Consider the following 72,089-nt stretch of genomic DNA (forward strand, 5'->3'; position numbering starts at 1 on the left):
TATAAGGATATCACTAGAATATATGCGCCTGTATTAAGACGCCTATAGTTCAAATAAAGATACATATTAAAATACTGTCTGTTTGTGGTAAGAAAGAAACAAAGAAAAATAGAAAAATGATGAGAATGAGATAAACAGGAAAAAGCGTCCAAGTGTCCAATTTTACCCAAAGCAATGTGTATATATCCCACCAAAGTGTGTATAACAGTTATGTGTATGAACCTAATGTGATATACATGATACAATCGGTGTAGACATAGTAAGGGTGAAAAATAAGATTGAGTATACAACGGAAACTACATCACACAGGAACAGAGAACAAAGCATAAGGCAATTGCTTTACCTTTCAAAAAAGGCGATAAATCAGAGATTGCACGCAAGCACTCTAGTAAAATACCACCGTGCGCTTCGAATACCTCGAGGACTAAGGATTGCGTTGAAACCGTCGCTATGTTAAAATTCCTTGAAATTCAAAGAAAAGTGGTTCGCAATTCTAAATAAGTGCTCGTTAGATCTCCTCCTTCTGATAATCGAGGAACTATCGAATAATCTAGAGGAACTACAGAAGGAGATCACAACTCTAACTAATGAATTAACAGAAAACATACCACCGGAAGATTGGACAAAGATACTGGAAGCAGGAGGAGGAGACGGCGTTGACTTGCGTGGTCATTGAGAGCGTTGGTTCCCAGGTTGCATGCGTGGTCGGTGGGTGTCGGGGCTGCCCCCAGTGCCGTCGGCCACCAGGAGTCGTCACATGCTGAAGGGTTGGAGCCGAGGATGAGGACCTCCATCTTGTACGAGTTCAGCTTCAGACGGCTGGTCTTCATCCAGTCGGCGACGGCCTTCATTCCTTCGTGGAGGTTGGCTTTGGCTGTGGCTGTGATGGGGTCCTTGGTGAGGGAGAGGATCAGCTGAGTGTCGTCGGCATAGGAGATTATGTTGTGGTCGTGCTGTCGGGCTACGTGTGCGAGCGGGGCCATGTAAATGTTGAACAGCGTCGGGCGGAGGGAGGATCCCTGGGGATCCAACTGGCCCTCTTGCTGGTGTCTCTGTGGGTGGGTTTCTTCAGAGAGGTGATCGTGTTGGCGCAGTCCTCGATCCAGCGTCTGAGGCTGTGGGCAGCGCCGTCAGTGTTGGAGGGTTCATGGGAGGGCTGAGAGCAAGGTTTGCGTATAGTTGGTCTTCGTGATTTTGCTCCAACAGCATTGTCGTTTCCTATGCCGCTCCCAGATTTTGACAGCTGTGCACCTCCGTCACACAATTAACACTATCACATATACGAGGTTCGCTCTGCAGAGTGGCCGGACTGCAGATCCCTCAGTCATCAGGGAACATCTGGTTATGTCCTAGGAACGTACGGTGTGGGAGAGGCGAGCAGGGGCCACTTTTCATGCTGGCCAGACACTGGTATCCTCGCCCTCGTGACTCATGCCGACTCCATGCCTCTGTGGCACAGTTAGTGCATGGGAGCGTACGAGCCCCTCCCCCATGTGCATAGAGGGTTGGGGGTGGCTTATGATGATAACCATTAGTAGTAACATTGTTAGGGGCCAGGGGTGGAAAGTTTTGGTTCTCCTGGCATTGGATTTGGCCTAACTGGTTCGTTTCGGTGCGGTTTGGTTTTATTTCTTAAATCTAATTTCACCTTAACTTCTAAAGGAATATCTATCTGTTACATAGTAAGGGTCACTGGAATTGTGTTTGAATATCTTTTCTTAAGAACACATACCATAGAGGGGCGGCAATAGCTGCCCATCCATCCGCGCCTCACTGCAAATAAGCGCTAGTAACGCAGAGATGAACTGAAAACGCGCAAATATTTGGAAATCTTGCAAAGACTTTGGCAGCTATCTAGTGATCGTTGGGCATGATAGTTGAAGACATATGGGCTTTGGTGCACGTAACAGACACCAATAGGCCATGGGCGGAGCTACGCGACCACCTATGGCCTATTGCATGTTCACTTTAAATACAACACGCACGCAAAGTCCAATCAAAATGGACCTAGGAAATGAACACGCAGGAGCGTGTGGAATTTCCAGGTCCATTTTGAAAACACATACAATACGACTCGCCTGCGCGAGCACTGCTGCACAGTGCATCACAAGGGCTCACCCTAAAAAGCAAGGAGATGCAATCAATCAACGTAGCAGAGGCAGGATGGGATTAACTATCTGCATTGAAGAAGCAATTCAGTTTGAAAAACCACAAAACATAATGGTGAAGCCAGAAAAATCCACTTGGATTGCAAACGTTTCAAGGGGCCTAAAGGTACCAAACTGCTCAGATAACCAGGTAATGGAAGGGAGACAAGAGAAATATGCTTGGATTTCTCAGTTGGTATTTCAGCATCCTACTATATGAGCATCATGTTAACATCACAAATAGAAAAAATATTATTTTTGAGTACTGGCACCGCCTTTAGGATTAAACAGGAGAATTGATGGATTGGGACTATATGTAAGTCTTTAAAGACGAGAGCCCTAAACACAAAGTTATGTAAACCCAGAGAAATCACTTCAGAAAATCCATAAGAGACTAGGTTCAAAGTACAAACCCTGCCGGTTATCATGCCATTACATGAGACTACGATTGTATACAGGCCCCACATCAGGAACCTTTAATCAATAGGTCCCTCGAAGTTAAAGCGGTTCATGGAATCTTGGTGTATTTCAAATTAATTTTGGATATTTGGAACCCTCTATTTCTTGGGTGCAAGGTCCCGCTATTTATGTCGATTTCTTACTTGAGGCTGACGGTGTCTTCATACTTACCTACTATATAACCATATCGACTAATCAGTTGGATATTCAAGAACCCTGACGAAGTTCCCTCTGGCAATTGGGAATGAAACGCTTTGGCTGTGTGCAAGTTTTAAGATTCACTAAATAAACAAGTATTTTTGGAACAAATTTGGCCTGATTGATTGACTCTGCAACGAGTGCACTTTCCATGTTCCTTAAACATTTGGTCACTATTTGCATTTCCGGGCGGCGGGTGCAGGAAGTGATTGCACCATCTACTAATAGATTATACATAAGGATTTGATGTGCCTGACCCTGGTCAGCCGTTTGTTCTTTTGCTGTTAATTTCTCATAGTACAAACCATGAAGGTTTATTTACAGTTATAAAAGGCAATGGTTAGTCAATCAATTCCACATATCCGTAAATGCAAATAAGAATCAAAAAGCATGTGTCATAAGGAATAGTCAGTTAGCAGAGAGAGAAGGAACATGGAAAATATTGTACATTTCGGTCAATAAAAGTCCTAACGTAAAGTCTGTCTCTTAGGAGAAAGACGTAAATCTCTGGCTCATCTCCCAAATGGGGCGTTTTTATACACTTTTATAAACAGAAACTGTACAGTCACTTAGATTTGGCGTAAAAGTTACATATTATTAACCAATATTAAAACAGAAAAAACATGACATGGTAAAATGGCTCTTGCTCTACATCTATTGAATAATCATATACAATGCCCTGCTAAAAAACAAAATCACATTCAAAATATAAACAGCATCTCCATTCGGCCAAAGGAAATGGCCTTAGATTGTAAACAGTTGAACATCGCCCTCTCTAGGAGCAATGTGATCAGAAAATAATACACTTCAAAATGTTACAGTCAAGTAAGATGGTAGAACTAACTAAATTTCGCCCAATTAAATGAAACAGTGAAGGCCACATCTGAGGCTCCTCAGGACTCAGGCAGAGAAAGAAAAAACAAGGCAATGTTTGACACTGCATATCACAAGCATATTTAAGTACAACTGAAAACATAACTAGGCCCACTGATGTCAAATTTAAGGACTTTGTAATTGAACACACTAAAAACATTGCATTTGTGTCTCTCCTTTATAAAAGCATAAAAAATCCGCCTTGGAATCTACTTCCACAGTACTTTGTAGAATTCCAATCTGACAGATCATAAGTGGGTCGGTGTTTATGCACCCCGTTTTCATGGATGTAGGTACACTGGACCCTATTGTGCCAGGTGGGAATGCTGCCAAGTAAAATCACATAAAGCAATAGCCAAGCCTCGCCCCTCTAATTGTTTCTGGAAGGGGGAGGGGCAAATAAATCTCCTCCTTAGCCAGAACTCACCTGTCCATGAGCTCCCCTAATCCTAACAACCCCCTTCATTCCACAACCCTGCAGATGCCCCGTTTATATTTACCTCCTGCTTGTCGTATCAGGTGGTTACTGTATATGGTAAACCCCATTGAACTAGGAATTCTGCGTGGTTTTAAGACTGGTAAATCTAGTTCCACAGGGTAATTCCCAATTTCATGGGGTTCAACTTGGAATTGCATGGTTCTGGCATGATGTTACTACATGGTAACCCATGTTTTGCGTGCAATTTACCAACCAACCAATACTGTACAACTCAGTATCGGGAGCTGAGTGTAGCATCTCCCTTAACTACAGTGGTGCAAATGTCACCTCTATAATTATTGGAGACCTGTAGTCAGGGATCGTAAAAATGTGCGTGGAGTGGGTAGCAGGCCCTACCGGAACCCCATGTTTCCCACCTCCCCAACTATGGGATCATATGCTTAGTGAAGAGGCAGTTCAAAATTGATTGGCTATTTATGGTATTTCGCAGGGGCCAAAATCATGAGGCCTAGTCCTTGGAGCCTATTAACAGGACCTTCATAGAAGGGGAGTCAGCAATAGCTTGGGACAACCACGACTTGTACTACAAGGGGACTAACAGCACAAAAACCTTAAGAGTGGCCTCCCATCCTAAGGCTCCAGTTTTGATTTGAAAAAAAAAGAATAGTTTTTATTAGGTTTCGAACGTAGACAACGCATGCGCTGTTGTTGTTGTGAGGGGTATTGTTTGCTATAAAAGGCTTGGAACCCGCCCATTGCTTACCATTTATTGGCATCATTGTCACTCTTCTTTGATGCCTCCTAATTGGCCAACACATGTCAGGCGTGACTTTTCTTTCTGTGGAGCATGGACCAAACACAGATTGATTCAACTCCACTCAACACAATTTCATTCCATGCCACACAATTCCACCACATCACACAATTCCATGCCACTCCACACAATTTCACTCTCCACCACACAATTCAACTCCACTCCATGCCACACAATTCCACTCCACGCCCCACAATTCCACTCCATGCCACACAATTCCACTCTACTCCACACTATTCCACTCCACGCAACAATTTCACACCACACAATTTCACTCCACGCCACAGATTTTACTGCATGCCACACAATTCCACTCCATGCCACACAATTCCACTCCATGCCACACAATTTCACTCCACGCCACACAATTCTGCTCCACACCACACAATTCCACTCCTTTCCATGCCACACAATCTCACTCCACGCTACATTATTCAACTCCACGCCACAGATTTTCACTACAAGTCACATAATTCCACTCCATGCCACATCATTTCATTCCACACCACACAGGGCCACTCCACTCCACACAATGCCCTTCCACACCACACAATTCTATGCCGCACAATTTCAGTCCACTCAACTCCACACAATTCCACTCCCCGCAATGCAATTCAGTGTCATACAATTCCCCTCCAGGCCACACAATTCCAATTCACTCAATTAAATTCCATTCCACACAATTTCACTCCACTCCACACAATTCCACTCCACATGATGGCTTCACTCCAGTCCATGTCACACTATTTCATTCCATGCCACACAATTCCATCTTACAGAATTCCACTCTACTTCACATTATGCCACTACACGCTATACAATTCCACCCCACACCACTCCCCACAATTCCACTTCATGACACAATTTCATGGCACAAAATTAAACTCCACTCACTTCCCCTCCACATAATTCGCCTCCACATCACGCCACACAATGCCACTCCAACCAACACACTACCACTAATGCCACTAATGCCACCTAATGCCACTCCACAGCACACAATGTCACTCCACTTCATGCCACAAAATACCACTCCACTGTACTGCAACAAAGCAACAGATCTCACATGGGCAAGGCCCATTGGATTTGCCAATGTTTGCTTATATAGTACATATTTCTAGAAAACATTCAGATATAGAATAATAATAGCCTACCAAGATTTAATAAGATTTCAAGTTGCCTAGAGCCAGGATGGAGAAAGTCGATTTTTGGCCGTCTCTATCGGCTTGCTGCTCGCTAAAAGTATAATACAAAGACTCTACGTAGCCAGAATAGAGGGGATTGCTCTCAACTGGATCACATCCTACCTTCAAAACAGATCTAATGTCATCCATACCCCCTTTCTTGTCCAAACTGTACTGCACAAAAGTAGGGGTGCATCAAGGCTCTATCATCTCTCCCATGCTTTCCAACATTTACATGAAGTAATTACCAGCACTGATCAACCAATTTAACCTGACATGCTATAACTGTGCAGATGACACCCAAATACTCCTCAAACTGGAAAGCCCCAAAGAAATTGGAAACTCACAAACTTTCAGTTGTCTCAGAGCCGTGGATCAGTGGATGCAATGGAGCCATCTCAAATTAAATGCTTCCAAAACGAAAATACTTAAATGTGGCGAATGGAAAAATTGTGACCTACTCGCCACCTGGCCTGGCGATCTGGGAACACATCCTAAAATATCTAAGGAAGTAAGAAACCTCAGAATCATCAATGGACTCCAATCTATCAATGAATGCCCAAGTGGACAAAATAGCAAGATCAAGTTTTGTTACTATAAAAACTGTCCCCCACCTGGGATTTCCACATAAGGTCCAAGCTACCAACTCTCTTGCACTGTCTAAACACGATTACCCCAATGGCCTCTATCACGGATCATCTTTAAAACTATGAAAATACTACTTCGGATTCAGAACTCTGCTGCCAAACTCCTCTTACTTATAAAGCCACAAGCCCACATCTCCCCTGCCTTGAAGGCTCTGATTTGGTCACCGGTTGCCAGATGAGCCACATTCAAGCGGTTTTGAACCACCCACAAAGCAACACATGGAACAGGACAGTTCTTCATCAGGAAAAAAATCACCAAATCCATTCAACAAAAGAACCCCTGTTCTAGATTGGCACCTCACCTTAAAATCCCACCATAAGGAATACAATCATAGGGGGCACATCCTTCTCTGTTAAAGCAGTCAATCTATGGAACTCTTTACCTCCAAACATAAGATCCACAGATAACTACCTCATCTTCAGAAGACTACTCAACAGTTGACTGTAACCCCCAAACTCAAACATAAATTACAGCATAGGCCTCTGTATATAAGCATTTATTTGGACTATAGATGTGTACCTACATATGTGTATTGCTTTGTATAAACATGTATAATAATGAAGTTTTTAAATATATAGATATTCGTTAGTTCTACTTAACAAATATGCATATAACTTATGGTTATATTCTATGCTTAATATGTATTTAGGTGACTGCATAAATAAGTAAACCTTTATCATAACTATTTATCTACAATTGCTTCACTATTGAATTACAATATATATATATATATATATATATATATATATATATATATATATATATATATATATATATATATATGTATATAAAGAAATACAGCACCACTTGAAAGTCAGAATTTATTACATACAACTTACATCTACATATTTTACCTTCCTTATACATATATACTAATGTGTGTATCTTTATATTTATTACTTTACTTATAATTCAGCTTCTCCATTGCACTACCCTATATCTCACCCTATACCCCTCTCAATATATACTCTACCTACACTCTCTGACTAATCTCAACCCTCATTTTTCTATTCTCTCCAATGCACTATCCTATTTCTCACCCTAAACCTCTCTCAATATATACTCTACCTTCATTCTGACTCATTCCAAACCCACTCTACTATGATCCACAAATTAACCCTTTCTAGGTACTTCCCTCTTCCTCCTCTACCCCTCCTTGCATCATCTTGTACCTCTTTTACTATTCAGCTCTCACAAACAAGCCTTTCTAAACCCTTCCCTCTGACTCTCCCCCCTCCACCTCCCTTTTATTATCTCAAACCTCCTTCTACTACTATGAGTTCCCCAAAAAATAGACCCTTCCCTCTTCTATCTCTCCACTATCCTTTTCAATCCAACTAACAAACTAACATGTCAGCCGACCCAATGTAAATGTGGACACTAAAAAGGCCCATCCTTTTAGACGAGGCGCAGGACGACAGAATTCATGTTCAAGGACTGGAAATGAAACATACACAGTAAACATACATAGGAAATATACACTTAGGATCGATCGATTCTGTTACACATTATATTTTGCTATATACTAAACCTATGTCATACTCTATGTATATATTCTTTGTAGAAATTTTAATTGATATTTTCACTCTATTGCCATATATGTACCTACCTCATAATATTGTGAAAGTTACTACAACAATGCGTGACTATAACTACCTCATGTTATGTGAAGCGCTCTGACACCCAAGGGTCATGTTCGCTCTATACAAAACTCTTAAAATAAATAAATAAAATAAATAAACCTGAGGTAATTGCTACCTTGAGACAAACGAGTGTCAATTTCTTTCTTGACAACACAAGATCAGCGTCCCTTGATGTAATGTGAGATACTTATAAGGCATATATTAGAGTGGTATTGCAACGTTTGACTCATTTTAAAAACAAGGTATAGAGAATTTACCTCAAAAGATTGCAAGATAGAGTGGGGGTCTTAGAGGTCGAACTGCAGCAGCAAGATATCAAGTCGAATGAAGATAGGGAGGGGCTATTAAGGCAACTGGAAGAGGCGAGGCTAAACTACAAGATGAAATTGGATATGAAGTGTAGAGAATTATGGCTAACGGGGTGTATGAGAAATTTTGAATATTGAGAGAGAGAGAGCGGGGGCACTACTAGCATGGAAGGCAAGAGTTGACAGATCAAGAAACCATATTCTTTTTTTTTTTATTGAAGTACTTGACATTTTCCTTTATTACAATTAATCCAAAATAAATGATAAACTGAATTTAAGCAAAAACAAAATAAGTTTCCAGGAGAACATATGAACACACAGTTCCAACATCAGACATTAAAATTTGATAACCATAATCAAATAACAATCAAGTCAAAGTAAGATTCCCATATTTTGGTAAATTTCCTCAATCCCCCAATCCTTTGGTCAAATATAAATTCACTTTTCCTGACTCTCTTCATTTTTTAATACCACTCATCTACGGTTAGACCGTCTCTAACCTCCAGTATTGAAGTATCAGTGATCTAGCGACTGCTATTATAATATACATAAGTTTTGCCAAAGGCTCGGATAATTTAAGCTCAGGATCAAATCCATATACAATTAAATTCACATAGCAGGATGCCGTAAATTTAAAAAAAACATGAAGCAAAGTAAAAATCCCATCCCAGAATACCTTAATTTTAGGACATAAAGCCACTATATGGGACCAGTTAGCTAAGTCCGGTTGATTACATCTAAAACACAGGCCTGGCCCGTGCAGGGCGTTATACCGGGCGGTGACGTCAGGCGGGGGAGGGGCAGGGTGGGGGGTTGTAAAATGCGGGATATGGACCATTACAGGTAAGTAACGAAAAAAATGAATAAAATGAATTTCGTTGCCCGCGCTGCATCGCCAAATGTGATGCAGCGTAGGCAACGATATTCGGTTTTTTTTTTCCGTTACTTACCTGTAATGGTCCATATCCCGCATTTTACAACCCCCCACCCTGCCCTTCCCCTGCCTGACGTCACCGCCCCGGTATAACGCCCTGCACGGGCTGGGCCTGCTAAAACAGGTAGATGAGGTATTCCTGTACATTTTCGCAATAGCTGCTGGGGTACGGTATAAGAGCCACTTACTTAAAAAAAGCATTCTTCGCCAATTGGCACCTCTCAAAACACTAAAATTAAATGTATTTAATATTGTCCAAGAGTTATTAGTTAGTTTAGAATTTTCATGTTTCTGACATTTTTTTATTGCTTTGGCGCTTAAATCATCCTCCCTACTCTGCGCTTAGCTTTTTCTCCATTTTCCGGGGGTTCTTAAAAATTGGAGACCAGAAAATCTCAGTGGTTAACTGTGAAGATTGACCTATCTGTACTAAATCGATTTGAACCAGAGACTTATAAAGCAAGTTATATGAGCCTATCAAATGAAAATTTCCACAAATTAGAATGGTCATCTCATTCGGAGTCAACCAAGCTCCATTTTTCACAAAATTTGAAAGTGTGAAGAACCCATATCTGGCCCAATTGGATATCATTTCTGGCCCCATTTTAATCCTGAAACTGGAAATAGCGTCGCTAAATGGAGTTATTAAACTCAGGAGGGAGAGTGAATACCTTTTCAACATAACATATCGTTTTTTAAAGAACCAGTTCAGGACCTTATATCTAACTAATTTTGGTGATTTAAAAATCGAGAGTGGGGGGAGGAGTTACGCTGGCAAACAAGATGGCTGCTTAGTCTCCTGGCTCAGCAGACCTCCGTATCCCGCCACAAGATCCTGTACATTATCCTGATTTTACGCCCAGCCTCTGCGTGCATGAACTGTTCCACACTCCGATGGTGAAATCCGGAAACTTTTATCTGCTGGTTTGGCGCAGCTGCATCGAGTTGAAGATTGTGGCCTACTCCAGCGGTGAAACCGGGGCCTCGATTATCTGCAAAGCCAGGCTGCAGTGCAACAACATCGGCCGGGAGACCCGGGCAGGGTCCGGTCAATCGTAGTGGAGGCTTCTTTCACGCCCGAATTTGGCGTCAATTGTTTCCTTTTCTCAGCATTGATGGAGGAGCTAATTTGCTTGCCGCTGACTGTGGGTGGGGATTCCCGTCCCGCAGACCAGGTGTTGGTCCCCACCGGGATTCGGTGGGTCGGGGCCCCGGCCTGTGGCGTTAAGCCCGGTGACCGCGGCTGCAGTTAACGACTGGTCACCCTCCACATCTGCCCGTTCGTTATCCTGTTTGTCCCCCCCCCGCGGAGATGCCAAATTCACCAGGGGAGGTGATTGTGATTGTTATCGGGCGTGAGACTATGGATCGAACAGTGCCTGAGCCATCGCTGAGGTCAATACTGACAGAGATTTGGGCGTTTCATTCACAAGTGGATATCTTATTGAACAAATTGGATGCAAGCCTATCTGATATGCTGCTTGTGGTACCGGACCCTGCCCCACTGTTGGAACAGCAATCTGCAGCCATTCAAGCCGCGGCCATTTTGACGCTGTGCGAGGACCCCGTGAGGAAGCTAGTATTGAAACCATCGGATGGTACCTTGGAAGACGGCGTTCCCGAGGTCGTGAGTGTACCACCGAACCTTTCATCACTATTGACTTTGGAGATATCGAAAGGCGTTCCCCCCCAGGAGACTTTTGTTGTTGACTCTTCTTTCATCTGGTGGTTGTCTTCTCCCTTCTTGGTGACTTTACGACTCCGGGGCAAGATACATCGGGACTGTCCATCTAGGAGTAAGAGACTTTCTGCGTTTGAAGTTCTTGTGGACTTACTACCTACGAGTTGTAACGGATTGATTTTCGATGCCTTCCTTCTCCTCTATGACTCCTTTGTGTGCTTTTGGGTCTCGCTGGGGGGGGTTTGTGTGCTGGTTCGCAAGGGTCAAGGGTAAGATCAACTAGATCGGGACGGTTTGGAGTGGCTATTAGGGGTTTTCAACCTGCAATTGTTTGATTTAAGAGGCTAGGCGGTGTTGCACGGTGCCCCCTAATTTCTTCTATAAGGGTCATTATACATTGGACTTTTTGCGACAGGGGGTGTCTGTTTCTGGCGGGGGGACTACAGCCGCTGGGAGCCCATACGGAGAAGCCCATCTCCATTCTTTTTTCCTACTTTTAGGGTTTTAGTTACTTGGGGCGACAGGCACGCTGCTAGTGGCGTTCGAATGCAGCCATCTGCAGGGGTGCAGGGTGGGGGGTTGGAGGGGTTTTTTGTTTTGCCTTTATTAATTTCTATGGCCTTTTTTTCCCCTTCCTTTTCTTTCCTTTAGGATCAGTATAGCTCGCGAATCATTCTGTTTTTTTACTGTGTTCTGGAGTTTAGTGCTCATGCTTCTTATGTTATCCTGAATCCCGGGCGGGCAGGCCCTGAGTACTGGTGCTTACGAAAATGTATATTGTATTGTTGTTTACTACGTTTCGTATGCTTTGGCACCAGAGTTCCAATAATAGCTGTTCCTATGTGCATATCCTGTCTCTTGGCCTGTCCCCCGTATTCCTCTGTCTGATTGTATGGCACCTGATCCGTTTATTTAGATAATATCAAATAAAACCTCTGTCTCTTCCTGGGACTTGGTTGTGCATTATAATACAAGTTTTATCCTGAATCGCTGCCGGACCTCAGGGTTGTTGGCTGATGAGCTGTGTCGTACCGTGATATAGTGGGTCCTAATTTTGTTTAGCGGCCGGCCCCTGCGGTTGTAGGCCCATGCTTGTATTATTATTGAATTCTGCAATAAAGGTTTTTCCAAAAAAAATAAATAAAATCGAGAGTGGGGAGGGAATTTTAGTCTCTTCACAGATTAAATAAAAAAAAATGTATAAACAATGCCTGACTAGAAACAGGATGTTTGAATCTTGACAAATACTGTACAAAGTGTGCATAATAGTAATCTTTAATGTTCGGTAGACCAAGACCTCCTTGTTCCCTATCTGCATATAACGTACTAATGGCAATTCGGGCGTCTTTTTTGACCAGACAAAGGCGGAGATTAAGGACTCGACTTTTAAGAAGAACGAGCTAGGTAAGGAGCAAGAAATAGTAGAAAATAAAAAGTTAAATAAGGGAAGCACTGACATTTTGATTAATGCCACCCGACCTAGAATAGATAATGGCAATACATTCCAGCGTGTAAACATATCGCAAATTTTTTTAATTAGCGGATCGAAATTCAGTGTATATAGATCCTGTACTGAGGAGGAAAAATATACTCCCAGATACCTTTTGGGTCTGTTATTAACACAGCTCTAGATATCAGGGTGCAAATCGGGATCTATCCCACCACAGATTAAAATCTCAGTTTTCTTTTTATTAATTCAATACCGCCCCCAGGGCTTCAAATTCTGCAAAAACAGAAAAGGCCTGTATTTGTGAATTCATCTCGGGTTTCAATAGCAACATTATATCATCCGCATATAGTTTGATCTTAGCCATAGAGGCAAGAGGCAGAGAAATATCAGTACAGTTCCTAATTGCTATGGCTAAAGGCTCGATAAAGAAGGCGAAGAGGGTAGGAGACAATGGACAGCCTTGCCTCGTCCCCCTCTGTACTGAAATCAAGCCTACCATGGATGCATTGACGAAAATATATGCCTTTGCACCCTGATACAGATTTTTTATTAGGTTAATAATTTGTAAAGGAATACCAAAACGCTGTAAAATAGAAAAAAGTGTATCCCAAACCACCAAATCAAAAGCTTTTTCTGCTTCTAAAAGAAGAACCAAAGCCGGAACCTTTCGTGTTTCAAAATAATCTAATGCCTCAATCAAATAGTGTGTGTTGGTAATAAGTTGACGACCTGCAATAAATCCGTTCTGATCCGGTTGGATCAATTGCGGGGAGACATAATTAAAACGAATAGCGAGTAATTTTGTGATAATTTTATAATCCGAACTAAGGAGAGTAATTGGTCTATAAGAATTTGGGTCTTTAGGTTCCTTTCCCTTTTTCAAAAAGCTAACCACCGTTCCATCATAGAAGGACGCTGGAATTGAGCCGCCCTTCAGCATAGAATTTAATGTTAAAAAAAGAAGTTCAGCAAAGGAGTTAAAAAATGTAACAAAAAATACAGCAGGAAAGCCATCTGGGCCACAGGCCTTACCACGTGGGAGACCCTTAACTACCAACTCTAATTCATCCCTAGAAAATCAAGTTGCCATTGTTTCTTGATCAAGGTAGGAGAGAATAGGGAGAGGATATTTATCTAAGAAATCATTAAGTTTGTAATGATCCGTAATATGCTGTGAAGTATAGAAGTTTTCATAGTGAGACAACATTATATTCCCTATCTCTCCCGAATCTGAGGTGTCCAAGTCGTCAATTGGAGATTTTAGGGAGTGAATTTTATTGGCAGCCGCTTGTTCCTTAATCTGTAATGCCAAAAATGTACCCGTAAAATTACTGTGTTCAAATATTTTTTGGGACTGTCTACAAAAGATTTCTTCACTTCTTGCACAATAATGTGCACTAAGCTCTCGCTTTGCAACGCTTAATTGATTCTGTATACTCACAGAGGGATTGTGAAACTTTTGATCTTTTAGGGCCTGTACTTTTTGCTGCAGTGAATTATTCGTATCCCTTACAGCAGATGATTCCCTTGAGTCTCTTCCTATGACAACCTCACGAATAAACGCCTTCATTGAGTCCCATACAACATGAATAGGGGCAGTCCCCATATTACGTCAAATATATTCCCGTATCTCATCTTTAAGTGATGCAACCCATATTTTATCAGACAGATAAGTTTTATTAAACACCTCTCGCTTCGACGATTTCTTACTATCCTCCAACACAAACTCAATAATTAACAATGCATTGGCCGGAAAAGCCATTATGCAAAATTCGGTGATACCGAGTTTTAAGTTTTGTGGAGGCAAGGAAAAAATATATTCGAGAACATGACTTAAACCTTCACAACCAGCAAGTAAATTCCCTTTTGGAAGGATTCAAGAACCGCCAAGGGTCAACAAGATCAAGGGTGTTTACATTATTAATAATGGACCTAAACGATTTGGGTTTTGTCTGTTTTTTCCCACCAGTAGAAACCATATTCGAAAACTTTAAATAAATTCACTGGGTGATGTTTCGAATAAGGCAGAGGAAATGCAGGCCAGTCTAGTATCCCTATTGGCCTAATTTGTATAGAGGAGAGGTTCAACCCAACTTAGTGAGGCTCAGAGCTTGGCTGGAAAGTGTGCAGCTGCCTGGGCTTACAACCGAGGGTAGGGAATGTCTGGATGCCCCTATATCTAAGGAAAAAATTAGGACATACCTTTTGCGGACGAAGAATGGTAGGGCCTTACCATCAGAGTTGTATAAACTTTTTTTGTTGTCAAAATTCTTTTTAACATTAGCATTAAGCAGGGTAGCATCACTATAAAGAGGAAAGCACACTCCCCACAATTGTTAAACAAGCCAATGAAGGTACAGATTCTTCACATGGGGAGCTGTTATTGTTAGCCTCGTTCTAGTTATTATTTATTTTATTTATTTATAAAGTTTTATATAGCGCGATCTAGACCCCAGATGGTATCAGATCGCTTTACATTTAGGATTATTGCGTTACAGGTTACATCATTTACAAGAGTACGGTAGGGTACAGTAAACAAAACAATGTTGCGAGAAATCGAAGGAGGGAGACGAGGAGGAACTGTCACTGATGATCGGCTGGGTAGGTGACGGTCAAGGTGAAAAACCAGGGCCAATCTCCTCTTTAGCTGTTCACCGGGCATAAGCCATGTTGCACAGGTCTAAGTGTTCAGGAAAGAAAGTACTGATTTGATATAATTTGAAACGTTGGATAGAGCGCTGGCTAGACCCGGAGGTATCAGAGTGCTTTATCAGAGCGGTACTGGGGTGGCAGAGTGGGCTAAAGAACGGTGATGGATTAAACCCATATCTTTTGACTGGGTGTGAGTGTTTGATTGATTCAGATGCTCCGTCCATCACCACCCCCTTTTGTACCGCTTTTGGCCGCCATAAGTGTGGCAGCGTATGCTCAGACGTGAGTCCCTAGCTCACTTTGCCACTGGATTCAAGCAAGCCGGGCTGAAGACGGCTGGAATGCCAGAAACCAGTCCTCGGAAGCTTGTTTCCGGTCCAGGAAAGACATGGCTTGGCAGTTCAGGCTGGACTGTTCCCATGAGGCACAGGGTCAGACTGATTTGCATATAGCCATGTCTGAACTAGGGTGGCAGAGTGGGCTAAAGAACGGTGATGGATTAAACCCAGATCTTTTGACTGGGCGTGAGTGTTTGATTGATTCAGATGCTCCGTTCATCACCACCCCCTTTTGTACCGCTTTTGGCCGCCATAAGTGTGGCAGGGTATGCTCAGACGTGAGTCCCTTGCTCACTTTGCCACTGGATTCAAGCAAGCCGGGCTGAAGACGGCTGGAATGCCAGAAACCGGTCCTCAGAAGCTTGTTTCCGGTCCAGGGAAGACATGGCTTGGCAGTTCGGGCTGGACTATTCCCATGAGGCACAGGGTCAGACTGATTTACATATAGCCATGTCTGAACTAGGGTGGCAGAGTGGGCTAAAGAACGGTGATGGATTAAACCCAGATCTTTTGACTGGGTGTGAGTGTTTGAATGATTCAGATGCTCCGTCCATCACCACCCCCTTTTGTACCGCTTTTGGCCGCCATAAGTGTGGCAGGGTATGCTCAGACGTAAGTCCCGTGCTCACTTTGCCACTGGATTCAAGCAAGGCGGGTTGAAGACTGCTGGAATGCCAGAAACCGGTCCTCGGAAGCTTGTTTCCGGTCCAGGGAAGACATGGCTTGGCAGTTCGGGCTGGACTGTTCCCATGATGCACAGGGTCAGACTGATTTGCATATAGCCATGTCTGAACTGGGGTGGCAGAGTGGGCTAAAGAACAGTGATGGATTAAACCCAGATCTTTTAACTGGGAGCAAGTGTTTGATTGATTCAGATGCTCCGTCCATCACCACCCCTTTTTGTACCGCTTTTGGCCGCCATAAGTGTGGCAGGGTATGCTCAGACGTGAGTCCCATGCTCACTTTGCCACTGGATTCAAGCAAGCCGGGCTGAAGACGGCTGGAATGCCAGAAACCAGTCCTCGGAAGCTTGTTTAAGGTCCACGGAAGACATGGCTTGGCAGTTCGGGCTGGACTGTTCCCATGAGGCACAGGGTCAGACTGATTTCCATATAGCCATGTCTGAACTGGGGTGGCAGAGTGGGCTAAAGAATGGTGATGGATTAAACCCAGATCTTTTGACTGGGTGTGAGTGTTTGATTGATTCAGATTCTCCGTCCATCACCACCCCCTTTTATACCGCTTTTGGCCGCCATAAGTGTGGCAGGGTATGCTCAGACATGAGTCCCTTGCTCACTTTGCCACTGGATTCAAGCAAGCCGGGCTGAAGACGGCTGGAATGCCAGAAAACGGTCCACGGAAGCTTGTTTCCGGTCCAGGGCAGACATGGCTTGGCAGTTCGGGCTGGACTGTTCCCATGAGGCACAGGGTCAGACTGATTTGCATATAGCCATGTCTGAACTGTGGTGGCAGAGTGGGCTAAAGAACAGTGATGAATTAAACCCAGATCTTTTGACTGGGTGTGAGTGTTTGATTGATTCAGAGGCTCCGTCCATCACCACCCCCTTTTGTACCGCTTTTGGCCGCCATAAGTGTGGCAGGGTATGCTCAGACGTGAGTCGTTTGCTCACTTTGCCACTGGATTCAAGCAAGCCGGGTTAAAGACGGTTGGAATGCCAGAAACCGGTCCTCGGAAGCTTGTTTCCGGTCCAGGGAAGACATGGCTTGGCAGTTCGGGCTGGACTGTTCCCATGAGGCACAGGGTCAGACTGATTTGCATATAGCCATGTCTGAACTGGGGTGGCAGAGTGGGCTAAAGAACGGTGATGGATTAAACCCAGATCTTTTGACTTGGTGTGAGTGTTTGATTGATTCAGATGCTCCGTCCATCACGACCCCCTTTTGTACCGCTTTTGGCTGCCATAAGTGTGGCAGGGTATGCTCAGACGTGAGTCCCTTGCTCACTTTGCCACGGGATTCAAGCAAGCCGGGCTGAAGACGGCTGGAATGCTAGAAACCGGTCCTCGGAAGCTTGTTTCCGGTCCAGGGAAGACATGGCTTGGAAGTTCGGGCTGGACTGTTCCCATGAGGCACAGGGTCAGACTGATTTGCATATAGCCGTGTCTGAACTAGGGTGGCAGAGTGGGCTAAAGAACGGTGATGGATTAAACCCAGATCTTTTTACTGGGTGTGAGTGTTTGATTGATTCAGATGCTCCGTCCATCACCACCCCCTTTTGGCCGGCATAAGTGTGTCAGGGTATGCTCAGACGTGAGTCCCTTGCTCACTTTGCCACTGGATTCAAGCACGCCGGGCTGAAGACGGCTGGAATGCCAGAAACCGGTCCTCGGAAGCTTGTTTCCGGTCCAGGGAGGACATGGCTTGGCAGTTCGGGCTGGACAGTTCCCATGAGGCACAGGGTCAGACTGATTTGCATATAGCCATGTCTGAACTAGGGTGGCAGAGTGGGCTAAAGAACGGTGATGGATTAAACCCAGATCTTTTTACTGGGTGTGAGTGTTTGATTGATTCAGATGCTCCATCCATCACCACCCCCTTTTGGCCGGCATAAGTGTGTCAGGGTATGCTCAGACGTGAGTCCCTTGCTCACTTTGCCACTGGATTCAAGCACGCCGGGCTGAAGACGGCTGGAATGCCAGAAACCGGTTCTCGGAAGCTTGTTTCCGGTCCAGGGAGGACATGGCTTGGCAGTTCGGGCTGGACAGTTCCCATGAGGCACAGGGTCAGACTGATTTGCATATAGCCATGTCTGAACTAGGGTGGCAGAGTGGGCTAAAGAACGGTGATGGATTAAACCCAGATCTTTTGACTGGGTGTGAGTGTTTGATTGATTCAGATGCTCCGTCCATCACCACCCCCTTTTGTACTGCTTTTGGCCGCCATAAGTGTGGCAGGGCATGCTCAGATGTGAGTCCCTTGCTCACTTTGCCACTGGATTCAAGCAAGCCGGGCTGAAGACGGCTGGAATGCCAGAAACCGGTCCTCGGGAGCTTGTTTCCGGTCCAGGGAAGACATGGCTTGGCAGTTCGGGTTGGACTGTTCCCATGAGGCACAAGGGCAGACTGATTTGCATATAGCCATGTCTGAACTAGGTTGGCAGAGTGGGCTAAAGAACGGTGATGGATTAAACCCAGATCTTTTGACTGGGTGTGAGTGTTTGATTGATTCAGATGCTCCGTCCATCACCACCCCCTTTTGTACCACTTTTGGCCGCCATAAGTGTGTCAGGGTATGCTCAGACGTGAGTCCCTTGCTCACTTTGCCACTGGATTCAAGCAGGCCTGGCTGAAGACGGCTGGAATGCCAGAAACCGGTCCTCGGAAGCTTGTTTCCGGTCCAGGGAAGACATGGCTTGGCAGTTCGGGCTGGACTGTTCCCATGAGGCACAGGGTCAGACTGATTTGCATATAGTCATGTCTGAACTAGGGTGGCAGAGAGGGCTAAAGAACGGTGATGGATTAAACCCAGCTCTTTTGACTGGGTGTGAGTGTTTGATTGATTCATATGCTCCGTCCATCACCACTCCCTTTTGTACCGCTTTTGGCCGCCATAAGTGTGGCAGGGTGTGCTCAGACGTGAGTCCCTTGCTCACTTTACCACTGGATTCAAGCAAGCCGGGCTGAAGGCGGCTGAAATGCCAGAAACCGGTCCTCGGAAACTTGTTTCCGGTCCAGGGAAGACATGGCTTGGAAGTTCGGGCTGGACTGTTCCCATGAGGCACAGGGTCAGACTGATTTGCATATAGCCATGTCTGAACTAGGGTGGCAGAGTGGGCTAAAGAACGGTGATGGATTAAACCCAGATGTTTTGACTGGGTGTGAGTGTTTTATTGATTCAGATGCTCCACCCATCACCACCCCCTTTTGTACTGCTTTTGGCCGCCATAAGTGTGGCAGGGCATGCTCAGATGTGAGTCCCTTGCTCACTTTGCCACTGGATTCAAGCAAGCCGGGCTGAAGACGGCTGGAATGCCAGAAACCGGTCCTCGGGAGCTTGTTTCCGGTCCAGGGAAGACATGGCTTGGCAGTTCGGGTTGGACTGTTCCCATGAGGCACAAGGGCAGACTGATTTGCATATAGCCATGTCTGAACTAGGTTGGCAGAGTGGGCTAAAGAACGGTGATGGATTAAACCCAGATCTTTTGACTGGGTGTGAGTGTTTGATTGATTCAGATGCTCCGTCCATCACCACCCCCTTTTGTACCACTTTTGGCCACCATAAGTGTGTCAGGGTATGCTCAGACGTGAGTCCCTTGCTCACTTTGCCACTGGATTCAAGCAGGCCTGGCTGAAGACGGCTGGAATGCCAGAAACCGGTCCTCGGAAGCTTGTTTCCGGTCCAGGGAAGACATGGCTTGGAAGTTCGGGCTGGACTGTTCCCATGAGGCACAGGGTCAGACTGATTTGCATATAGCCGTGTCTGAACTAGGGTGGCAGAGTGGGCTAAAGAACGGTGATGGATTAAACCCAGATCTTTTTACTGGGTGTGAGTGTTTGATTGATTCAGATGCTCCGTCCATCACCACCCCCTTTTGGCCGGCATAAGTGTGTCAGGGTATGCTCAGACGTGAGTCCCTTGCTCACTTTGCCACTGGATTCAAGCACGCCGGGCTGAAGACGGCTGGAATGCCAGAAACCGGTCCTCGGAAGCTTGTTTCCGGTCCAGGGAGGACATGGCTTGGCAGTTCGGGCTGGACAGTTCCCATGAGGCACAGGGTCAGACTGATTTGCATATAGCCATGTCTGAACTAGGGTGGCAGAGTGGGCTAAAGAACGGTGATGGATTAAACCCAGATCTTTTTACTGGGTGTGAGTGTTTGATTGATTCAGATGCTCCGTCCATCACCACCCCCTTTTGGCCGGCATAAGTGTGTCAGGGTATGCTCAGACGTGAGTCCCTTGCTCACTTTGCCACTGGATTCAAGCACGCCGGGCTGAAGACGGCGGGAATGCCAGAAACCGGTTCTCGGAAGCTTGTTTCCGGTCCAGGGAGGACATGGCTTGGCAGTTCGGGCTGGACAGTTCCCATGAGGCACAGGGTCAGACTGATTTGCATATAGCCATGTCTGAACTAGGGTGGCAGAGTGGGCTAAAGAACGGTGATGGATTAAACGCAGATCTTTTGACTGGGTGTGAGTGTTTGATTGATTCAGATGCTCCGTCCATCACCACCCCCTTTTGTACTGCTTTTGGCCGCCATAAGTGTGGCAGGGCATGCTCAGATGTGAGTCCCTTGCTCACTTTGCCACTGGATTCAAGCAAGCCGGGCTGAAGACGGCTGGAATGCCAGAAACCGGTCCTCGGGAGCTTGTTTCCGGTCCAGGGAAGACATGGCTTGGCAGTTCGGGTTGGACTGTTCCCATGAGGCACAAGGGCAGACTGATTTGCATATAGCCATGTCTGAACTAGGTTGGCAGAGTGGGCTAAAGAACGGTGATGGATTAAACCCAGATCTTTTGACTGGGTGTGAGTGTTTGATTGATTCAGATGCTCCGTCCATCACCACCCCCTTTTGTACCACTTTTGGCCGCCATAAGTGTGTCAGGGTATGCTCAGACGTGAGTCCCTTGCTCACTTTGCCACTGGATTCAAGCAGGCCTGGCTGAAGACGGCTGGAATGCCAGAAACCGGTCCTCGGAAGCTTGTTTCCGGTCCAGGGAAGAAATGGCTTGGCAGTTCGGGCTGGACTGTTCCCATGAGGCACAGGGTCAGACTGATTTGCATATAGTCATGTCTGAACTAGGGTGTCAGAGTGGGCTAAAGAACGGTGATGGATTAAACCCAGCTCTTTTGACTGGGTGTGAGTGTTTGATTGATTCATATGCTCCGTCCATCACCACCCCCTTTTGTACCGCTTTTGGCCGCCATAAGTGTGGCAGGGTGTGCTCAGACGTGAGTCCCTTGCTCACTTTACCACTGGATTCAAGCAAGCCGGGCTGAAGGCGGCTGAAATGCCAGAAACCGGTCCTCGGAAACTTGTTTCCGGTCCAGTGAAGACATGGCTTGGAAGTTCGGGCTGGACTGTTCCCATGAGGCACAGGGTCAGACTGATTTGCATATAGCCATGTCTGAACTAGGGTGGCAGAGTGGGCTAAAGAACGGTGATGGATTAAACCCAGATGTTTTGACTGGGTGTGAGTGTTTTATTGATTCAGATGCTCCATCCATCACCACCCCCTTTTGTACTGCTTTTGGCCGCCATAAGTGTGGCAGGGCATGCTCAGATGTGAGTCCCTTGCTCACTTTGCCACTGGATTCAAGCAAGCCGGGCTGAAGACGGCTGGAATGCCAGAAACTAGTCCTCAGGAGCTTGTTTCCGGTCCAGGGAAGACATGGCTTGGCAGTTCGGGTTGGACTGTTCCCATGAGGCACAAGGGCAGACTGATTTGCATATAGCCATGTCTGAACTAGGTTGGCAGAGTGGGCTAAAGAACGGTGATGGATTAAACCCAGATCTTTTGACTGGGTGTGAGTGTTTGATTGATTCAGATGCTCCGTCCATCACCACCCCCTTTTGTACCACTTTTGGCCGCCATAAGTGTGTCAGGGTATGCTCAGACGTGAGTCCCTTGCTCACTTTGCCACTGGATTCAAGCAGGCCTGGCTGAAGACGGCTGGAATGCCAGAAACCGGTCCTCGGAAGCTTGTTTCCGGTCCAGGGAAGACATGGCTTGGCAGTTCGGGCTGGACTGTTCCCATGAGGCACAGGGTCAGACTGATTTGCATATAGTCATGTCTGAACTAGGGTGGCAGAGTGGGCTAAAGAACGGTGATGGATTAAACCCAGCTCTTTTGACTGGGTGTGAGTGTTTGATTGATTCATATGCTCCGTCCATCACCACCCCCTTTTGTACCGCTTTTGGCCGCCATAAGTGTGGCAGGGTGTGCTCAGACGTGAGTCCCTTGCTCACTTTACCACTGGATTCAAGCAAGCCGGGCTGAAGGCGGCTGAAATGCCAGAAACCGGTCCTCGGAAACTTGTTTCCGGTCCAGGGAAGACATGGCTTGGAAGTTCGGGCTGGACTGTTCCCATGAGGCACAGGGTCAGACTGATTTGCATATAGCCATGTCTGAACTAGGGTGGCAGAGTGGGCTAAAGAACGGTGATGGATTAAACCCAGATGTTTTGACTGGGTGTGAGTGTTTTATTGATTCAGATGCTCCATCCATCACCACCCCTTTTTGTACCGCTTTTGGCCGCCATAAGTGTGGCAGGGTATGCTCAGACGTGAGTCCCTTGCTCACTTTGCCACTGGATTCAAGCAAGCCGGGCTGAAGACGGCTGGAATGCCAGAAACCGGTCCTCGGAACCGTGTTTCCGGTCAAGGGAAGACATGGCTTGGCAGTTCGGGCTGGACTGTTCCCATGAGGCACAGGGTCAGACTGATTTGCATATAGCCATGTCTGAACTAGGGTGGCAGAGTGGGCTAAAGAACAGTGATGGATTAAACCCAGATCTTTTGACTGGGTGTGAGTGTTTGATTGATTCAGATGCTCCGTCCATCACCACCCCCTTTTGTACCGCTTTTGGCCGTCATAAGTGTGGCAGGGTATGCTCAGACGTGAGTCCCTTGCTCCCTTTGCCACTGGATTCAAGCAAGCCGGGCTGAAGACGGCTGGAATGCTAGAAACCGGTCCTCGGAAGCTTGTTTCCGGTCCAGGGAAGACATGGCTTGGAAGTTCGGGCTGGACTGTTCCCATGAGGCACAGGGTCAGACTGATTTGCATATAGCCGTGTCTGAACTAGGGTGGCAGAGTGGGCTAAAGAACGGTGATGGATTAAACCCAGATCTTTTGACTGGGTGTGAGTGTTTGATTGATTCAGATGCTCCGTTCATCACCACCCCCTTTTGTACCGCTTTTGGCCGCCATAAGTGTGGCAGGGTATGCTCAGACGTGAGTCCCTTGTTCACTTTGCCACTGGATTTAAGCAAGCCGGGCTGAAGACGGCTGGAATGCCAGAAACCGGTCCTCGGAAGCTTGTTTCCGGTCCAGGGAAGACATGGCTTGGCAGTTTGGGCTGGAGTGTTCCCATGAGGCACAGGGGCAGACTGATTTGCATATAGCCATGTCTGAACTAGGGTGGCAGAGTGGGCTAAAGAACGGTGATGGATTAAACCCAGATCTTTTTACTGGGTGTGAGTGTTTGATTGATTCAGATGCTCCGTCCATCACCACCCCCTTTTGGCCGGCATAAGTGTGTCAGGGTATGCTCAGACGTGAGTCCCTTGCTCACTTTGCCACTGGATTCAAGCACGCCGGGCTGAAGACGGCTGGAATGCCAGAAACCGGTCCTCGGAAGCTTGTTTCCGGTCCAGGGAGGACATGGCTTGGAAGTTCGGGCTGGACTGTTCCCATGAGGCACAGGGTCAGACTGATTTGCATATAGCCATGTCTGAACTAGGGTGGCAGAGTGGGCTAAAGAACGGTGATGGATTAAACCCAGATCTTTTGACTGGGTGTGAGTGTTTGATTGATTCAGATGCTCCGTCCATCACCACCCCCTTTTGTACTGCTTTTGGCCGCCATAAGTGTGGCAGGGCATGCTCAGATGTGAGTCCCTTGCTCACTTTGCCACTGGATTCAAGCAAGCCGGGCTGAAGACGGCTGGAATGCCAGAAACCGGTCCTCAGGAGCTTGTTTCCGGTCCAGGGAAGACATGGCTTGGCAGTTCGGGTTGGACTGTTCCCATGAGGCACAGGGGCAGACTGATTTGCATATAGCCATGTCTGAACTAGGTTGGCAGAGTGGGCTAAAGAACGGTGATGGATTAAACCCAGATGTTTTGACTGGGTGTGAGTGTTTTATTGATTCAGATGCTCCACCCATCACCACCCCCTTTTGTACTGCTTTTGGCCGCCATAAGTGTGGCAGGGCATGCTCAGATGTGAGTCCCTTGCTCACTTTGCCACTGGATTCAAGCAAGCCGGGCTGAAGACGGCTGGAATGCCAGAAACCGGTCCTCGGGAGCTTGTTTCCGGTCCAGGGAAGACATGGCTTGGCAGTTCGGGTTGGACTGTTCCCATGAGGCACAAGGGCAGACTGATTTGCATATAGCCATGTCTGAACTAGGTTGGCAGAGTGGGCTAAAGAACGGTGATGGATTAAACCCAGATCTTTTGACTGGGTGTGAGTGTTTGATTGATTCAGATGCTCCGTCCATCACCACCCCCTTTTGTACCACTTTTGGCCGCCATAAGTGTGTCAGGGTATGCTCAGACGTGAGTCCCTTGCTCACTTTGCCACTGGATTCAAGCAGGCCTGGCTGAAGACGGCTGGAATGCCAGAAACCGGTCCTCGGAAGCTTGTTTCCGGTCCAGGGAAGACATGGCTTGGAAGTTCGGGCTGGACTGTTCCCATGAGGCACAGGGTCAGACTGATTTGCATATAGCCGTGTCTGAACTAGGGTGGCAGAGTGGGCTAAAGAACGGTGATGGATTAAACCCAGATCTTTTTACTGGGTGTGAGTGTTTGATTGATTCAGATGCTCCGTCCATCACCACCCCCTTTTGGCCGGCATAAGTGTGTCAGGGTATGCTCAGACGTGAGTCCCTTGCTCACTTTGCCACTGGATTCAAGCACGCCGGGCTGAAGACGGCTGGAATGCCAGAAACCGGTCCTCGGAAGCTTGTTTCCGGTCCAGGGAGGACATGGCTTGGCAGTTCGGGCTGGACAGTTCCCATGAGGCACATGGTCAGACTGATTTGCATATAGCCATGTCTGAACTAGGGTGGCAGAGTGGGCTAAAGAACGGTGATGGATTAAACCCAGATCTTTTTACTGGGTGTGAGTGTTTGATTGATTCAGATGCTCCGTCCATCACCACCCCCTTTTGGCCGGCATAAGTGTGTCAGGGTATGCTCAGACGTGAGTCCCTTGCTCACTTTGCCACTGGATTCAAGCACGCCGGGCTGAAGACGGCGGGAATGCCAGAAACCGGTTCTCGGAAGCTTGTTTCCGGTCCAGGGAGGACATGGCTTGGCAGTTCGGGCTGGACAGTTCCCATGAGGCACAGGGTCAGACTGATTTGCATATAGCCATGTCTGAACTAGGGTGGCAGAGTGGGCTAAAGAACGGTGATGGATTAAACGCAGATCTTTTGACTGGGTGTGAGTGTTTGATTGATTCAGATGCTCCGTCCATCACCACCCCCTTTTGTACTGCTTTTGGCCGCCATAAGTGTGGCAGGGCATGCTCAGATGTGAGTCCCTTGCTCACTTTGCCACTGGATTCAAGCAAGCCGGGCTGAAGACGGCTGGAATGCCAGAAACCGGTCCTCGGGAGCTTGTTTCCGGTCCAGGGAAGACATGGCTTGGCAGTTCGGGTTGGACTGTTCCCATGAGGCACAAGGGCAGACTGATTTGCATATAGCCATGTCTGAACTAGGTTGGCAGAGTGGGCTAAAGAACGGTGATGGATTAAACCCAGATCTTTTGACTGGGTGTGAGTGTTTGATTGATTCAGATGCTCCGTCCATCACCACCCCCTTTTGTACCACTTTTGGCCGCCATAAGTGTGTCAGGGTATGCTCAGACGTGAGTCCCTTGCTCACTTTGCCACTGGATTCAAGCAGGCCTGGCTGAAGACGGCTGGAATGCCAGAAACCGGTCCTCGGAAGCTTGTTTCCGGTCCAGGGAAGACATGGCTTGGCAGTTCGGGCTGGACTGTTCCCATGAGGCACAGGGTCAGACTGATTTGCATATAGTCATGTCTGAACTAGGGTGTCAGAGTGGGCTAAAGAACGGTGATAGATTAAACCCAGCTCTTTTGACTGGGTGTGAGTGTTTGATTGATTCATATGCTCCGTCCATCACCACCCCCTTTTGTACCGCTTTTGGCCGCCATAAGTGTGGCAGGGTGTGCTCAGACGTGAGTCCCTTGCTCACTTTACCACTGGATTCAAGCAAGCCGGGCTGAAGGCGGCTGAAATGCCAGAAACCGGTCCTCGGAAACTTGTTTCCGGTCCAGTGAAGACATGGCTTGGAAGTTCGGGCTGGACTGTTCCCATGAGGCACAGGGTCAGACTGATTTGCATATAGCCATGTCTGAACTAGGGTGGCAGAGTGGGCTAAAGAACGGTGATGGATTATACCCAGATGTTTTGACTGGGTGTGAGTGTTTTATTGATTCAGATGCTCCATCCATCACCACCCCCTTTTGTACTGCTTTTGGCCGCCATAAGTGTGGCAGGGCATGCTCAGATGTGAGTCCCTTGCTCACTTTGCCACTGGATTCAAGCAAGCCGGGCTGAAGACGGCTGGAATGCCAGAAACTAGTCCTCAGGAGCTTGTTTCCGGTCCAGGGAAGACATGGCTTGGCAGTTCGGGTTGGACTGTTCCCATGAGGCACAAGGGCAGACTGATTTGCATATAGCCATGTCTGAACTAGGTTGGCAGAGTGGGCTAAAGAACGGTGATGGATTAAACCCAGATCTTTTGACTGGGTGTGAGTGTTTGATTGATTCAGATGCTCCGTCCATCACCACCCCCTTTTGTACCACTTTTGGCCGCCATAAGTGTGTCAGGGTATGCTCAGACGTGAGTCCCTTGCTCACTTTGCCACTGGATTCAAGCAGGCCTGGCTGAAGACGGCTGGAATGCCAGAAACCGGTCCTCGGAAGCTTGTTTCCGGTCCAGGGAAGACATGGCTTGGCAGTTCGGGCTGGACTGTTCCCATGAGGCACAGGGTCAGACTGATTTGCATATAGTCATGTCTGAACTAGGGTGGCAGAGTGGGCTAAAGAACGGTGATGGATTAAACCCAGCTCTTTTGACTGGGTGTGAGTGTTTGATTGATTCATATGCTCCGTCCATCACCACCCCCTTTTGTACCGCTTTTGGCCGCCATAAGTGTGGCAGGGTGTGCTCAGACGTGAGTCCCTTGCTCACTTTACCACTGGATTCAAGCAAGCCGGGCTGAAGGCGGCTGAAATGCCAGAAACCGGTCCTCGGAAACTTGTTTCCGGTCCAGGGAAGACATGGCTTGGAAGTTCGGGCTGGACTGTTCCCATGAGGCACAGGGTCAGACTGATTTGCATATAGCCATGTCTGAACTAGGGTGGCAGAGTGGGCTAAAGAACGGTGATGGATTAAACCCAGATGTTTTGACTGGGTGTGAGTGTTTTATTGATTCAGATGCTCCATCCATCACCACCCCTTTTTGTACCGCTTTTGGCCGCCATAAGTGTGGCAGGGTATGCTCAGACGTGAGTCCCTTGCTCACTTTGCCACTGGATTCAAGCAAGCCGGGCTGAAGACGGCTGGAATGCCAGAAACCGGTCCTCGGAACCTTGTTTCCGGTCAAGGGAAGACATGGCTTGGCAGTTCGGGCTGGACTGTTCCCATGAGGCACAGGGTCAGACTGATTTGCATATAGCCATGTCTGAACTAGGGTGGCAGAGTGGGCTAAAGAACAGTGATGGATTAAACCCAGATCTTTTGACTGGGTGTGAGTGTTTGATTGATTCAGATGCTCCGTCCATCACCACCCCCTTTTGTACCGCTTTTGGCCGTCATAAGTGTGGCAGGGTATGCTCAGACGTGAGTCCCTTGCTCCCTTTGCCACTGGATTCAAGCAAGCCGGGCTGAAGACGGCTGGAATGCTAGAAACCGGTCCTCGGAAGCTTGTTTCCGGTCCAGGGAAGACATGGCTTGGAAGTTCGGGCTGGACTGTTCCCATGAGGCACAGGGTCAGACTGATTTGCATATAGCCGTGTCTGAACTAGGGTGGCAGAGTGGGCTAAAGAACGGTGATGGATTAAACCCAGATCTTTTGACTGGGTGTGAGTGTTTGATTGATTCAGATGCTCCGTTCATCACCACCCCCTTTTGTACCGCTTTTGGCCGCCATAAGTGTGGCAGGGTATGCTCAGACGTGAGTCCCTTGTTCACTTTGCCACTGGATTTAAGCAAGCCGGGCTGAAGACGGCTGGAATGCCAGAAACCGGTCCTCGGAAGCTTGTTTCCGGTCCAGGGAAGACATGGCTTGGCAGTTTGGGCTGGAGTGTTCCCATGAGGCACAGGGGCAGACTGATTTGCATATAGCCATGTCTGAACTAGGGTGGCAGAGTGGGCTAAAGAACGGTGATGGATTAAACCCAGATCTTTTTACTGGGTGTGAGTGTTTGATTGATTCAGATGCTCCGTCCATCACCACCCCCTTTTGGCCGGCATAAGTGTGTCAGGGTATGCTCAGACGTGAGTCCCTTGCTCACTTTGCCACTGGATTCAAGCACGCCGGGCTGAAGACGGCTGGAATGCCAGAAACCGGTCCTCGGAAGCTTGTTTCCGGTCCAGGGAGGACATGGCTTGGCAGTTCGGGCTGGACTGTTCCCATGAGGCACAGGGTCAGACTGATTTGCATATAGCCATGTCTGAACTAGGGTGGCAGAGTGGGCTAAAGAACGGTGATGGATTAAACCCAGATCTTTTGACTGGGTGTGAGTGTTTGATTGATTCAGATGCTCCGTCCATCACCACCCCCTTTTGTACTGCTTTTGGCCGCCATAAGTGTGGCAGGGCATGCTCAGATGTGAGTCCCTTGCTCACTTTGCCACTGGATTCAAGCAAGCCGGGCTGAAGACGGCTGGAATGCCAGAAACCGGTCCTCAGGAGCTTGTTTCCGGTCCAGGGAAGACATGGCTTGGCAGTTCGGGTTGGACTGTTCCCATGAGGCACAGGGGCAGACTGATTTGCATATAGCCATGTCTGAACTAGGGTGGCAGAGTGGGCTAAAGAACGGTGATGGATTAAACCCAGATCTTTTGACTGGGTGTGAGTGTTTGATTGATTCAGATGCTCCGTCCATCACCACCCCCTTTTGTACCACTTTTGGCCGCCATAAGTGTGTCAGGGTATGCTCAGACGTGAGTCCCTTGCTCACTTTGCCACTGGATTCAAGCAGGCCTGGCTGAAGACGGCTGGAATGCCAGAAACCGGTCCTCGGAAGCTTGTTTCCGGTCCAGGGAAGACATGGCTTGGCAGTTCGGGCTGGATTGTTCCCATGAGGCACAGGGTCAGACTGATTTGCATATAGTCATGTCTGAACTAGGGTGGCAGAGTGGGCTAAAGAACGGTGATGGATTAAACCCAGCTCTTTTGACTGGGTGTGAGTGTTTGATTGATTCATATGCTCCGTCCATCACCACCCCCTTTTGTACCGCTTTTGGCCGCCATAAGTGTGGCAGGGTGTGCTCAGACGTGAGTCCCTTGCTCACTTTGCCACTGGATTCAAGCAAGCCGGGCTGAAGGCGGCTGAAATGCCAGAAACCGGTCCTCGGAAACTTGTTTCCGGTCCAGGGAAGACATGGCTTGGAAGTTCGGGCTGGACTGTTCCCATGAGGCACAGGGTCAGACTGATTTGCATATAGCCATGTCTGAACTAGGGTGGCAGAGTGGGCTAAAGAACGGTGATGGATTAAACCCAGATGTTTTGACTGGGTGTGAGTGTTTTATTGATTCAGATGCTCCATCCATCACCACCCCTTTTTGTACCGCTTTTGGCCGCCATAAGTGTGGCAGGGTATGCTCAGACGTGAGTCCCTTGCTCACTTTGCCACTGGATTCAAGCAAGCCGGGCTGAAGACGGCTGGAATGCCAGAAACCGGTCCTCGGAAGCTTGTTTCCGGTCCAGGGAAGACATGGCTTGGCAGTTCGGGCTGGACTGTTCCCATGAGGCACAGGGGCAGATTGATTTGCATATAGCCATGTCTGAACTGTGGTGGCAGAGTGGGCGAAAGAACGGTGATGGATTAAACCTAGATCTTTTGACTGGGTGTGAGTGTTTGATTGATTCAGATGCTCCGTCCATCACCACCCCCTTTTGTACCGCTTTTGGCCGCCATAAGTGTGGCAGGGTATGCTCAGACGTGAGTCCCTTGCTCACTTTGCCACTGGATTCAAGCAAGCCGGGCTGAAGACGGCTGGAATGCCAGAAACCGGTCCTCGGAAGCTTGTTTCCGGTCCAGGAAAGACATGGCTTGGCAGTTCAGGCTGGACTGTTCCCATGAGGCACGGGGTCAGACTGATTTGCATATAGCCATGTCCTAACTGGGGTGGCAGAGTGGGCTAAAGAACGGTGATGGATTAAACCCAGATCTTTTGACTGGGTGTGAGTGTTTGATTGATTCAGATGCTCCGTCCATCACCACCCCCTTTTGTACCGCTTTTGGCCGCCATAAGTGTGGCAGGGTATGCTCAGACGTGAGTCACTTGCTCACTTTGCCACTGGATTCAAGCAAGCAGGGCTGAAGACGGCTGGAATGCCAGAAACCGGTCCTCGGAAGCTTGTTTCCGGTCCAGGGAAGACATGGCTTGGCAGTTCGGGCTGGACTGTTCCCATGAGGCACAGGGTCAGACTGATTTGCATATAGCCATGTCTGAACTAGGGTGGCAGAGTGGGCTAAAGAACGGTGATGGATTAAACCCAGATCTTTTGACTGGGTGTGAGTGTTTGATTGCTTCAGATGCTCCGTTCATAACCACCCCCTTTTGTACCGCTTTTGGCCGCCATAAGTGTGGCAGGGTATGCTCAGACGTGAGTCCCTTGCTCACTTTGCCACTGGATTCAAGCAAGCCGGGCTGAAGACGGCTGGAATGCCAGAAACCGGTCCTCGGAAGCTTGTTTCTGGTCCAGGGAAGACATGGCTTGGCAGTTCGGGCTGGACTGTTCCCATGAGGCACAGGGTCAGACTGATTTGCATATAGCCATGTCTGAACTAGGGTGGCAGAGTGGGCTAAAGAACAGTGATGGATTAAACCCAGACCTTTTACTGGGTGTGAGTGCTTGATTGATTCAGATGCTCCGTCCATCACCACCCCCTTTTGTACCGCTTTTGGCCGCCATAAGTGTGGCAGGGTATGCTCAGACGTAAGTCCCTTGCTCACTTTGCCACTGGATTCAAGCAAGCCGGGTTGAAGACTGCTGGAATGCCAGAAACCGGTCCTCGAAGCTTGTTTCCGGTCCAGGGAAGACATGGCTTGGCAGTTCGAGCTGGACTGTTCCCATGATGCACAGGGTCAGACTGATTTGCATATAGGCATATCTGAACTGGGGTGGCAGAGTGGGCTAAAGAACGGTGATGGATTAAACCCAGATCTTTTAACTGGGTGCGAGTGTTTGATTGATTCAGATGCTCCGTCCATCACCACCCCCTTTTGTACCGCTTTTGGCCGCCATAAGTGTGGCAGGGTGTGCTCAGACGTGAGTCCCTTGCTCACTTTGCCACTGGATTCAAGCAAGCCGGGCTGAAGACGGCTGGAATGCCAGAAACCGGTCCTCGGAAGCTTGTTTAAGGTCCACGGAAGACATGGCTTGGCAGTTCGGGCTGGCCTGTTCCCATGAGGCACAGGGTCAGACTGATTTCCATATAGCCATGTCTGAACTGGGGTGGCAGAGTGGGCTAAAGAACGGTGATGGATTAAACCCAGATCTTTTGACTGGGTGTGAGTGTTTGATTGATTCAGATTCTCCGTCCATCACCACCCCCTTTTGTACCGCTTTTGGCTGCCATAAGTGTGGCAGGATATGCTCAGACATGAGTCCCTTGCTCACTTTGCCACTGGATTCAAGCAAGCCGGGCTGAAGACGGTTGGAATGCCAGAAACCGGTCCTCGGAAGCTTGTTTCCGGTCCAGGGAAGACATGGCTTGGCAGTTCGGGCTGGACTGTTCCCATGAGGCACAGGGTCAGACTGATTTGCATATAGCCATGTCTGAGCTAGGGTGGCAGAGTGGGCTAAAGAACGGTGATGGATTAAACCCAGACCTTTTGACTGGGTGTGAGTGTTTGATTGATTCAGATGCTTCGTCCATCACCATCCCCTTTTGTACCGCTTTTGGCCGCCATCAGTGTGGCAGGGTATGCTCAGACGTGAGTCCCTTGCTCACTTTGCCACTGGATTCAAGCAAGCCGGGCTGAAGACGGCTGGAATGCCAGAAACCGGTTCTCGGAAGCTTGTTTCCGGTCCAGGGAAGACATGGCTTGGCAGTTCGGGCTGGACTGTTCCCATGAGGCACAGGGTCAGACTGATTTGCATATAGCAATTTCTGAACTAGGGTGGCAGAGTGGGCTAAAGAACGGTGATGGATTAAACCCAGATCTTTTGACTGGGTGTGAGTGTTTGATTGATTCAGATGCTCCGTCCATCACCACCCCCTTTTGTACTGCTTTTGGCCGCCATAAGTTCAGACATGTCTATATGCAAATCAGTCTGACCCCGTGCCACATGGGAACAGTCCAGCCTGAAATGCCAAGCCATGTCTTTCCTGGACCGGAAACAAGCTTCCGAGGTCCGGTTTCTGGCATTCCAGCCATCTTCAGCCAGGCCTGCTTGAATCCAGTGGCAAAGTGAGCAAGGGACTCACGTCTGAGCATACCCTGACACACTTATGGCGGCCAAAAGCCGTACATAAGGGGGTGGTGATGGACGGAGCATCTGAATCAATCAAACACTCACACCCAGTCAAAAGAGCCGGGTTTAATCCATCACCGTTCTTTAGCCCACTCCGTCCATCACCACCCCCTTTTGTACGGCTTTTGGCCGCCATAAGTGTGTCAGGGTATTCTCAGACGTGAGTCCCTTGCTCACTTTGCCACTGGATTCAAGCAGGCCTGGCTGAAGACGGCTGGAATGCCAGAAACCGGTCCTCGGAAGCTTGTTTCCGGTCCAGGGAAGACATGGCTTGGCAGTTCGGGCTGGACTGTTCCCATGAGGCACAGGGTCAGACTGATTTGCATATAGTCATGTCTGAACTAGGGTGGCAGAGTGGGCTAAAGAACGGTGATGGATTAAACTCAGATCTTTTGACTGGGTGTGAGTGTTTGATTGATTCAGATGCTCCGTCCATCACCACCCCTTTTGTACCGCTTTTGGCCGCCATAAGTGTGGCAGGGTATGCTCAGACGTGAGTCCCTTGCTCACTTTGCCACTGGATTCAAGCGAGCCGGGCTGAAGACGGCTGGAATGCCAGAAACCGGTCCTCGGAAGCTTGTTTCCGGTCCAGGGAAGACATGGCTTGGAAGTTCGGGCTGGACTGTTCCCATGAGGCACAGGGTCAGACTGATTTGCATATAGCCATGTCTGACCTAGGGTGGCAGAGTAGGCTAAAGAATGGTGATGGATTAAACCCGGCTCTTTTGACTGGGTGTGAGTGTTTGATTGATTCAGATGCTCCGTCCATCACCACCCCCTTATGTACGGCTTTTGGCCGCCATAAGTGTGTCAGGGTATGCTCAGACGTGAGTCCCTTGCTCACTTTGCCACTGGATTCAAGCAGGCCTGGCTGAAGATGGCTGGAATGCCAGAAACCGGACCTCGGAAGCTTGTTTCCGGTCCAGGAAAGACATGGCTTGGCATTTCAGGCTGGACTGTTCCCATGTGGCACGGGGTCAGACTGATTTGCATATAGACATGTCTGAACTTATGGCGGCCAAAAGCAGTACAAAAGGGGGTGGTGATGGACGGAGCATCTGAATCAATCAAACACTCACACCCAGTCAAAAGATCTGGGTTTAATCCATCACCGTTCTTTAGCCCACTCTGCCACCCTAGTTCAGAAATTGCTATATGCAAATCAGTCTGACCCTGTGCCTCATGGGAACAGTCCAGCCCGAACTGCCAAGCCAGGTCTTCCCTGGACCGGAAACAAGCTTCCGAGAACCGGTTTCTGGCATTCCAGCCGTCTTCAGCCCGGCTTGCTTGAATCCAGTGGCAAAGTGAGCAGGGCATGCTCAGATGTGAGTCCCTTGCTCACTTTGCCACTGGATTCAAGCAAGCCGGGCTGAAGACGGCTGGAATGCCAGAAACCGGTCCTCGGGAGCTTGTTTCCGGTCCAGGGAAGACATGGCTTGGCAGTTCGGGCTGGACTGTTCCCATGAGGCACAGGGTCAGACTGATTTGCATATAGCCATGTCCTAACTGGGGTGGCAGAGTGGGCTAAAGAACGGTGATGGATTAAACCCAGATCTTTTGACTGGGTGTGAGTGTTTGATTGATTCAGATGCTCCGTCCATCACCACCCCCTTTTGTACCGCTTTTGGCCGCCATAAGTGTGGCAGGGTATGCTTAGACGTGAGTCACTTGCTCACTTTGCCACTGGATTCAAGCAAGCAGGGCTGAAGACGGCTGGAATGCCAGAAACCGGTCCTCGGAAGCTTGTTTCCGGTCCAGGGAAGACATGGCTTGGCAGTTCGGGCTGGACTGTTCCCATGAGGCACAGGGTCAGACTGATTTGCATATAGCCATGTCTGAACTAGGGTGGCAGAGTGGGCTAAAGAACGGTGATGGATTAAACCCAGATCTTTTGACTGGGTGTGAGTGTTTGATTGATTCAGATGCTCCGTCCATCACCACCCCTTTTGTACCGCTTTTGGCCGCCATAAGTGTGGCAGGGTATGCTCAGACGTGAGTCCCTTGCTCACTTTGCCACTGGATTCAAGCGAGCCGGGCTGAAGACGGCTGGAATGCCAGAAACCGGTCCTCGGAAGCTTGTTTCCGGTCCAGGGAAGACATGGCTTGGAAGTTCGGGCTGGACTGTTCCCAAGAGGCACAGGGTCAGACTGATTTGCATATAGCCATGTCTGAACTAGGGTGGCAGAGTGGGCTAAAGAACGGTGATGGATTAAACCCGGCTCTTTTGACTGGGTGTGAGTGTTTGATTGATTCAGATGCTCCGTCCATCACCACCCCCTTATGTACGGCTTTTGGCCGCCATAAGTGTGTCAGGGTATGCTCAGACGTGAGTCCCTTGCTCACTTTGCCACTGGATTCAAGCAGGCCTGGCTGAAGATGGCTGGAATGCCAGAAACCGGACCTCGGAAGCTTGTTTCCGGTCCAGGAAAGACATGGCTTGGCATTTCAGGCTGGACTGTTCCCATGTGGCACGGGGTCAGACTGATTTGCATATAGACATGTCTGAACTGGGGTGGCAGAGTGGGCTAAAGAACGGTGATGGATTAAACCCATATCTTTTGACTGGGTGTGAGTGTTTGATTGATTCAGATGCTCCGTCCATCACCACCCCCTTTTGTACCGCTTTTGGCTGCCATAAGTGTGGCAGGGTATGCTCAGACGTGAGTCACTTGCTCACTTTGCCACTGGATTCAAGCAAGCAGGGCTGAAGACGGCTGGAATGCCAGAAACCGGTCCTCGGAAGCTTGTTTCCGGTCCAGGGAAGACATGGCTTGGCAGTTCGGGCTGGATTGTTCCCATGAGGCACAGGGTCAGACTGATTTGCATATAGTCATGTCTGAACTAGGGTGGCAGAGTGGGCTAAAGAACGGTGATGGATTAAACCCAGCTCTTTTGACTGGGTGTGAGTGTTTGATTGATTCATATGCTCCGTCCATCACCACCCCCTTTTGTACCGCTTTTGGCCGCCATAAGTGTGGCAGGGTGTGCTCAGACGTGAGTCCCTTGCTCACTTTGCCACTGGATTCAAGCAAGCCGGGCTGAAGGCGGCTGAAATGCCAGAAACCGGTCCTCGGAAACTTGTTTCCGGTCCAGGGAAGACATGGCTTGGAAGTTCGGGCTGGACTGTTCCCATGAGGCACAGGGTCAGACTGATTTGCATATAGCCATGTCTGAACTAGGGTGGCAGAGTGGGCTAAAGAACGGTGATGGATTAAACCCAGATGTTTTGACTGGGTGTGAGTGTTTTATTGATTCAGATGCTCCATCCATCACCACCCCTTTTTGTACCGCTTTTGGCCGCCATAAGTGTGGCAGGGTATGCTCAGACGTGAGTCCCTTGCTCACTTTGCCACTGGATTCAAGCAAGCCGGGCTGAAGACGGCTGGAATGCCAGAAACCGGTCCTCGGAAGCTTGTTTCCGGTCCAGGGAAGACATGGCTTGGCAGTTCGGGCTGGACTGTTCCCATGAGGCACTGGGGCAGATTGATTTGCATATAGCCATGTCTGAACTGTGGTGGCAGAGTGGGCTAAAGAACGGTGATGGATTAAACCTAGATCTTTTGACTGGGTGTGAGTGTTTGATTGATTCAGATGCTCCGTCCATCACCACCCCCTTTTGTACCGCTTTTGGCCGCCATAAGTGTGGCAGGGTATGCTCAGACGTGAGTCCCTTGCTCACTTTGCCACTGGATTCAAGCAAGCCGGGCTGAAGACGGCTGGAATGCCAGAAACCGGTCCTCGGAAGCTTGTTTCCGGTCCAGGAAAGACATGGCTTGGTAGTTCAGGCTGGACTGTTCCCATGAGGCACGGGGTCAGACTGATTTGCATATAGCCATGTCCTAACTGGGGTGGCAGAGTGGGCTAAAGAACGGTGATGGATTAAACCCAGATCTTTTGACTGGGTGTGAGTGTTTGATTGATTCAGATGCTCCGTCCATCACCACCCCCTTTTGTACCGCTTTTGGCCGCCATAAGTGTGGCAGGGTATGCTCAGACGTGAGTCCCTTGCTCACTTTGCCACTGGATTCAAGCAAGCCGGGCTGAAGACGGCTGGAATGCCAGAAACCGGTTCTCGGAAGCTTGTTTCCGGTCCAGGGAAGACATGGCTTGGCAGTTCGGGCTGGACTGTTCCCATGAGGCACAGGGTCAGACTGATTTGCATATAGCAATTTCTGAACTAGGGTGGCAGAGTGGGCTAAAGAACGGTGATGGATTAAACCCAGATCTTTTGACTGGGTGTGAGTGTTTGATTGATTCAGATGCTCCGTCCATCACCACCCCCTTTTGTACTGCTTTTGGCCGCCATAAGTGTGGCAGGGCATGCTCAGATGTGAGTCCCTTGCTCACTTTGCCACTGGATTCAAGCAAGCCGGGCTGAAGACGGCTGGAATGCCAGAAACCGGTCCTCGGGAGCTTGTTTCCGGTCCAGGGAAGACATGGCTTGGCAGTTCGGGCTGGACTGTTCCCATGAGGCACAGGGTCAGACTGATTTGCATATAGCCATGTCCTAACTGGGGTGGCAGAGTGGGCTAAAGAACGGTGATGGATTAAACCCAGATCTTTTGACTGGGTGTGAGTGTTTGATTGATTCAGATGCTCCGTCCATCACCACCCCCTTTTGTACTGCTTTTGGCCGCCATAAGTGTGGCAGGGCATGCTCAGATGTGAGTCCCTTGCTCACTTTGCCACTGGATTCAAGCAAGCCGGGCTGAAGACGGCTGGAATGCCAGAAACCGGTCCTCGGAAGCTTGTTTCCGGTCCAGGGAAGACATGGCTTGGCAGTTTGGGCTGGAGTGTTCCCATGAGGCACAGGGGCAGACTGATTTGCATATAGCCATGTCTGAACTAGGGTGGCAGAGTGGGCTAAAGAACGGTGATGGATTAAACCCAGATCTTTTTACTGGGTGTGAGTGTTTGATTGATTCAGATGCTCCGTCCATCACCACCCCCTTTTGGCCGGCATAAGTGTGTCAGGGTATGCTCAGATGTGAGTCCCTTGCTCACTTTGCCACTGGATTCAAGCACGCCGGGCTGAAGACGGCTGGAATGCCAGAAACCGGTCCTCGGAAGCTTGTTTCCGGTCCAGGGAGGACATGGCTTGGCAGTTCGGGCTGGACTGTTCCCATGAGGCACAGGGTCAGACTGATTTGCATATAGCCATGTCTGAACTAGGGTGGCAGAGTGGGCTAAAGAACGGTGATGGATTAAACCCAGATCTTTTGACTGGGTGTGAGTGTTTGATTGATTCAGATGCTCCGTCCATCACCACCCCCTTTTGTACTGCTTTTGGCCGCCATAAGTGTGGCAGGGCATGCTCAGATGTGAGTCCCTTGCTCACTTTGCCACTGGATTCAAGCAAGCCGGGCTGAAGACGGCTGGAATGCCAGAAACCGGTCCTCAGGAGCTTGTTTCCGGTCCAGGGAAGACATGGCTTGGCAGTTCGGGTTGGACTGTTCCCATGAGGCACAGGGGCAGACTGATTTGCATATAGCCATGTCTGAACTAGGGTGGCAGAGTGGGCTAAAGAACGGTGATGGATTAAACCCAGATCTTTTGACTGGGTGTGAGTGTTTGATTGATTCAGATGCTCCGTCCATCACCACCCCCTTTTGTACCACTTTTGGCCGCCATAAGTGTGTCAGGGTATGCTCAGACGTGAGTCCCTTGCTCACTTTGCCACTGGATTCAAGCAGGCCTGGCTGAAGACGGCTGGAATGCCAGAAACCGGTCCTCGGAAGCTTGTTTCCGGTCCAGGGAAGACATGGCTTGGCAGTTCGGGCTGGATTGTTCCCATGAGGCACAGGGTCAGACTGATTTGCATATAGTCATGTCTGAACTAGGGTGGCAGAGTGGGCTAAAGAACGGTGATGGATTAAACCCAGCTCTTTTGACTGGGTGTGAGTGTTTGATTGATTCATATGCTCCGTCCATCACCACCCCCTTTTGTACCGCTTTTGGCCGCCATAAGTGTGGCAGGGTGTGCTCAGACGTGAGTCCCTTGCTCACTTTGACACTGGATTCAAGCAAGCCGGGCTGAAGGCGGCTGAAATGCCAGAAACCGGTCCTCGGAAACTTGTTTCCGGTCCAGGGAAGACATGGCTTGGAAGTTCGGGCTGGACTGTTCCCATGAGGCACAGGGTCAGACTGATTTGCATATAGCCATGTCTGAACTAGGGTGGCAGAGTGGGCTAAAGAACGGTGATGGATTAAACCCAGATGTTTTGACTGGGTGTGAGTGTTTTATTGATTCAGATGCTCCATCCATCACCACCCCTTTTTGTACCGCTTTTGGCCGCCATAAGTGTGGCAGGGTATGCTCAGACGTGAGTCCCTTGCTCACTTTGCCACTGGATTCAAGCAAGCCGGGCTGAAGACGGCTGGAATGCCAGAAACCGGTCCTCGGAAGCTTGTTTACGGTCCAGGGAAGACATGGCTTGGCAGTTCGGGCTGGACTGTTCCCATGAGGCACAGGGGCAGATTGATTTGCATATAGCCATGTCTGAACTGTGGTGGCAGAGTGGGCTAAAGAACGGTGATGGATTAAACCTAGATCTTTTGACTGGGTGTGAGTGTTTGATTGATTCAGATGCTCCGTCCATCACCACCCCCTTTTGTACCGCTTTTGGCCGCCATAAGTGTGGCAGGGTATGCTCAGACGTGAGTCCCTTGCTCACTTTGCCACTGGATTCAAGCAAGCCGGGCTGAAGACGGCTGGAATGCCAGAAACCGGTCCTCGGAAGCTTGTTTCCGGTCCAGGAAAGACATGGCTTGGCAGTTCAGGCTGGACTGTTCCCATGAGGCACGGGGTCAGACTGATTTGCATATAGCCATGTCCTAACTGGGGTGGCAGAGTGGGCTAAAGAACGGTGATGGATTAAACCCAGATCTTTTGACTGGGTGTGAGTGTTTGATTGATTCAGATGCTCCGTCCATCACCACCCCCTTTTGTACCGCTTTTGGCCGCCATAAGTGTGGCAGGGTATGCTCAGACGTGAGTCACTTGCTCACTTTGCCACTGGATTCAAGCAAGCAGGGCTGAAGACGGCTGGAATGCCAGAAACCGGTCCTCGGAAGCTTGTTTCCGGTCCAGGGAAGACATGGCTTGGCAGTTCGGGCTGGACTGTTCCCATGAGGCACAGGGTCAGACTGATTTGCATATAGCCATGTCTGAACTAGGGTGGCAGAGTGGGCTAAAGAACGGTGATGGATTAAACCCAGATCTTTTGACTGGGTGTGAGTGTTTGATTGCTTCAGATGCTCCGTTCATAACCACCCCCTTTTGTACCGCTTTTGGCCGCCATAAGTGTGGCAGGGTATGCTCAGACGTGAGTCCCTTGCTCACTTTGCCACTGGATTCAAGCAAGCCGGGCTGAAGACGGCTGGAATGCCAGAAACCGGTCCTCGGAAGCTTGTTTCTGGTCCAGGGAAGACATGGCTTGGCAGTTCGGGCTGGACTGTTCCCATGAGGCACAGGGTCAGACTGATTTGCATATAGCCATGTCTGAACTAGGGTGGCAGAGTGGGCTAAAGAACAGTGATGGATTAAACCCAGACCTTTTACTGGGTGTGAGTGCTTGATTGATTCAGATGCTCCGTCCATCACCACCCCCTTTTGTACCGCTTTTGGCCGCCATAAGTGTGGCAGGGTATGCTCAGACGTAAGTCCCTTGCTCACTTTGCCACTGGATTCAAGCAAGCCGGGTTGAAGACTGCTGGAATGCCAGAAACCGGTCCTCGAAGCTTGTTTCCGGTCCAGGGAAGACATGGCTTGGCAGTTCGGGCTGGACTGTTCCCATGATGCACAGGGTCAGACTGATTTGCATATAGGCATATCTGAACTGGGGTGGCAGAGTGGGCTAAAGAACGGTGATGGATTAAACCCAGATCTTTTAACTGGGTGCGAGTGTTTGATTGATTCAGATGCTCCGTCCATCACCACCCCCTTTTGTACCGCTTTTGGCCGCCATAAGTGTGGCAGGGTGTGCTCAGACGTGAGTCCCTTGCTCACTTTGCCAATGGATTCAAGCAAGCCGGGCTGAAGACGGCTGGAATGCCAGAAACCGGTCCTCGGAAGCTTGTTTAAGGTCCACGGAAGACATGGCTTGGCAGTTCGGGCTGGCCTGTTCCCATGAGGCACAGGGTCAGACTGATTTCCATATAGCCATGTCTGAACTGGGGTGGCAGAGTGGGCTAAAGAACGGTGATGGATTAAACCCAGATCTTTTGACTGGGTGTGAGTGTTTGATTGATTCAGATTCTCCGTCCATCACCACCCCCTTTTGTACCGCTTTTGGCTGCCATAAGTGTGGCAGGATATGCTCAGACATGAGTCCCTTGCTCACTTTGCCACTGGATTCAAGCAAGCCGGGCTGAAGACGGTTGGAATGCCAGAAACCGGTCCTCGGAAGCTTGTTTCCGGTCCAGGGAAGACATGGCTTGGCAGTTCGGGCTGGACTGTTCCCATGAGGCACAGGGTCAGACTGATTTGCATATAGCCATGTCTGAGCTAGGGTGGCAGAGTGGGCTAAAGAACGGTGATGGATTAAACCCAGACCTTTTGACTGGGTGTGAGTGTTTGATTGATTCAGATGCTTCGTCCATCACCATCCCCTTTTGTACCGCTTTTGGCCGCCATCAGTGTGGCAGGGTATGCTCAGACGTGAGTCCCTTGCTCACTTTGCCACTGGATTCAAGCAAGCCGGGCTGAAGACGGCTGGAATGCCAGAAACCGGTTCTCGGAAGCTTGTTTCCGGTCCAGGGAAGACATGGCTTGGCAGTTCGGGCTGGACTGTTCCCATGAGGCACAGGGTCAGACTGATTTGCATATAGCAATTTCTGAACTAGGGTGGCAGAGTGGGCTAAAGAACGGTGATGGATTAAACCCAGATCTTTTGACTGGGTGTGAGTGTTTGATTGATTCAGATGCTCCGTCCATCACCACCCCCTTTTGTACTGCTTTTGGCCGCCATAAGTGTGGCAGGGCATGCTCAGATGTGAGTCCCTTGCTCACTTTGCCACTGGATTCAAGCAAGCCGGGCTGAAGACGGCTGGAATGCCAGAAACCGGTCCTCGGGAGCTTGTTTCCGGTCCAGGGAAGACATGGCTTGGCAGTTCGGGCTGGACTGTTCCCATGAGGCACAGGGTCAGACTGATTTCCATATAGCCATGTCCTAACTGGGGTGGCAGAGTGGGCTAAAGAACGGTGATGGATTAAACCCAGATCTTTTGACTGGGTGTGAGTGTTTGATTGATTCAGATGCTCCGTCCATCACCACCCCCTTTTGTACTGCTTTTGGCCGCCATAAGTGTGGCAGGGCATGCTCAGATGTGAGTCCCTTGCTCACTTTGCCACTGGATTCAAGCAAGCCGGGCTGAAGACGGCTGGAATGCCAGAAACCGGTCCTCGGGAGCTTGTTTCCGGTCCAGGGAAGACATGGCTTGGCAGTTCGGGCTGGACTGTTCCCATGAGGCACAGGGTCAGACTGATTTGCATATAGCCATGTCCTAACTGGGGTGGCAGAGTGGGCTAAAGAACGGTGATGGATTAAACCCAGATCTTTTGACTGGGTGTGAGTGTTTGATTGATTCAGATGCTCCGTCCATCACCACCCCCTTTTGTACCGCTTTTGGCCGCCATAAGTGTGGCAGGGTATGCTTAGACGTGAGTCACTTGCTCACTTTGCCACTGGATTCAAGCAAGCAGGGCTGAAGACGGCTGGAATGCCAGAAACCGGTCCTCGGAAGCTTGTTTCCGGTCCAGGGAAGACATGGCTTGGCAGTTCGGGCTGGACTGTTCCCATGAGGCACAGGGTCAGACTGATTTGCATATAGCCATGTCTGAACTAGGGTGGCAGAGTGGGCTAAAGAACGGTGATGGATTAAACCCGGCTCTTTTGACTGGGTGTGAGTGTTTGATTGATTCAGATGCTCCGTCCATCACCACCCCCTTTTGTACGGCTTTTGGCCGCCATAAGTGTGTCAGGGTATGCTCAGACGTGAGTCCCTTGCTCACTTTGCCACTGGATTCAAGCAGGCCTGGCTGAAGACGGCTGGAATGCCAGAAACCGGTCCTCGGAAGCTTGTTTCCGGTCCAGGGAAGACATGGCTTGGCAGTTCGGGCTGGACTGTTCCCATGAGGCACAGGGTCAGACTGATTTGCATATAGTCATGTCTGAACTAGGGTGGCAGAGTGGGCTAAAGAACGGTGATGGATTAAACTCAGATCTTTTGACTGGGTGTGAGTGTTTGATTGATTCAGCTGCTCCGTCCATCACCACCCCTTTTGTACCGCTTTTGGCCGCCATGAGTGTGGCAGGGTATGCTCAGACGTGAGTCCCTTGCTCACTTTGCCACTGGATTCAAGCGAGCCGGGCTGAAGACGGCTGGAATGCCAGAAACCGGTCCTCGGAAGCTTGTTTCCGGTCCAGGGAAGACATGGCTTGGAAGTTCGGGCTGGACTGTTCCCATGAGGCACAGGGTCAGACTGATTTGCATATAGCCATGTCTGAACTAGGGTGGCAGAGTGGGCTAAAGAACGGTGATGGATTAAACCCGGCTCTTTTGACTGGGTGTGAGTGTTTGATTGATTCAGATGCTCCGTCCATCACCACCCCCTTATGTACGGCTTTTGGCCGCCATAAGTGTGTCAGGGTATGCTCAGACGTGAGTCCCTTGCTCACTTTGCCACTGGATTCAAGCAGGCCTGGCTGAAGATGGCTGGAATGCCAGAAACCGGACCTCGGAAGCTTGTTTCCGGTCCAGGAAAGACATGGCTTGGCATTTCAGGCTGGACTGTTCCCATGTGGCACGGGGTCAGACTGATTTGCATATAGACATGTCTGAACTGGGGTGGCAGAGTGGGCTAAAGAACGGTGATGGATTAAACCCATATCTTTTGACTGGGTGTGAGTGTTTGATTGATTCAGATGCTCCGTCCATCACCACCCCCTTTTGTACCGCTTTTGGCCGCCATAAGTGTGGCAGGGTATGCTCAGACGTGAGTCACTTGCTCACTTTGCCACTGGATTCAAGCAAGCAGGGCTGAAGACGGCTGGAATGCCAGAAACCGGTCCTCGGAAGCTTGTTTCCGGTCCAGGGAAGACATGGCTTGGCAGTTCGGGCTGGATTGTTCCCATGAGGCACAGGGTCAGACTGATTTGCATATAGTCATGTCTGAACTAGGGTGGCAGAGTGGGCTAAAGAACGGTGATGGATTAAACCCAGCTCTTTTGACTGGGTGTGAGTGTTTGATTGATTCATATGCTCCGTCCATCACCACCCCCTTTTGTACCGCTTTTGGCCGCCATAAGTGTGGCAGGGTGTGCTCAGACGTGAGTCCCTTGCTCACTTTGCCACTGGATTCAAGCAAGCCGGGCTGAAGGCGGCTGAAATGCCAGAAACCGGTCCTCGGAAACTTGTTTCCGGTCCAGGGAAGACATGGCTTGGAAGTTCGGGCTGGACTGTTCCCATGAGGCACAGGGTCAGACTGATTTGCATATAGCCATGTCTGAACTAGGGTGGCAGAGTGGGCTAAAGAACGGTGATGGATTAAACCCAGATGTTTTGACTGGGTGTGAGTGTTTTATTGATTCAGATGCTCCATCCATCACCACCCCTTTTTGTACCGCTTTTGGCCGCCATAAGTGTGGCAGGGTATGCTCAGACGTGAGTCCCTTGCTCACTTTGCCACTGGATTCAAGCAAGCCGGGCTGAAGACGGCTGGAATGCCAGAAACCGGTCCTCGGAAGCTTGTTTCCGGTCCAGGGAAGACATGGCTTGGCAGTTCGGGCTGGACTGTTCCCATGAGGCACAGGGGCAGATTGATTTGCATATAGCCATGTCTGAACTGTGGTGGCAGAGTGGGCTAAAGAACGGTGATGGATTAAACCTAGATCTTTTGACTGGGTGTGAGTGTTTGATTGATTCAGATGCTCCGTCCATCACCACCCCCTTTTGTACCGCTTTTGGCCGCCATAAGTGTGGCAGGGTATGCTCAGACGTGAGTCCCTTGCTCACTTTGCCACTGGATTCAAGCAAGCCGGGCTGAAGACGGCTGGAATGCCAGAAACCGGTCCTCGGAAGCTTGTTTCCGGTCCAGGAAAGACATGGCTTGGCAGTTCAGGCTGGACTGTTCCCATGAGGCACGGGGTCAGACTGATTTGCATATAGCCATGTCCTAACTGGGGTGGCAGAGTGGGCTAAAGAACGGTGATGGATTAAACCCAGATCTTTTGACTGGGTGTGAGTGTTTGATTGATTCAGATGCTCCGTCCATCACCACCCCCTTTTGTACCGCTTTTGGCCGCCATAAGTGTGGCAGGGTATGCTCAGACGTGAGTCCCTTGCTCACTTTGCCACTGGATTCAAGCAAGCCGGGCTGAAGACGGCTGGAATGCCAGAAACCGGTTCTCGGAAGCTTGTTTCCGGTCCAGGGAAGACATGGCTTGGCAGTTCGGGCTGGACTGTTCCCATGAGGCACAGGGTCAGACTGATTTGCATATAGCAATTTCTGAACTAGGGTGGCAGAGTGGGCTAAAGAACGGTGATGGATTAAACCCAGATCTTTTGACTGGGTGTGAGTGTTTGATTGATTCAGATGCTCCGTCCATCACCACCCCCTTTTGTACTGCTTTTGGCCGCCATAAGTGTGGCAGGGCATGCTCAGATGTGAGTCCCTTGCTCACTTTGCCACTGGATTCAAGCAAGCCGGGCTGAAGACGGCTGGAATGCCAGAAACCGGTCCTCGGGAGCTTGTTTCCGGTCCAGGGAAGACATGGCTTGGCAGTTCGGGCTGGACTGTTCCCATGAGGCACAGGGTCAGACTGATTTGCATATAGCCATGTCCTAACTGGGGTGGCAGAGTGGGCTAAAGAACGGTGATGGATTAAACCCAGATCTTTTGACTGGGTGTGAGTGTTTGATTGATTCAGATGCTCCGTCCATCACCACCCCCTTTTGTACTGCTTTTGGCCGCCATAAGTGTGGCAGGGCATGCTCAGATGTGAGTCCCTTGCTCACTTTGCCACTGGATTCAAGCAAGCCGGGCTGAAGACGGCTGGAATGCCAGAAACCGGTCCTCGGGAGCTTGTTTCCGGTCCAGGGAAGACATGGCTTGGCAGTTCGGGCTGGACTGTTCCCATGAGGCACAGGGTCAGACTGATTTGCATATAGCCATGTCCTAACTGGGGTGGCAGAGTGGGCTAAAGAACGGTGATGGATTAAACCCAGATCTTTTGACTGGGTGTGAGTGTTTGATTGATTCAGATGCTCCGTCCATCACCACCCCCTTTTGTACCGCTTTTGGCCGCCATAAGTGTGGCAGGGTATGCTTAGACGTGAGTCACTTGCTCACTTTGCCACTGGATTCAAGCAAGCAGGGCTGAAGACGGCTGGAATGCCAGAAACCGGTCCTCGGAAGCTTGTTTCCGGTCCAGGGAAGACATGGCTTGGCAGTTCGGGCTGGACTGTTCCCATGAGGCACAAGGTCAGACTGATTTGCATATAGCCATGTCTGAACTAGGGTGGCAGAGTGGGCTAAAGAACAGTGATGGATTAAACCCAGATCTTTTGACTGGGTGTGAGTGTTTGATTGATTCAGATGCTCCGTCCATCACCACCCCCTTTTGTACGGCTTTTGGCCGCCATAAGTGTGTCAGGGTATGCTCAGACGTGAGTCCCTTGCTCACTTTGCCACTGGATTCAAGCAGGCCTGGCTGAAGACGGCTGGAATGCCAGAAACCGGTCCTCGGAAGCTTGTTTCCGGTCCAGGGAAGACATGGCTTGGCAGTTCGGGCTGGACTGTTCCCATGAGGCACAGGGTCAGACTGATTTGCATATAGTCATGTCTGAACTAGGGTGGCAGAGTGGGCTAAAGAACGGTGATGGATTAAACTCAGATCTTTTGACTGGGTGTGAGTGTTTGATTGATTCAGATGCTCCGTCCATCACCACCCCTTTTGTACCGCTTTTGGCCGCCATAAGTGTGGCAGGGTATGCTCAGACGTGAGTCCCTTGCTCACTTTGCCACTGGATTCAAGCGAGCCGGGCTGAAGACGGCTGGAATGCCAGAAACCGGTCCTCGGAAGCTTGTTTCCGGTCCAGGGAAGACATGGCTTGGAAGTTCGGGCTGGACTGTTCCCATGAGGCACAGGGTCAGACTGATTTGCATATAGCCATGTCTGAACTAGGGTGGCAGAGTGGGCTAAAGAACGGTGATGGATTAAACCCGGCTCTTTTGACTGGGTGTGAGTGTTTGATTGATTCAGATGCTCCGTCCATCACCACCCCCTTATGTACGGCTTTTGGCCGCCATAAGTGTGTCAGGGTATGCTCAGATGTGAGTCCCTTGCTCACTTTGCCACTGGATTCAAGCAGGCCTGGCTGAAGATGGCTGGAATGCCAGAAACCGGACCTCGGAAGCTTGTTTCCGGTCCAGGAAAGACATGGCTTGGCATTTCAGGCTGGACTGTTCCCATGTGGCACGGGGTCAGACTGATTTGCATATAGACATGTCTGAACTGGGGTGGCAGAGTGGGCTAAAGAACGGTGATGGATTAAACCCATATCTTTTGACTGGGTGTGAGTGTTTGATTGATTCAGATGCTCCGTCCATCCCCACCCCCTTTTGTACCGCTTTTGGCCGCCATAAGTGTGGCAGGGTATGCTCAGACGTGAGTCACTTGCTCACTTTGCCACTGGATTCAAGCAAGCAGGGCTGAAGACGGCTGGAATGCCAGAAACCGGTCCTCGGAAGCTTGTTTCCGGTCCAGGGAAGACATGGCTTGGCAGTTCGGGCTGGATTGTTCCCATGAGGCACAGGGTCAGACTGATTTGCATATAGTCATGTCTGAACTAGGGTGGCAGAGTGGGCTAAAGAACGGTGATGGATTAAACCCAGCTCTTTTGACTGGGTGTGAGTGTTTTATTGATTCAGATGCTCCATCCATCACCACCCCTTTTTGTACCGCTTTTGGCCGCCATAAGTGTGGCAGGGTATGCTCAGACGTGAGTCCCTTGCTCACTTTGCCACTGGATTCAAGCAAGCCGGGCTGAAGACGGCTGGAATGCCAGAAACCGGTCCTCGGAAGCTTGTTTCCGGTCCAGGGAAGACATGGCTTGGCAGTTCGGGCTCGACTGTTCCCATGAGGCACAGGGGCAGATTGATTTGCATATAGCCATGTCTGAACTGTGGTGGCAGAGTGGGCTAAAGAACGGTGATGGATTAAACCTAGATCTTTTGACTGGGTGTGAGTGTTTGATTGATTCAGATGCTCCGTTCATCACCACCCCCTTTTGTACCGCTTTTGGCCGCCATAAGTGTGGCAGGGTATGCTCAGACGTGAGTCCCTTGCTCACTTTGCCACTGGATTCAAGCAAGCCGGGCTGAAGACGGCTGGAATGCCAGAAACCGGTCCTCGGAAGCTTGTTTCCGGTCCAGGAAAGACATGGCTTGGCAGTTCAGGCTGGACTGTTCCCATGAGGCACGGGGTCAGACTGATTTGCATATAGCCATGTCCTAACTGGGGTGGCAGAGTGGGCTAAAGAACGGTGATGGATTAAACCCAGATCTTTTGACTGGGTGTGAGTGTTTGATTGATTCAGATGCTCCGTCCATCACCACCCCCTTTTGTACCGCTTTTGGCCGCCATAAGTGTGGCAGGGTATGCTCAGACGTGAGTCACTTGCTCACTTTGCCACTGGATTCAAGCAAGCAGGGCTGAAGACGGCTGGAATGCCAGAAACCGGTCCTCGGAAGCTTGTTTCCGGTCCAGGGAAGACATGGCTTGGCAGTTCGGGCTGGACTGTTCCCATGAGGCACAGGGTCAGACTGATTTGCATATAGCCATGTCTGAACTAGGGTGGCAGAGTGGGCTAAAGAACGGTGATGGATTAAACCCAGATCTTTTGACTGGGTGTGAGTGTTTGATTGCTTCAGATGCTCCGTTCATAACCACCCCCTTTTGTACCGCTTTTGGCCGCCATAAGTGTGGCAGGGTATGCTCAGACGTGAGTCCCTTGCTCACTTTGCCACTGGATTCAAGCAAGCCGGGCTGAAGACGGCTGGAATGCCAGAAACCGGTCCTCGGAAGCTTGTTTCTGGTCCAGGGAAGACATGGCTTGGCAGTTCGGGCTGGACTGTTCCCATGAGGCACAGGGTCAGACTGATTTGCATATAGCCATGTCTGAACTAGGGTGGCAGAGTGGGCTAAAGAACAGTGATGGATTAAACCCAGATCTTTTGACTGGGTGTGAGTGCTTGATTGATTCAGATGCTCCGTCCATCACCACCCCCTTTTGTACCGCTTTTGGCCGCCATAAGTGTGGCAGGGTATGCTCAGACGTAAGTCCCTTGCTCACTTTGCCACTGGATTCAAGCAAGCCGGGTTGAAGACTGCTGGAATGCCAGAAACCGGTCCTCGAAGCTTGTTTCCGGTCCAGGGAAGACATGGCTTGGCAGTTCGGGCTGGACTGTTCCCATGATGCACAGGGTCAGACTGATTTGCATATAGGCATGTCTGAACTGGGGTGGCAGAGTGGGCTAAAGAACGGTGATGGATTAAACCCAGATCTTTTAACTGGGTGTGAGTGTTTGATTGATTCAGATGCTCCGTCCATCACCACCCCCTTTTGTACCGCTTTTGGCCGCCATAAGTGTGGCAGGGTGTGCTCAGACGTGAGTCCCTTGCTCACTTTGCCACTGGATTCAAGCAAGCCGGGCTGAAGACGGCTGGAATGCCAGAAACCGGTCCTCGGAAGCTTGTTTAAGGTCCACGGAAGACATGGCTTGGCAGTTCGGGCTGGCCTGTTCCCATGAGGCACAGGGTCAGACTGATTTCCATATAGCCATGTCTGAACTGGGGTGGCAGAGTGGGCTAAAGAACGGTGATGGATTAAACCCAGATCTTTTGACTGGGTGTGAGTGTTTGATTGATTCAGATTCTCCGTCCATCACCACCCCCTTTTGTACCGCTTTTGGCTGCCATAAGTGTGGCAGGGTATGCTCAGACATGAGTCCCTTGCTCACTTTGCCACAGGATTCAAGCAAGCCGGGCTGAAGACGGTTGGAATGCCAGAAACCGGTCCTCGGAAGCTTGTTTCCGGTCCAGGGAAGACATGGCTTGGCAGTTCGGGCTGGACTGTTCCCATGAGGCACAGGGTCAGACTGATTTGCATATAGCCATGTCTGAGCTAGGGTGGCAGAGTGGGCTAAAGAACGGTGATGGATTAAACCCAGACCTTTTGACTGGGTGTGAGTGTTTGATTGATTCAGATGCTTCGTCCATCACCATCCCCTTTTGTACCGCTTTTGGCCGTCATCAGTGTGGCAGGGTATGCTCAGACGTGAGTCCCTTGCTCACTTTGCCACTGGATTCAAGCAAGCCGGGCTGAAGACGGCTGGAATGCCAGAAACCGGTTCTCGGAAGCTTGTTTCCGGTCCAGGGAAGACATGGCTTGGCAGTTCGGGCTGGACTGTTCCCATGAGGCACAGGGTCAGACTGATTTGCATATAGCAATTTCTGAACTAGGGTGGCAGAGTGGGCTAAAGAACGGTGATGGATTAAACCCAGATCTTTTGACTGGGTGTGAGTGTTTGATTGATTCAGATGCTCCGTCCATCACCACCCCCTTTTGTACTGCTTTTGGCCGCCATAAGTGTGGCAGGGCATGCTCAGATGTGAGTCCCTTGCTCACTTTGCCACTGGATTCAAGCAAGCCGGGCTGAAGACGGCTGGAATGCCAGAAACCGGTCCTCGGGAGCTTGTTTCCGGTCCAGGGAAGACATGGCTTGGCAGTTCGGGCTGGACTGTTCCCATGAGGCACAGGGTCAGACTGATTTGCATATAGCCATGTCCTAACTGGGGTGGCAGAGTGGGCTAAAGAACGGAGATGGATTAAACCCAGATCTTTTGACTGGGTGTGAGTGTTTGATTGATTCAGATGCTCCGTCCATCACCACCCCCTTTTGTACCGCTTTTGGCCGCCATAAGTGTGGCAGGGTATGCTTAGACGTGAGTCACTTGCTCACTTTGCCACTGGATTCAAGCAAGCAGGGCTGAAGACGGCTGGAATGCCAGAAACCGGTCCTCGGAAGCTTGTTTCCGGTCCAGGGAAGACATGGCTTGGCAGTTCGGGCTGGACTGTTCCCATGAGGCACAGGGTCAGACTGATTTGCATATAGCCATGTCTGAACTAGGGTGGCAGAGTGGGCTAAAGAACGGTGATGGATTAAACCCAGATCTTTTGACTGGGTGTGAGTGTTTGATTGATTCAGATGCTCCGTCCATCACCACCCCCTTTTGTACGGCTTTTGGCCGCCATAAGTGTGTCAGGGTATGCTCAGACGTGAGTCCCTTGCTCACTTTGCCACTGGATTCAAGCAGGCCTGGCTGAAGACGGCTGGAATGCCAGAAACCGGTCCTCGGAAGCTTGTTTCCGGTCCAGGGAAGACATGGCTTGGCAGTTCGGGCTGGACTGTTCCCATGAGGCACAGGGTCAGACTGATTTGCATATAGTCATGTCTGAACTAGGGTGGCAGAGTGGGCTAAAGAACGGTGATGGATTAAACCCAGATCTTTTGACTGGGTGTGAGTGTTTGATTGATTCAGATGCTCCGTCCATCACCACCCCTTTTGTACCGCTTTTGGCCGCCATAAGTGTGGCAGGGTATGCTCAGACGTGAGTCCCTTGCTCACTTTGCCACTGGATTCAAGCGAGCCGGGCTGAAGACGGCTGGAATGCCAGAAACCGGTCCTCGGAAGATTGTTTCCGGTCCAGGGAAGACATGGCTTGGAAGTTCGGGCTGGACTGTTCCCATGAGGCACAGGGTCAGACTGATTTGCATATAGCCATGTCTGAACTAGGGTGGCAGAGTGGGCTAAAGAACGGTGATGGATTAAACCCAGATCTTTTGACTGGGTGTGAGTGTTGGATTGATTCAGATGCTCCGTCCATCACCACCCCCTTTTGTACGGCTTTTGGCCGCCATAAGTGTGTCAGGGTATGCTCAGACGTGAGTCCCTTGCTCACTTTGCCACTGGATTCAAGCAGGCCTGGCTGAAGATGGCTGGAATGCCAGAAACCGGTCCTCGGAAGCTTGTTTCCGGTCCAGGAAAGACATGGCTTGGCATTTCAGGCTGGACTGTTCCCATGTGGCACGGGGTCAGACTGATTTGCATATAGACATGTCTGAACTGGGGTGGCAGAGTGGGCTAAAGAACGGTGATGGATTAAACCCATATCTTTTGACTGGGTGTGAGTGTTTGATTGATTCAGATGCTCCGTCCATCACCACCCCCTTTTGTACCGCTTTTGGCCGCCATAAGTGTGGCAGGGTATGCTCAGACGTGAGTCACTTGCTCACTTTGCCACTGGATTCAAGCAAGCAGGGCTGAAGACGGCTGTAATGCCAGAAACCGGTCCTCGGAAGCTTGTTTCCGGTCCAGGGAAGACATGGCTTGGCAGTTCGGGCTGGACTGTTCCCATGAGGCACAGGGTCAACTGATTTGCATATAGCCATGTCTGAACTGGGGTGGCAGAGTGGGCTAAAGAACTGTGATGGATTAAACCCAGATCTTTTGACTGGGTGTGAGTGTTTCATTGATTCAGATGCTCTGTCCATCACCACCCCCTTTTGTACCGCTGAAGGAATACCGCCAGCGCATAAGAGACAACAAAAGGACCATCATAAGAGACAAATTCCAGAACAACACGACCAACGCCAAGGAATTGTTCAACGCCATACAGCAGTTCACAAAACACCCCAGCGAATCCACAGACTTCAGACCTTCCCAGGACCTCTGCAACAAGCTCAGCTCATACTTCCATCTGAAAATCAAGGCCCTCTGTGACAATTTCAGCAAACATATGCCGGACACCCCCCACCCAATGCCGCCAATAAGCCAACCATCATGACCTGGAATATCGCCACGTTGAACACATCACTGCTACCATTAAGAAAACCCATTCAGGAGCCCCAACGGAACCCTGCCCACTGCACATATTCCACCGGGCTTTGGCCGCCATCGCACCCGAACTAGGACTGACCTTCAATGCAAAGCGGGCGGAAGTTAAACCCCTCCTCAAGAAACTTACGGCTGACCCAACTGACCTGAAAATCTACCGCCCCATCTCTCTCCTCCCCTTCACAGCCAAAGTCACGAGAGACTCGTGAAGGCCCAGCTGACCACCTTCATCGAAGAGAACTCCATCCTAGACGCCTCCCAGTCTGGATTCCGTAGCAACCACAGCACCGAGACTGCCCTCCTCGCCGCCACTGACGACATCTGCATGCTACTCGACCAGGGACACACCGCTGCCCTCATCCTTCTATACCTCTCTGCAGCCTTCAACACCGTTTCTCATCGCACTCTCACAGCCAGACTCCATGACAAGGGGATACAAGGAGCTGCCCTGGACTGGATCAGATCCTTTCTCTACGGCAGAACCCAGAGGATCCCTTCCTCACCGAACCCACCAAAATCAACTGCGGAGTACCCTAAGGATCATCGCTCAGCCCCATGCTCTTCAACATTTACATGGTCCCCCTTGCCGTCATCGTTGGACGATTTAGAAAAGGGAGTGGTGATGAACAGAGTGTCTGAGTTAAACAGACCACTCTTACCCAGTCCAAAGATCAGGGCTTGATCCATCACCGTTATTTATCTCACTGCCCCATCCCAGCTCAGAACCTGGCTATATGCAAATCAGTCTGTCCCTGGCCCAGTGCATCATGGGAACAGGGCAGACTAAACTACCAAGCCAATTCTTCACCAGAAAGGAGACAAGCTACCGGGGACCGGTTTCTGGCATTTCAGCCTTCTTCGGCCCGGCTTGCTTGAATCCTGATGGAGCAGTGAGAAAGGGACTCATGTCTGAGTATACCCTGCCACACGTATAGTGGCCAAAAACGATTAAGAAAAGGGGGTGGTGATGAACAGAGTGTCTGAGTTAAACAGACCACTCTTACCCAGTCCAAAGATCAGGGCTTGATCCATCACCGTTATTTATCTCACTGCCCCATCCCAGCTCAGAACCTGGCTATATGCAAATCAGCCTGTCCCTGGCCCAGTGCATCATGGGAACAGGGCAGACTAAACTACCAAGCCAATTCTTCACCAGAAAGGAGACAAGCTACCGGGGACCGGTTTCTGCCATTTCAGCCTTCTTCGATCTAGCCCTGATCTCTTGACTGGGTGAGAGTATTCTGCTTAATTCAGAAACTCTGTCCCTCACCACCCCTTGTTGTTAAATATTTTGTCCACCCTAAGCGTGGAAGGGTATACTCAGATGTGAGTCCCTTGCTCATTGCACCATCAGGATTCAAGCAAACCGGGCTGACGACGGCTGAAATGCCAGAAACCGGTCCCCGGGAGCTTGTTTCCTTCCCAGTGTAAGAATTGGCTTGGTAGTTTTGTTTGCCCTGTTCCCATCATGCACTGGGACAGGAACAGACTAATTTGCATATAGCCAGGTTCTGAGCTGGGATGGTGCAGTGAGCTAAAAAACGGTGTTGGATCTAGCCCTGATCTCTTGACTGGGTGAGAGTATTCTGCTTAATTCAGAAACTCTGTCCATCACCACCCCTTGTTGTTAAATATTTTGTCCACCCTAAGCGTGGAAGGGTATACTCAGATGTGAGTCCCTTGCTCATTGCACCATCAGGATTCAAGCAAACCGGGCTGACGACGGCTGAAATGCCAGAAACCGGTCCCCGGGAGCTTGTTTCCTTCCCAGTGTAAGAATTGGCTTGGTAGTTTGGTTTGCCCTGTTCCCATCATGCACTGGGACAGGAACAGACTAATTTGCATATAGCCAGGTTCTGAGCTGGGATGGTGCAGTGAGCTAAAAAACGGTGTTGGATCTAGCCCTGATCTCTTGATTGGGTGAGAGTATTCTGCTTAATTCAGAAACTCTGTCCATCACCACCCCTAGTTGTAAAATGTCATCGTTGGACTGCATGGGCTCAGCATTGTATCCTACGCCGACGACACCCAGTTCATCCTCTCACTCATGAAGAATCCCGAAGACACCAGACTCTGTTTCCAGGAAGGAATGAAGAACATGGCAGCCAGGATGAAAGACAGTTGTTTGAAGCTCAACTCAGAGAAGACCAAGGCCCTCATCCTCAGACCCTGCACCTCCGCCTGGGAAACTTACCTGGTGGCCCTCCGCCCTCGGGAATCCACGCAGTCCTACAGACCATGCACAAAACCTGGGCATCATCCTCGACTCCTCCATCTCCATGAACCGTCAGATCAACGTTGTCGCTTCCACCAGTTTCAATTGCCTGCGCCTCCTCTGCAAGACCTTCAAATTGATCCCCCCGACTGCAGAAAGACCGTCACTCATGCACTCATAACCAGCAGACTGGACTACTACAACGCCGAATACGCCGGAATCAACAGAGGTGTACTATACAAACTCTAGACCATCCAGAATGCCGCTGCCAGACTCGTCCTCGGGACTCCGCATCACAAACACATGACCCAACACCTACAAGACCTTCACTGGCTCCCCGTCGAGAAGAGGGTCACCTTCAAACTCCTCACCCACGCCTACAAATCCCTCAACAACATCGAACCCAAATACCTCAATGAGAGAGTATCCTTCCACGTACCCAAGAGGAACCTCCGCTCCGCCGACCTAGCCCTGGCAGAGGTCCCCCGCATCTGCAGAAACAGAACAGGTGGGAGCGCCTTTTCCTACATCGCATCCAAGACCTGGAATGCGCTGCCTGTGAACATCAGATGCTCCCCGACCCTGCACACGTTCAGAAAGGACCGCAAGACCTGGATCTTCTATTGATCCGGAGCTGCCCCCTAGCGCCTTGAGACCCTTAAGGGATGAGTAGTGCGCTCTATAAACCGCTGATTGATTGATTGATGGAATCAGACACAAAGCCCGAGTCTGATCACCTTCTCAGAGGCAGACTCAGGCTTGATACGCCAAGAAGTTCTTGTACTACTGAGGAATGGTGCAATTCTCTCTCTGGTAGAATACCCAATGGGGTTCCTGAGCAACATTTCTCTAGTGCAAAAGAGACAAATGTCACCTCCAGGTGACAAACCTAATAGCCTTCAACAAGAGATACATTTTCCACCATTTCAAGATGGAGTGAATTCATCTGCTCAGGAATATTCTTTGAATGGGGGATTGGATGGTACATCTCAATCTAATAGACGCTTACTTAACTATCCCCATATTTCCCTTTCATAGGAGAGTCCTCCGATTATGTTGGAGACACCAATTCTAAAAATACAACAACAGGGTGAGGAACTCCTGTGACTACATTTGCAGACAATGACCACAGCACTGCTGTCTCTCGGATTCATTCTAAACAAGGATACATCTGAAATCAACGCAAAGCAACACATAACCTTTCTCAGGTTTGTCAGATTCAGACAAATCAAAGTTAATACTTCCATCCAAGAAGGTTGCAAAGATAAGGAAGGATCTAAAAAGCAGTGGGACTGAGATCAAAGATTTCATTGAGACCACTCGTGCCCGTAGCTATGCTGCATCTTCAAAGTAAGAAATCTCCCTGGGACACTTCCACTACAATGCCCTTCAATGGCTAAAGGCTTTACACCTGAGTACAGGTCTCAGGTACTCTGAACAGATCTTATCAGACAAGGCCAAGGAAGAGATCCGTTGGTGGTAGAACTACATGGACGTGTGAAATGGCAAGGCACTCTTCAGTTCCAATCCTGATTTGATAATAGTGTCTTACAGCAGCAGACTTGGCTTGAGTACCAGATGCGGAGAGTTATCTACTTGAGGAAGGTGGTCAGAGGAAGAGATGAGCATGCATACTTCCTGCAGGGTCCTTCGTAGTAAGGTGCTGGACAATGGGCAAGATGAAATGATGTGTACTGCTGAAGATGGACAAGGTCTCAGAGGTGTGCTTCATAAACCATGTAGAGGGGACAAGGTTGAAGGCATCCACAAAACTGGCCAAGAGTATCTGGCACTTTTGTCTATAGAACAAGGTAGTGACAATGTCAAGTGCCTCACAGGTCGTCAGAGCACTTTGGTGGACTTGCAGTGGTGACACTTTCAGGACTCCAGCATGTAAAAAGTGAGGACTCTCATTGAGATTGGAATTGTTTGTGCTTACAATAGGATTTTGGTCCTGTGAGTTCAGAGCTTGTTCATGTCTTGCATATTCTTTCAGAGATGGCTCAAGAAGAACGAGCATACAGGTTTGTAAACACTTATAGAACAGCTATTTCAGCAGGTCTTCTGGTGGACAATGGTGTTGAGGGAGGGAACAACCCTTGGTGTGGAAAGTTTTGAGGAGTGAGACTTTTGGTTCCTCCAGAACCTAGGCACACTATGATCTCAGAATTAAACAGAGAACTGACTTTAATCCTTTCCTGGCAACAGAATGAATATTTAATTATGGAAAATGTTGTCAGGTAAGCTAGCCATGATAGCTTACCTAGAAGGATGACAGTAGTTAGAGCCCTGGACATTTATGACAGAATATTTACACTGCATGGGGTTCCATTTGCGATTGCTAGGAGGTCAAAAGAAATCCCAAAGTTATTTCATTTCCTGAATTTAAAAACTGTCCAAAATTGTGCATACTGCAATGCATCTTGATGGAGGAGGTTACACCTCCAGGAATTGATCAGTTATTGATCTCTTTCAGAAAACCATTACTGGCAGTCTATTCTCCCACCATTGCTATGTAGGTTTGTTGGGCTATGCAGCAGGCTGACACTGATGTGTCCAAATTTGGTGCCTATTCATGGGTAGGGCCATGGCAGATAAAACTTTTTCTTTGGCTAGTTGGCTGGAAGATTTGATAAATGCAGCTGGATGGTCCTCAGAATCCACAATTAAGCAGTTGTATATCAAACCTATGGTGAATGTGGGTTCGTTAATTGTGAACCACCTTTGAACCACCATAATCTTTGTCTTCATTGCTGACAAAAAATACACATTTTCCAAGCTATCATGAAGGAAACTTTTCAATTCTATTAAGGACACAGAGGTGAGGACTGCCCCACCTAGCTTAAATATATGTCAGACAGAAGAATACTTTTATGCAACCCTGCTGATAGATATTACTATTTGAGAGTAAATAAGGTGTCTTAGTTTTTATGTAAAGTATTACGATACAATGCTTCTGTAAATGTACGCACTTTACTGCGCATAACATGTTGATTCTTTGCAATGGTTTGATTATCATAATGGCAAATTTTATGAGGTAAGATTGTTGGCTGCACTTTGCTTCTGACGCAGCTGCTGAGCAAAATCAGAATAGTATTGATCGCTGTTAAAAGGCAGGAAGATGTGGCACGAAGAAAGAGAGGGACAAAGACACATTCCTGGAATGTCATAGACTAACAGTCTATGATTGGTTACTTTTTAGACTACTGCTTTCCCAATAATCTTAGGAAATGTAGTTAACGTTTATCACCATTCAATGATGTAGGACAATAAAAGTGAAACTGGAAGGCTAATTCTCACCTTTATGTTTTTAATAGAATTGAAAACTTTCCTTCATAATAGACTTTTTCGGGCTCTTTCCAAAGGCAGGGGGGAACGGAGTTCTTCAGCCTCAGTGCTTAATTTGTGCCGGAGCTTTCCGGTGCTTAGCACCAGCACTTATTACTTAGGGCCGGGCCTACAATCCATTTCGACCTCTTTATGTTCACACGGGTTTCCCGGTGAACGGCGTAAAAGAATTCAAATTGGATGCGGCATAGGCGCATGCTTTATTATGAGGCACATTCCGCCACTGGAACTGCCCAGGAGCACACAGCTGAGCAGTGCATGTCATTGCTGCTGCCTAAGGCTAATAATGGAATATACATTGTTCTCCCTGGCTGGTGGCTCTAATCACGTCCCTTTTCCCTCCTGCTTGAAAAGCTGCGCAGCCCCCGGAGCAGGTCAGCCTTCTGGAAAAGGCACCTCCCCCCATTCTCTAACTTCCACCCGCCCGCCTCTCTGCTTCTGCCTCCTGCCCCTACAGTGATCCTGACGTCAATCCGATAGCGGAAATGGGCGGGCATTTTTATTTCTAGAGGGAACATTTGAAAATAAATTATACAGTGGCCCCCGGCCTGCTCCTCTAATCCTGAACCCTGTCTGCCACGGTGCCACCGGACTGCTCTTACAAGCCCCTGGAGCAACCACTGTAACAAGAGGGGCAAGTGCAAGGTGCAGCACCTTCTACATCCTGTTTCCTGTGCCTTTTTAAGACTCGGCTGCACAGGGCTGAGGGCTCCGAGGATCGTGGGTTTGAGGCTGAACATTTGGCTGGTTCTCTGGGTGGCTGAGGGGCTCCTGGGCTCTCTCTGTGTGTCTCCGTCACTGAGAGCAGTATGGCCCCGCCACGCAGTACTCCACATCGCTGGTTTCCAATGTTACTGCTCCCGCTGCTCTTCCTGGCACTGATGGGCCTCCAAGCTTAACATCCAGAGGGTGCTGCTTCCCTACTCTGCGGCTGTGGTATGAGAATCAGCTTCACACTGGATGGAGGCCATTGAGGGCTGCTACTGATGGTGAGTGCTGAGGTTTCTATCCATACACAGCTCTACCAATCACCGATAACAGCGTTCCTTCCTACCAGCGCACTGGAGACTCCACTCAGTGTGGGTAATAATGTACCTTTACAACGACCCTCTTCCCCACCCCCTCTAACGCAGTGCTGGCAGCACATACAGTGCTAGCAGGCTCCTTTCACGGTCACCGTTACATTGCCACTGGTGACCAATTCGTTCCAATGCATCTCAATCTTTGCCCCCAGGCACCCTTTTCTAATCAGGAAACTACACACAGACCTGCCTGTGGCCTCCACTTCTTGTCTGCTCTGCTGCGTTATTTTAGTGTCCAAGCTTAGACCCACCAAGTACCTCCACCCCGCCCCAGAGGCCCTCGGTTTATTCCATTACTAAATTCAGAGGTAACTGTAATGTATAAAAAAAAAGCACATCAGTACCCAGATAACCTGTGTCTTCTGCTAATGCGCAATTAGGCCCTAAATCACTGCGTGGATAATGTGCAATCCCAAACGTAATCACTTACAGACCTCCGCCAAACTTAAAAATGAATAAAATGACAAACTCGTGATCAGTGAAAACCTAATGTGCTCCATGCAAAATCATTTTTTACTGTGCAAAGAACTCCATGCTGCCAACTGAATCAAAAACATACACAGCATACCTAGAATTGTGCCCCATGCAAAACCATGCAACTACATGCTCTAAAGCCCAATACAAAGACTCACGAAAATAAACTTTCTACCATGTGCTCTATAACTCTCATAGTGCATAAGGATTAGTTACCTGTAATCCTAGTTCTCTTCCAGGGGTATCCTCATCAAAGTCATAAGCATTAGAATATTCCCGCCCATGCGCTGGACCCCGGCAAATACTATATTATATGTGCCCCACATATATATATATGGTTTCTATATTGTTTTGCAACCCCCAAAGGATTAATGAATTATATTGATCTGAACACTTGAGGACGCCTACAGCCTGTTCCTTTCTGCGACTCCGCCTGCCCCTTGCTGGGGAAACCTGTTGAGAAAATATATATATATATATATATATATATATATATATATATATATATATATATATATATATATATATATATATTTATATATATATAAAACATGCAATAGCAGCCAAATAACATCAGAGCTGAAATATGCTGTGAAGAATTTCCACCATACATGAATAATATGCATTAGAAACATGAGAAACAACACCAAAGATTGTTTAGAAACTGTTTTAATGCTTAGAAAGCAGTAGAAATTCTTATAACTCACTGAAAGCATAGAAAGCTCCCAGGCTGCATTGCAAACACCCAGTCTAAAAAGACTGAAAAGCTAATCTTTGTATGTAATACAAAAAACTGACACTGTGCCTTTAAGGCACTCATGACCCCCAGTATCCCATCATGCCTCAGCGGTGACAGTTAGGTCAGTTATTCTTTTCGGAGACTGAAAAAAACAAGTAACAAATAGGTTAACAATATCTCCTTATTAAAGAATGTCCTTTGCCCGGGGAGGCGGGAGGGTTGCTTATGACTTTGATGAGGATACCCCTGGAAGAGAACTAGGATTACAGGTAAGTAACTAATCCTTCTCTTCCAGGGGATCCTCCTCAATAGTCATAAGCATTAGAATAGAATAGCGAGCCTCTCCTCATCCCTGCGGGCAAAGGAATAACAAGACAGTAATCTCATCAACAAGCCTGACCAGGCCATAGGCTACCCAAACAGATTTCTCAAGGAGGCTTGCCCTACTTGAGTATCGGCCCTGGACAGTAATGCCTCGTAAATGTATGAACTGATTTCCAGGTTGCAGCCTTGCATATCTCTGACATTGGAATGTCATGTAAGAAAGCCACTGTGGCCGCTTTCCCTCTGGTAGAATGCGCTTTGGGTGATACCAATGAAGGCTTGCCTGCAAGCTGATAGGACAATTTAATGCAGGAGACAATCCATCTGGAGATGGATCTCTTGGCCGCTGGAAAGCCCGTTCTCATTGAACCATAGTTTATAAACAGCTGATCCGTCTTCCTGATTCCCTTGGTCTTTTCCAAATAGAACTTGAGCACTGTCTTAAGATCCAAGGAGTGCAGTGACCGCTCGGCTGGGGTTGTATGATTTGGAAAAAACGAAGGGAGGGAAATTAACTGATTTATATGAAAATCAGAAACCACCTTAGGCAAGACTTAAATAGACAGTTTCTTACTTGACTAGATGTAAAATGTCAAAGTAAGTAAAAAAGTTGATAAAAATGAAGTAATTTTCTGTCAGAGAACAGAAATTAGTGGAGCTGTGTAACCAGGATCCTTCCTGAAGGAGCCGGAAAGAACAACTGACCTAACTGTCACCCCTGAGGCATGATGAGATACTGGGGGTCATGAGTGCCTTAAAGGCACGGTGTCAGTTTTTTGTATTACATACAGCTACAGGTTAGCTTTTCAGTCTTTTTAGACTGGGTGTTTGCAATGCAGCCAGGGAGCTTTCTATGCTTTCAGTGAGTTATAAGAATTTTTACTGCTTTCTAAGCATTAAAACAGTTTCTAAACAATCTTTGGTGTTGTTTCTCATGTTTCTAATGCATATTATTCATGTATGGTGGAAATTCTTCACAGCATATTTCAGCTCTGATGTTATTTGGCTGCTATTGCATATATATTTATATATATAGGTTTAAATATATATATAAGTATATATATGTGGGGCACATATAATATTGTGTTTCCAGGGTCCCGCGCATGGGCGGGAATATTCTAATGCTTATGACTATTGATGAGGATCCCCTGGAAGAGAAATTGCGCGTGCAGCGCTCTGCCTAGTCGCCTTAATCGGGTCTTCCTGGTGTCTTGCCCTGGATATTCCCGTCTTAAGTCCAAATGATAGCTCTGCCGATGCACCTCATTCCTGGCTATCTGCATTCCATTATGCAGCACGGGGGCAAGCCGCAGCTGTGTCAGAACCCGCTCAGCCCTCGGGAGCGGGGAGAGTACAGTGAAGTACAATTGCTTTTAGATGACAGTCCCGGGACACAATGTGTACTGGGGGTGGGGGTCGGAGGGAGACACCAGTTACATGGAGGGTAGCAATTTGCTGATCATTAACACATTAGTAAGCTACTCATTTGTCTGGGTGGGGGAGGGACAGGTCTGCTGTGAAACTCGGGACGGGGTGTAATGTTCGTATTACACTGTGGGCATTAGGGCGCCCTCGGCTGAGGAGGCAGGATGAGGGAAGGACAGGGGAAGAGGAGGGGCATGCCCAGAAAGAGTTAGTTAGAGTCGGGGATTGCAGGAGAGCGATGTGCACTTAAATAAACAAGAAGCATATCACTCACATGAGTTTGTGTCCTCTGTGGCCAGGACACTACAGCTGGCGACGAGGGTGGCCACGACCCATGCGGCATGGAGTTTGTCCCCTATAAGTGCTGGAAGCACTGCGCGAGTGCGTGAAGCGCTCTGCACCGCTCTACGTGGCGCGGTTCAGGAGCCTACCCCGACCGTGTTTTTTGTGGAGCATCGCGATCCGGGAGCATACCCCGGTCGCGTCTGCCCGCTGCTGGAGTGAGGAGTATTGTGAGCCCCCCCGCCGTGGGAACGGTGAAAGACAAGTGCGAGGCATGTGTAAACCCCCCCCGTCGTCGTGGTGTGGCGGAGGTACCGCGTTGCTGCACTGCATGAGAGCGAGCTGGGGGCCCACCCCAGTCGCGCGCTACCGGGCCCACTACCTGTGGGTAAGTGTCCTCATTTGTCCCTCGCTGCTGGGGAGGTCCGATTAATGGAGGAGCTGCTGCCGGTGTGAATGTGGCCAAATCTCGTGGGGCGCGAGAGTTCGTGGTGGCCATCTTGGAGTCAGGCGCCTGCTCCAATCCCCTGCGAGGGAGTCCTGGCGGCCATTTTGAAGTCAGGCGGAGGGCCTAACAAAGCATAAAGCCTTGGTAAATGCAACAGAAAAGTCTGGTTTACATTAAGCACTGGCAAATTCAATTGTGACCTCAACAAATAATCAAGCATTTGCAAATTGAAGTGAGCAGTCAGAAAGAAATCATTGAGCATTGGCAAGTGCAACTGGAAAATAGGAAAATCATCAAGCATTGGCGAATCCAATTGGAAAACCTGAAATCCATCAAGCACTGATAAATTCACTTACAAAGCTGGAAAATCTTCGAGCACTGGTAAACGCAAACCGAGAAGCTTTCGAATACAGCTGGGGTGTGTTCTATTGTACGGTGGTTAAATCAAGCTCTCCCAAGTTCAAGTCAAACAGGTCCAGTGGAGGTTTGAAGTGTGTTTTGTCCGACGCAACAGAGGGAACTGTCGTCTCCATCGGTGGGCAGGTGTGATAGACGGCTGCCTCATCACCATGTCTCCCACACCACCCCCTCAAGCGGGCCCGGCGCAAGCCTATGCTGGACAGATGGGGGTGCTTGGAGTATCGTTTTTCGTCCACCGGAACCCTTAGTCCTTCAAACAGGAGGAGGTATGGGTCTTCGTTGGAAGGAGTGGCTTGAAGACTTCGAAGATTTCATGAAGGGTTCGCACGTGACCGAAGCAGGTCAACAGCTGATCGCACTACGGAATCTAATTTGAAAAGATGTCGGCCAAATCATAAAGGAATTATCTGCGGCTGAAGCAGCATCTTACACTGATGTGCGTGAAGCCCTGAACTGGAAATATTTGCACAAAAGGAACTTTGACTATGAGAGATACACGTTTAACCTATCTGCTCAAGAAAAAGAAGAGCCCATGTGCGCTTACATCACACTTCTCAGACGATTGGCACGGTATTGCGATTTTGATTCTTTTTCGACTGAGGATGCCCTTCATCTGAGAGTCATCGAAGGCTGTCAGTCTGAATCACTGCAGCAGAATCTATTGAAGAAAAGCTATTTGCTAGATGAAATTGAGGAGATGACACGGGTGCATGATCAGGCTGATGAACATGCCAAGAAGATGGAAGCGGGGAGAAGTGAAAAGGGTGAACAAGGGTTTAGGCTTCAATCTCGCAATACACGCAGATATTCTGCGGCGAAACCAAGGTCATCCCAATCCAAAATGCTACAGCAACCTGGGAACCGAAGACGTTGCAGATCCAGTCGAAACAACAGATGGTGTGAACGCCATCTAAAATGCTACCTCTGTGGCTATGACTTTCCCCACACAGAAGGATGCCCCGCCATGGGTCAAAAATGCAGGAAGTGTGGAGGAGAGAACCACTTTGAGAACGTATGTGGAAGTTACAGGAAGGACAAACAGAGGGATCAGGAAAGGTCCTCTCGACCATCAAGCACGCTTCACCATGTCAAAGCAGTACGTGATCACAGAGACTCGTCAATGGGATCATCCCACTCCAGCTGCCAGTCTCGCCAGAGCTATCGATCCCGACGTACCCCTTCTCAAGAATCAAGGTCACTGTCTCCTATCTCTTTGGTTTTTTAATATATGTTTGAATGTATAATTGTTTTATGAATGCGAATTTAAACTGTATTGCTTTTAATAAATTGTTTTTTACACTGGTAAAGATTATAGTTTCCTAATTAATGTGGTGCTTTGTAGACAGGGTTCCTATACTGACTGTTAGCCTGTATTTGTAAATCATTTGTAAATTATGTGTATGTTATGCTAAAGACTATCTTGTCCTTGACAACGTAGCTACCCTTAGAGCCTTTTGGTTGGGTCAGTCTACGCTGTAGGGTATATACCCCCACCAACTAGGGACTCTTTGTGTTTTTTGCATCCTATCTCACTGGACAGTGATGAATATATATGTATGGTGGCTGACCCTGACCAATTAAAGAAATATCCTCGGCTCAGCATTCAAATTGGTACGCAATGGATCAAATCTGTGATGGACAGTGGAGCCTCCCTCAACTACATACCAGTGGCGGAATATCAGAGGATGAAGTCACCACCGCAAATAAGCCCTGCTCATGTGAGAGTTTACACTTGGATGTCCAAAAAGCCACTCCCCTGCTTGGGAACATTTTCAATGCATCTCACGTATCAAGGTCGCACCATCCTGCCTACATCCATGTCATTAACCCATTCACTACGGGGGATATTCCCCCGCTGTGCTGTGGGGGAGGGGGGCGCGCACGGCGCTCCTGTGCTAATGATGAGATCAGCTCGTCATGGCCACACCCGTTTCCGTGGAACGCTCAGCACAGCAGGGGAATTATCCCCGCATGTGAGCGTTCCACGGCTCATGACAAGCTGAGCTCGTCATGAGCACCGAAGTGCCGTGGCTCATGACGAGCTCAGCTCGTCATGAGCATTCGAGGGGCTAAAGGGCCAGAGGCTGACTGTCTTTTGAGTCTTCACACTGCTGAACGACTGAGACTGGTGGACATCTTGAACAAAGTCGACGACGAACTTGATGTAGTTCAGAAATTTCCAAAGCTATTTGCTGGCCTGGGAAAGATGGCCCACTGTCAGATTCGATTACACATTAACGAACAAATAGCTCCAGTAGCCCAACATCATAGGAGGATCCCGTTTCATCTTCAACAAGCAGTCCAACAGCAACTACAGGACGTGCTCCAAGCCGACATCATTGAAAGGACGGATGGACCTACATGCACCCTGGGTCTCTCCTGTAGTAGTCGTGCCGAAGAACGGTGAACCGGACAAAGTCTGTCTGTGTGTTGATATGAGGGTGCCCAACACCGCCATTGAAAGGGAAAGACACCCCGGGCCACATATCGGTGACATGATTGCATCACTGAACAGAGCAAAGATATTCCCCAAACTGGATCTTAACAAAGGTTACCACCAACTAGAGTTGCACGAGAAGTCACGTTACATCACAACTTTCTCAACACATATTGGTCTCTTCAGGTACAAGAGACTCAGCTTTGGCGTGTCTTCTGCAGCTGTAATCTTTCAGGAAGCTATTTGGAAAACGATTCATCACATTCCTAACGCCCTAAATTATAGTGATGATATCCTGGTTTACGCGTCCACGACACAAGAACACGACACCGCTCTGGAATGAGTCTGTTATGCATTGATGGAAGCCAACCTCATGTTAAACAAAGCAAACTGTGAGTTCCATAAGTCCACATTGAAGTTCTTTGGCCATATTTTCTCACAAGCAGGAATGAGACCGGATCCAGACAAGGTAGCGGCCTAGAATGATACTCCCAGTTCTCGTGATGCTGGAGATGTTCGCTCCTTTCTAGGGATGGCCACTTACTGTGCCCGGTATATCCAGGACTATGCACCCATCAGTTATCCCCTTAGTCAACTCACCAAACAAGGCCACCCGTTCAAATGGTCTGGAGGCTGTGAACAAGCATTCAACAAAATTAAAGCGGCTGTGGAGTCAGCTGACAACATGGCTTACTTTGATCCGAAGAAGAAGACAGAGATCACTGTTGACACCAGTCCCGTGGGGCTGGGAGCTATTCTAGCTCAGTATGACTCCGAAAGTGACCAACGATACATAATTGCCTATGCCAGCAGAAGCCTGACTGAGACGGAGAAAGCATATTCACAGCCTGAGAAAGAAAGCTTGGCTGTTGTGTGGGCCTGTGAGCATTTTCACATCTTTATATATGGTAAACACTTCACACTAATTACTGATCATCAGGCCCTCATTACTATCTTTGGCAACCCTAGAGCAAAAATGCCACAGAGAATAGAACGCTGGGGTCTTCGCCTTCAAGAATACACGTATACGATTATACACAAGCCTGAAAAAGCGGAAAACCCTACTGACTACATGTCAAGACACCTCAAAGAGACAACCAAGTCCCGACCGTCCATGGCCGAAGAATATGTATGCTTTGTCAGGCACGGCCGCCAGCCGTCCCGCTGGAAGCCATCCTGGATGCCACTCTTGAAGATGTCACCCTACAAGACGTAAAGCATCGCATACACAACAATGACTGGAGGCACCTAGATGCCAACCCTCCCACCAGCTCAACTGACAGACAGGAACTTGCCGCTTTCAAGCACGTGAAGGAGGAACTGTCAGAAGCCACCAATTGCCTGCTCTTATGAGACAATCGAATAGTCATCCCAAGACACTTACGGCAAGGCATTATTAATCTGGCACATGAAGGCCACAAAGGCATCGTGGCCACCAAGAGAGCACTGAGGGAACGGGTCTGGTTCCCAGTGCTAGACCAAATGGTAGAGCTCACACGGAAGGACTGTCCCCAATGTCAACTGGTCGGTCGACCTGATCCTTCTGCACTGCTGCAGATGTCTCGATTACCGGAGGGTGTGTGTCAGCATGTTGCTGTAGACTTTTTTGGGCCATTTAAATCTGGACAATACATCGTAGTCATCAGGGATGAGTATTCACGTTTTCCTATTGCCCAGCTCATTGCGTCTACAAAGGCGTCCAGCACCATACCCGTTTTGGATGAAGTGTTCGCTGCCTCAGGCATTCCCAAAACAGTAAAAACAGACAATGGGCCTCCATTTAACAGTCAAGATTTCGCGGACTTTGCCAAACATCGTAATTTCAGAAATCGCAAAATCACAGTGTTGTGGCCTCAGGCCAATGGGATGGTAGAAATATTTATGTCTTCAATAAAGAAAGCCATTCAACAGGCCGAACTGTCACGGAAGGACACTCAAATGGTTTTGAATGAAGTTTTGCGAGCTTACAGAAACACGCCCCATTCCACTACCGGCAAGTGCCCCGCGACCTTAATGCTGGGCCGGCCGGTGCGCACCAGAAAACCCATGATTGACTGGCATGATGGAACAGTGTCAGAAGACTCTGACATAGATGACATAGCTGTCACTGACAGATTCAAGAAGGAAAAAATGAAGACTTATGTGATTCGCCATCGGCGAGCGACACCCTCCCTGATTCAAGAAGGTGACTGGGTACTAGTAAAACAAGAACAGCAAAAGAAAACAGACTGTCGCTATCTTGAAACTCCACTAGTAGTCACCAAACAAAAAGGTACTATGATCACGGCTGAATCGGATGAGAAAAGAATCACCCGGAATGTGGCGCATTTTCAAAAATGCAGCCCTCAAGTCAAAGAACTGCTTACTAGTCCTGTTCATAGAGAAATGAGACCCAGTGAGACTGGAACCAGTAACCAGACGTCGAGAGTGATCTCTGATGGAAGAGAATCGGACTGTCTGGATGTCCATACCCATCCCCGCCAAATCATTAAGAGAGCGAGTCGTCTGATTGAAGAACTGTAACTATGTGACATTTTATTTTTTGCTAAATGTTGATAGAAGTCCGGGCTAGTTCATTCTGTTAAGAAAGGAGGAGATGTAATGTTCGTATTACACTGTGGGCACTAGGACGCCCTCGGCTGAGGAGGCGGGATGAGGGAGGGACAGGGAAGAGGAGGGGCATGCCCAGAAAAAATTAGTTAGAGTCGGGGATTGCAGGAGAGCTGACGTACATTTAAATAAACAAGAAGTATATCACTCACCTGAGTTTGTGCCCTCTGTGGCCAGGACACTACACGGGGAAGTAATGGTTACTGTACTCTTGAGACAGTATGGTTAATGTTCTGGTGCGTTTCAATGGTGCTGTTGGTCCACAGTTTTTTAGCATGTCCTTATTTCCTGTTTGTTGCACTTCACCCGATGTCTCTTACTGTAATATTATGTATTTACTACAGCAGCCCCCCGCCCTTCTACTTAATGCATGTATATGCCTCGGCATCACTACCTCCTCTAGTGCACACAAGTTTTTATTTTACCCTCTCGTCGGTGCAATAGTCCTGTTAGTGTTTCCACCCTTTCCCTGAATTGTTACTAACAGGTGTTTGTACCTCGTATTACATTTGACTTTTAGAAGTGCCAGTTGAGGATTTGGGGAGCTAATAAAGTGGGTGGAGCCAGTGGAGAAAATGGGTGGAGCTGGATATAAGTAGGTGTGGTCTCCAACAAACATTTGAGCACCTGCACTTCATATTTTACAAATTAAGCAGGGCCGGTGGTCAGATTTCTGCTCAATTTCTAGGTGCAGGTGAGAAATTTGAAAGCCAAGTGAAAGATCAAGGCTCGGTGAACTGACATGCATACTTGTCTAGAGCAGTCCCCCTCAGAGCATAAGAAACGAAATCGACAGTTGTAGGAGTAGTAGTCTCCTACCCACTTCTGCCTCTAGTCTCTCTTGCGAGGGCAGAATACAGGGGGTGCACCCCATCACATGTGCTCATTTACACCTATTTTCCATTGATTCTTTGCTTGGGAGTTAAACCCAAGACCTGGTATTGTTCACCAAAGTTTGCTGGAGTAACACTTGCTTCCTTTTAGGCAAATTCCAGATTCACCCTTCTCCCCCTTCACAGACGGCGCTCCTCAGATTCATTCTCTTGTTTCCCCATGTTTCGAAAGGACAGCAACGAGGGCTGAGCTACCTGCATGGTCCTTACAAGTCTCTGTAACTCATTGACCATTCCACTACATCAGATCTAGAGTGTTGTTAGTTCGGGAAAGCTAGTAAGCCATAGCTCATCACCTCATAATTACCTGACTGAGGACTGTCCTATCAGTTATTACAGCCACAATCTTACTTCTCACACCAGTGTCTGTACTAGGTGTAACCTTAAAAAAAACTAGTGCAATCCATTGTTTTCATGGAACGACACACATGATATCAACTGAACTGTGTCACTAACACAGTTTACATGCACAACGGAGGGATCAATACTCTCCCGAAAAAAAGAGTAAAGGAGGTTAGGGTGGTGGACAGCGGTAAGTCTGCCACCCTGCCTTTACACTGCCTACCAAATTTAGAGTTCACCTCGAGCCCGTGGTGAACTCTCTGGGTATGAACCGTACTCATGGCTATTCATACAAGTCAATTTAAAAGTTTTGTGCGCATCAGTCATTGGAGACAGACGCTCACTCCAAACTTTTAAAAAGTTATTTGTTTTCCAAAAACAAACTCCCAGAGAAGTAGTCTGTTGCTGTAATTGAAATACCTAAAGGCCCCCAACACCATGAGTTTTTTCTCTCATGATGAGAGGGTCAATTTTTAAAATATTTTTACTGTCAATTTGATGCACAGTAAAAAAGAAAAGTGATTTGACCGCTCAGGCTAACCAGGTGGACAGTTAGTTTTCTTACTTCCGAAAGCTCATACTCTCTTATACTGTCGTTGGAAGGTTATGTCGATAAAGTTAAATTTTAATCTGTTGGCGTTAACCTGGCGGTCTGTCCGACTCTAAATCTGGCGAGGTGGATCGAGAGTTTGGTGGATAGGGATCTCCAATGCCACTGCGACTGAGTACCCTGTTCACCAAACTCAAATACTATTTATAAATTTCAGTACAGGTTCGAATATATTTTGTATTTGTCTTTTGCTTTCTTCCCATTATATTTATCTGATACATCCCAAGGTAAACCTGATAAACTAAAGAACAAAAAGAAAAGAGAAACTGAGAAGAACTCAAAGAAATGTAAATGCAATCATACATTAACAAAACGTCATTTTTAGCAAATATCCTCATAATAAGAACCAGCAGCCTGTAAACATTTCATTACTTTAACGTCAACTTTCAGTGAATACAGACCCAGAGCCGCCATTACAAACAGCAGTAGAGCTACATTATGCTACGCTAACCTTTTTAGCAACGCACAAACAAGTAATTGAATCCTTGTGAACTTCAAAATCTGAACCAAATACATTCCGAGGCATTGTGGGATCCAAGTCAAGACTACAGACAGTATCTAAACAGTTGTGCTCACAAAGAAAGTATGTGGGTAAAAGGCCCAGAAACTGCACCTCTGGCAGGTTGGAGAGAAAAGGAGAATATCCAAAGACATGTGTAAAGGAAAATAGAAACGTCTAACACTGATAAAATACAGTATTTTTGAAATATTGGCACGAAGCAGCCGGTGAAGGATTGCTTCTAGTGTTGCATAAATAATGCGTACCGTGACACTGCTCTGCCATTCTTCTATTTATGTATTAAAGACATATGTAATATTGGGCTGCACTAGCTTGTACCAGTTCAGAATGCATAGTAATTTAGATCTGAATTAATAAATTTGCTACCTATGGGACGACGGCATTGCAGATTCTCCGATAATCCACAAAATGAACCAATGTAGGTCTCTAACTGAAGACATTGTTTACCATTCATCAAACCCATCGAGTCTATAAAATTCACCTTCAATGTAGCCCTAATATGGTTTCAGTTTGCTCAACATAAAAAACATTTTGAATCATTATGCTTCTAAAGGAAATCATAAAACTGGAGCGGCTATAAACAAGAAGACAATTTTAAACAAACCCAGTATTACTGTTACATCATGTTGAGACTAGGGTGTACACCGGTGGTTCCCTGCCAGGCGCTCAACACTCTTCCTCTGAGCATAAGAACAGACCCACCCACCTATTGTCATTCTGTATGCGCCTGATTGGCACAAACAGAATGACAATGGGCCAGTC

This window comes from Lissotriton vulgaris, chromosome 7, assembly GCF_964263255.1.
Source record: "Lissotriton vulgaris chromosome 7, aLisVul1.2, whole genome shotgun sequence".
NCBI lineage: Eukaryota > Metazoa > Chordata > Amphibia > Caudata > Salamandridae > Lissotriton > Lissotriton vulgaris.